We start from the raw sequence: 72089 nt of genomic DNA on the forward strand, positions 1-72089 counted from the left end.
CAGGTGAGACTACGCGCTGAGTCCCCTTTTTTTTCTGCCACAGGTTGGAGAAGGAAATATGCTTCAAGTAATGTCAAGAAAGCATTGAAGGTAATTACCAGCTCTGGTTGCAGGGCAGCTTGTGTGTAAAGAAGAGATGGATTGCAGCAGGTGAGCAAGAAGTGCTCAGTTCCCAGTTGGCACATTAATAGGGAATGCAAGAGAAGCACTTTCTTACTTGGTATGGTCTTGTGAGGGCAGAGATATGTGCATTTATTAGAGAAAGAAGAATCTGAGTGGTTTCTCCCCAGAAAGAGTCAGGAGAAATCCCTGGCTAAAGCAAGTGTCATGGTCTAATGGAAAGTACCTTGGACTGGATGTCAGGAGACAGGTTCTAATCCCAGTGGTCTCACTGTGGTCAAGCCATGTTCCCTCAGTGCCTCCGATTCCCCACCCAGATGAGGGTGCTGGACTCAACAGTCTGTAAGATAGCTTACAGTTCTGATGTTTCATGATGTCTTACCTGATACTTGTTTCCTTTAAATCTCACTCCTGACTCCTTCCAACTTAATGCCAATTGTCATCCTTTTTCCCATCCCCCAACCTTCATTTCAGCCACTGTGTGAAAAGAGTTGGCATCTGCCACAAAATCAGAAGGAGAGGTGATAGAGAAGGAGTTTTCTGATTTTGCAAAAGACACAGCAGGGTAGGAAGATAACCTTTGCCTACCACCTGGACTCTCTACAGGATTCTTCACGATTTCCCAGTGTTCTCAGGAAACCCTGCTGGAACAAAGGCAGGAGCTAATAAAGCTTAGTTGAAATTCCTATTTCAATTTTTTATTCTACTTTACCCCAAACCTATAAACATCAGGGTTATTTGGGAGTGGTATATTCTAAATGTTATTCCCTGTGATTTAATTCAAAACTGGATCCCTGAATAAGTTTAATGGGATCTTTCTACCTTGACCCCAGTGACTACTTCCTGGAGCAGTCAAAAGTTCTAGCAGTCTCCTTTATTAAAGACACAAGACTGTTACATGAGGCTTTTCTCCACTCTCAACAGGGTCCCAATTTGATCTTGTGCTTCAAGGGTATGATATTGGTAGTCACAGACATGCTATTAGGACAAATCATGAAAGCAAGTTACTGTGACCATTCCAATGAATCCCCTATCAGAGGAGAATGAAGATTGGCACAGAGCACATGACACTTGATTTAAACGATTTCTAATCTAATTATTCCCATATATTCATGAATTCTAAATTCACTTAGAGGTACCAAGAGAAATAATAATAAGAGCATAGGAAGAGGCAGCCTGAGTAGGTAGCAAGAGGATGTGGGTTTTAAATCTCAGCCCCCCCAACTCCCCTCTGCCAAATGACCTGAAATAAATGGCCTTGATAAACAAGTCTCTGGGCCTCAGTTTTCTCATTGGAAAAATGAGGAGGGGGGTGGGGGTGGGACCAAATGACAGCTAAGGTTCCTTCAAGCTCTAAATTTACAACCCTATAATACATGAATTTTCATTTTAGCCATAATTTTGGGCATGGTTGGTAGCTGGGAAGGACAAGACAGTTTCCCTAGTAGAGAGTTTTCAGATGCAATCTATGACCATCTGTCCATCAATCAATCAACAAATATTTATTAAGTGATAACCATGTGCCAAGAGCTATTCTTGTCACTGTGGATATAAAAGCAAAAAATGAAATAATGCCTTCCCTCAAGGAGCGTATATTCTATCATAAACAGAAAGATCAGAATTAGTCTAAACGAACTGAATGGGCTGTATGACCTTGGGTTAGTGACTTTGCTAAATAATGTATAGGAAGTCTAAATAATAGATTCTATGGTTTTAGAAGGCTAGAAAGAATACAATTTGTCTTTTACTGCCTCCATGACTTTGTCATTGCTAGTTATGGGAAGGAAACCTGGGATGTTGCATATCTGATTCCTTTCCCCTGAAACCAGAGGTGGGGAAGGCTGTCAGCATCCTTATCTACACAGCTCCTTAAACGGCTCTGTGTTCCCAGTGGTAGAGGTATTCCCCACTACTACCCTCCTTGTTTTCCCATCTCGTGTGTTCATGTCTTTCTGTAAATCATAGAGTTGGAGCACTGAGAACTCAAAGGAACCTTAGAGATCATTTAGTCCAGCCCCCCTCTCCCACCTTTATTTTTTACAGATGAGGAAACTGAGGCCCAGAGAGGCTAAATGATTTGCTCAGTGTGTCAATGTGGTGAGTGGTAAAGCCAGTATCCAAATTCAAGTCCTTTGACTTGGGATCCAGCATTTTAGTCACATCCTTTATAGTGAATCCCAAAGTACTGGGAATTTTATTTACTCAAGTCAAATAGTAAAAAAACAAAAACAAAAACCCTAACTAGTCTTTGGATGAAAATCCCTCCCATGGTACAGTGGGAAACAACACTGGGATTGGAGTTAGAGGAACTGGGTTCAAATCCCTTGTTCTGCTATTTGTCAGTTATGTGATTGTGAGCAAGGCAGTGGAGTTCAGTGGGAAGAGCAATAAATGTGATGTTTTAGAACCTGAGTTTAAACCCCAGCTCTGCCATTTATTACCTATGTGAGCTTTGTTAAGTCACATAACCTAGAGTGCTAGGTGGCACAGATTGCCTGGCCTGGAATCAGGAAGGCCTGAGTTCAAATCCAGAATCATACAGTTACTAGCTGTGTGGCCCTGAGCAAGTCACTTAATCCTGTTTGCCTCAGTTTCCTCATGTGTAAAAATGAAGATAATATAGCACCTACCTTCCAGGAGCTGTTATGAGAATAAAATGAGATAATATTTGTCAAACTATCAGCACAGTGCCTGATACACAGTAGGCATTTTTTTTCTTTTTTTTTTTTTGCGGGGCAATTGGGGTTAAGTGACTTGCCCAGGGTCACATAGCTAGTAAGTGTTAAGTGTCTGAGGCCGGATTTGAACTCAGGTACTCCTGACTCCAGGGCCGGTGCTTTATCCACTGCTCCATCTAGCTGCCCCCACATTTTTAAAAAAGGTAGTTATTATCATAACCTGTCTAGGTTTCAGTTTCCTCATCTGTAAAATGAGGGGTAGAGTTAGGGTTCTAATGTCCCTTCTAGCTCTAAAGGTGTTTATCTTTTATCTCATCTGGTCTCATTGTAATAACTAGCATTTATGTAATGCTTTAAGGTTTGCAAAGTGCTTTATAAATATGGTGTCATTTGATCCTTAAAACAACCCTGGGTGCTTTTTAAAATCAGATGAAGAGATTGAGGCAGAGGTTATAGGTCACTTACACAGCTAATGTGTATTAGATCAAATTTTACCTCAGGGCTTCCTGACTCCAGATTCACAGAGTTGCCTACATTAATCCCAGGCCTGAGGGGATCAAAGATAACAATCCCTTATATTTAAATTTGGGCAGTGCTTTTTTTTTTTCTTCCTGTGGGTGGGGATGGGTCAATTTTATTTTATTAGATTTATTAGCTCATCCAGGGCTCACAACAACCTATGAGTTTGACTAGAGCAACAAGGAATTTCAATCTCTATATTACATATGTGGTGCCAAAAGTTCAGAGAAGGGAAACCACCTATACCATGTTACCTGGTCAGGGTATAGGGCCAAGCCCTATATTCTCCTGCCTTACCCCTAGCACCTTCCTTAGTGCAAAGACAGAGAAAGATGGTCCTTTGGGGACATCACTCAACTTTTACAGACAGGAACATAGGACAGTAGGAAGGAAGAGGAAACAGAAGAGAGGGAGAAAGAAATCAAGAGCATTAATTAGTTAATTATTGGTGTTAAATTCCATACAGGTCTGTATTGTATCAGCACTGTCCAATCATTTGGCAGGTACACCAAAGGTGAGGAGTATACTAAGACTGGCATGGGCAGAGTTACACCTTCCAGGTGAACCATTCTTCTCTGGTCTTTCCAGGTGGTCTGATCAACCTCAGGAAGGTAATTTGATGAGGCAGAAAATCTGGAGAGTTGCCAGGTGTGTATGTGTGTGTGTGGGGGGGGGGGGTAGGGGGGATGGGAAATGAAAATGTAATTGGGGAAATTTTAATGCTAATTATCATCACTCAGCAACTGGTCACCAGGTGTTCTGCAGAAAAGAAAATGGTGGGTTATGCTGAGAGCAAGGAGTTGAATTTGGGCTCATGGGGGGAGGAGGGAGGAGGGAGGAGGGAGGTCTAATTCACTGATGTCTGAGAAAGGCAGATTATGTGTGGTTCAATTTAGGTGGAGTCTCCAAGAGCTTCTAAGTTTGTGACTTCTTGTTGAACCCAAGGAAAAAGGAGACTGGACTTGGCTTGAGGAAGAGGAAAGTGGGAAGCTGGAGTCTTGAGTCTTGGTCCTGGGCTCTAATGTTCGTTCATTTGCTGGATGGCCTTCATATCACTCCTATTCTCTGAACTTCAATTTGCTCATCTATAAAAGGAGAGAGTTGGAGCAGATGATATCTATGGTCTCTTCTAGCTCTAAATTGTAGTAATTTTTTTAATCATAAAAGTATTTTATTATTTTCCAGTTACATATAAAGATAGTTTTCAATATTTGTTTTCGTGGGATTTTTGGTTCCAGGTTTTTCTCCCACTCCCCCCCTTTCCCTCCCCCCGCCCCCAAGATGGAAAGCAATCTGATATAGGTTATATATCTACAATCACAATAAACATATTTCTGTATTAGTCATATTGTAAAAGAAGCAGAACACAAGGGAAAAACCTCATAAAAGAGAAAAAAAAACAGCCAAGAAGTAGAAACAGTATAGTTTAATTTGCATTCAGAATCGACAGTTCTTTTTTCTGGATGTGGAGAACATTTTCTATCATGAGTTCTTTGAAATTGTTTTGAATCATTGCACTGCTGAGAAGAGCCAAATCTATCACAGTTGATCATCACACAATGTTGTTTCTGTGTACAATGTCCTCCTGGTTCTGCTCTTCTCACTCAGCATCAGTTCATGTAAGTCCTTCCAGGTTTTTCTAAAATCCTTCTGCTCATCCTTTCTTACAACACAATAATATTCCATTACATTCATATACCACAACTTGTTTAGCCATTCCCCAATTAATGGGCATTCCCTTGATTTCCAATTCTTTGCCACCACAAAGAGAGCTGCTACAAATATTTTTGTACCTGTGGGTCCTTTCCCCTCTTCTATGATCTCTTTGGGATACAGACCTAACAGTGGTATTACTGGGTCAAAGGATATGTACAGTCCTATAGGCCTTTGGGCATAGTTCCAAATTGCTCTCCAGAATGGTTGCATCAGTTCACATCTCCACTAACAATGCATTAGTGTTCCATTTTTTCCACAGCTTCTCCAACATTTATTATTTTCTTTTTTTGTCATATTAGCCAATCTGATAGGTGTGGGGTGGTACTTCAGAGTTGTTTTAATTTGCATTTCTCTAATCAATAGTGATTTAGAGCTTTTTTTCATATGTCAATTTATAGCTTTGATTTCTTCATCTGAAAACTGCCTGTTCATATCCTTTGACCATTTCTCAATTGGGGAATGACTTGTATTCTTATAAATTTAGTTTATTTCTCTATATATTTTAGAAATGAATCCTTTATCAGAAATACTGGCTGTAAAATGTGTTTCCCAGCTTTCTGCTTTCTTTCTAATTTTGGCTGAATTGCTTCTGTTTGTACAAAAACTTTTTAATATGATCAAAATCATCCATTTTGTATTTCATAATATTCTCTATCTCTTGTTTGGACATAAATTGTTTTCCTCTCCATAGATCTGAGAGGTAAACTACTCCTTCTCTACTAATTTACCTATGGCATCATCCTTTATGTCTAAATCATGTAAATTGTAGTAAATCTAAAGCAAACTAACATATACAAACACCTTTTGTAAGCTTAGGAGAAAAAAGCTTTGTCTGGAGTCAGAGGGATGGGTCTAGGCCTCTGGTATCATTACTGTAAGAAACCCCCTATGAGAAACTCCTCTCAAAAGTCAACACCTGGGGGCGGCTAGGTGGCGCAGTGGATAACACACCAGCCCTTCAGGAGTTTCTGAGTTCAGATCCGGCCTCATACACTTGACACTTACTAGCTGTGTGACCTTGGGCAAGTCACTTAACCCCCATTGCCCCACCAAAAAAAAAAAGTCAACGCCTTTTCCACACCTTAGAGCTTTTGACAGCTAGAGAGCTTTAAGTGAATAGCCCAGCTTCTCACAGCCAGGGTGTGCCAGAAATGAGACTGGAACCCAGATCTGTTCTGATCTAAGGCCATCCACTATGTTGTGGTGCCTCTCATTCAGAGAACCTGGATTAAAATTCTACCTCTTTGGTTCGCTATCTATGATTTTTTTGGGGGGTTAAATATCAATCTCTCTGGACCTCAGTTTCCTCAGCTATAGAATGAATGGGGTTTCACTAGAAGACCTCCGAGGTGCCTTCTAGCCTGAGGTCTGTGGAACTGTGGCTTATGAAATGGTTCCAATCCCATCCCAGATATTAACTTCCTTTGTGACCTTGGCCAAGTCACTTCAATTCCATGGTCCTTCATTTCCTCATTTTCAAAATGAGAGGGTTGGACTAGATGGCTTCTGAAGTCCCTTCCAGTTTGAGAGCTATGATACTGTGTCCCAGTGTAGTAAAGAACACCAGCTGAGGAGTCAGAAACCTTGGTCACAGATCCCACCTGTGTGACCTTAGGCAAATCTCAATCTCCCTGCTCCTCAGCTACTTACCTTGGATGTAAAATAAAGAATTAGACTAAAAAGCTTTTGCTATTCCTTCCTGCTTTCAATCCATGACCTAATCTCCCAAATGTTGTTGTTGTTCAGTCAAGTCCAATTCTCTGTGACTCCACTCAGGGTATTTTGTTTTTTTGGTGGGGCGATGAGGGTTAAGTGACTTGCCCAGGGTCACACAGCTAGTAAGTGTCAAGTGTCTGAGGCCAGATTTGAACTCAGATCCTCTTAAACTCAGGGCCAGTGCTTTATCCACTGCGCCACCTAGCTGTCCCTACTCAGGGTATTCTTGATAGAGATACTGGAGTGGTTTGCCATTTCCTTCTCCAATTCATTTTACAGTTGAGGAAACTGAGACAAACAGAGTTAAGTGACTTGCCCAGGGTCACACAGCTAGTAAGTGTCTGAGGTCAGAGTTTAACTCGGGTCCTCCCAACTCCAGGCAAGGTGCTCTATCTACTGTGCCATCTAGCTGCCCCATTCTCTCAAATACAAGGTACTGATTTATATCCAGTAGTAGATGAGCATTAATCACTCAGGCAATTAGCATAAACTCACTAGGCACTAATAAACTTTGCCAATACAGATGATAAATAAAGGGACCAGCCCTTCTCACTGCAAGTGTCCATCTTTAAATACAAGAGAGAATAAGAGACTACATTAAGTTGGTCTCCACCCCCCCACACACACACACCACTAAAAAGGACAGCAAATTGAGGTGCTTCCTTAATTATTTGCAGAGACCAGGGGCTGCAATTATTTTAACCCTTGGTAAATAGAGTTGGAAAGCTATATTTTATTTAGATCAATAGACAGCCTGAAAATCAGACCTGTAGTGAAATGTTTCAATCAATCCTGAACCTCTCTTCTCTCTCCAATGTTTGGAGAGGAGTTTAAAAATAGTGACTGGGAAAATGCAAATTTCAGTCCCCTGTCCCTTTTGAGTAGTTGAATTCCTCCCGATGGGATCTGAGGTGAGGTCTGGAGCCAACCTGCAGCAAAGCCTTGAGTAAACATTCATTGATCCACAATCTTTGATTTTATCTGCTCTCCTAAATCCAAACAGCTGTAGAGGGATGGAGAGTCACAAAAAAGAAACTGAGTTCACTTCAGGACTTCACCTTGGATTACCCTGGCCCAGAGCTATGCCAGGAACATCATGACCATTCTGGTAGATTTTGTAAGGCAGAAAGTCTGTGGGTGGGGGATTCATGGGGTGGCAGAATCTCCTAAAATATCCAAGAGACCATTGATATCTTAACAGACTTACAGGACAATTGGGCTGTGGAACATGAGGCCCAAGGCTTCTGTAGAGGAGAGACACCTGTGATCTCACAGGTATAGGCAACTACTAGGTAAGAAAACCACCCTTTACCAGGGCAGGTTGGCACCTTCTCTGTAACTTAAAGTCTTATAGGGTTAGTTGTTCAATGCACAGAGGAGTTAAGTAATTTGCCTATGGTCACATAGCCAGTGTATGTTTTAACCCAGGTTGTCCTGGCTCCAAGACAGAACTCTCTCTATCCACTATGGCCTTCTGCTTTAATTTATCTAATTCTGTTGGCAATTCACAGGAAAAAAAATAAGGACAACTCAATGTGGTAGATTTGCACAATTATCCAATGACAAAGAGGGGTTAGATGTTCAGAAGAAAGTAACCAGCTACTCAGTTATTGGAATATAACCCTCAGGTGGGATAAATTGATGAAATCTGACTCTTAGAGATGTGAAGGACCTTGCTTCAATTTGCTTCCAATCTGTTACCATTTTATTCATTGGATGACAAATACAGAACTGCAAGGGACCAACCCCTTCATTCTACAGAGGAGAAAACTAAGGCCCAGCTAGGTGAAGCGACTTGTCTAAATCAGGAAGCATCAGAGGTGAGTTTAGAACCCAGGTCCTAGGTCCCAGGTCCCAGAGCTATAGTCCTTCTCCTCTTATATACTGCCTCACTGTTCTTAAGTAGAAATTCTGGGGAAGTAAAGGAAGGCATTCTATTGGGGTTTGGGGCTTCTGGTTTTCCTCCTGTGCTGCTCAGCGGGAGTGTTCCCAGTGTGGCTGTGCTTCCCTGCTCCTCTCCCCAAGGCTTCTCGGTAGATTTTCTAATTTAAATGTAAACATCATGAAAATGTTTCTACTCATCATCTTGGGTCATGTCATTTATTTATTGCCTAAGCCTCAATTTTACCCTTAACTACTACAAAGTAACCCGGTTAAGAAAAAACATGCTGATTAAAACCAATACTGGCTGAGTCTGAATTTTATCATGTACCTTACAGAACTGGGGATATGAGGAGGAAGGGAACCGACCTGAGCTCGCTCCTTTCTCCTGGGAGCTCAGGTGCTTTCAGACACTTGACTAGCAAAACCTCCTACAAATTCTAGTAGGAACCTAATCCTCAAGCACAGATTAATTTGGTTTCAGCAGGAAATCTCCTGCTCCCTTCGCACAGTAATCCTATTGAAGACTTTACCTATTCAAAGTCTCCTATAGACTTTCAATTTCCTCCGTGGGGATTAGTGGCCTTGAGAAAGGAAAGTGACCCTCCAGCTTGCTCGTGATTTCCTTCCCTTTTATTTAACTAGATTTTATGTCCCTCGATGATATGCTCAGGTACTTGGAGGCGTGTAGGAGGGGAGACCAGAACAGTGGTGTCTTTCTTTGAGCAGTCAGTGGCCCAAGGGCCTGAGAAGTTTAGGTCATAATCATCTGATCTCACAGCACTTTATGCTCCTTTTATATACTTATGAATTGATGAATGAACAGATGGATGGATGGATGGATGGGCGAATGGAAGGATGGGCGAAATTAACTTATAGGGAAATCTGAGGTGGAAACCCCAAATTTAATTTCTTGTCAGGCAAAAGGATTTGTAGGTTTTTTGCTTCTTGACCTGTGGCCTTTGGACTTGCTGTGCTAGCAAACAGGAGCCAGCTCCCATCACTATAGCTGGCCCATGATTACCAAGTAGAACCCTCTTCCAACCTGTCTGACATTTATTAAGCACTTATCATGTGTGCAAATCCCTATTTGGGGCTCGAGTAATGCAAAGCCCCAGATGAACAATATTGCCTGTTCTCTTGTAGTTTACATTCTTCCAGGAGGATACAGCATCTGTAGAGATGATGAAATAGGAGATGATTGCCCTTCCTACAATTACCATTCAGTCCAACTGGACTTCTTTTTTTTTTCACACTCTGTCTCTCATCTCTATACCTTTGCACTGACTATGCATATGCTCCATATGCCTGAAATGCATCCCCACCTCATTTCCTTCCAAACTTTGCCCCATGCCATCTCCTCCATGAAGCTTTTTCTGATTTACCCAGATATGTGTTCCCTGCCCCACCTCCAAATTTACCTCTTGTATGTCTGTATATGTACATATTTGTATATGTGTATATATATGCACACATAACATATATGGGTATGCATAGATACATACATAGATATGTTTGTATGTATATGTGGTATATCCCCTAATAGAATGAAAGGTCCTTGGAGACAAGAACTGTTTGATTTTTGTATTTGCATTCCCAGTACCTATGAAGGTACTAAATAAATGTTTATTAATTGATAGTTTGAAATAACTTGAACTAAAAGAGAGAACTAAAAAATGGGAATATTAGGAAAGGCTTTGACTAGGAGGTGGTACCAGGAAGTAAGGAGGAAGGGCATTCCCAGCATAGGGGTCAGCCTGTGTGTGCTCCTTGAGTTGACTACTCAGAATGATTAGAAGGCCATCTTAATAGAAACAAACATCAAATGCATAAAAGGTAGTAAATGTGAAATAAATCTGGAAAAGTAGGTGGGAGGATTTTAGATCTTATCCTTGACAGGAGAAATAGGGAGCTACTGAAGATTTTAGAGCAGGGAAACAGCTATAACTTGGATTTATTTTTTCCTCTTCGAGCAAGTAGGATGTTGAGATGACTTCCTTGGGGAAGGAAGTGCACTGTGGAATACTATGAATTGGCTTCTAAGTTGCTAGAGGACTGCCCATTGCTAAGCAAGTAGTGTTAGAAGTAAGGCAGAGACGGGAAGGAAAGGAGGAGGCCTGAAGGAGGAAGCACGCTCCAGAATGCCAAATGTTGAAGCCAGGGAGGTAGGAACACCTAGAGCAAAACTTTTAAACTGTGGGTCTCAACCCCATATGGGGTCATGTAACTGAATGTGGGGAGTCATGAAAAATTTGGCAACAATAAAAGGTTATGTATACCTATTTTATATATCTCTATACCTGGGGTCACATAAAAATTTCTCAGGTGAAAAGGGGTCGCCAGTAGAAAAAATTTAAGAAGCCCTGACCTGGAGTACAATCTTGTCGGGAGAGGGTGTGAGGGAAGGAAGCCCCAGGACAGGGATGCCAGGGACCCCTAAACTGTGTCCACATGGGCCAAAGTCCTAGACACCATCTCCGTGCTTCAAGTTATTACTGCTGGAGAGTGACCAAGTCAGTCAGTCAGTCAGTCAGTCAGTCTCTCTCTCTCTCTCTCTCTCTCTCTCTCTCTCTCTCTCTCTCTCTCTCTCTCTCTCATATTAATTGTCAGGCCCTGAGTATGCCAAGGGTGATTCCCTCCACGTAAAAGAGATTCCTTCTATGATAGTTCTAAAATGGGCAGCACTTTTCACTTGAGAAAAGGGAAGAGGGTTTGTGGTTTTAAATTCATCTTCAAAGTGCCTTTAGAGAGTTTCTTCAGGTCACCTTGCAAAGGAATAGGGAAGGGGGAGAGAGAGGGGGACAGGGATTTTACAAGATTTGGTTAGCTACAAAATATTGTCAGGCTGCATCTAGCATGGCCACTTATTGATTCTTTAATGAATGTGTGGGAAAAGCTGAGGAGGAGAGCCTAACTCTGGCTTCAGGCCAGGCAAAGGTATTTATTGATTCTCCTTTTTTGAATTGAATTAAATTCCTACCCAGCCATCCCTTCTGCTAGGATGGCTTGCCTGTTGAAATCCTACCCAGAGTGGAACACTTGCATATATTGTTGGACTTAGCTGACATGTTGATTAGTTTTGCTGAATTGCTTTTTTTGGTTTTTTCTGTTTTATTCTTTGTCACAAGGGATGGCTTTTGGAGGTGGAAGGGAGGGAAAGGATGGAAAACAAAGGTGATGGAAAACAAAAGATATCAACAAAAATGTAAAAGAAAAAAAGAAACCCTACAGAGACATCAAGCACTAGCTCACATAACTTTTTTTTTTGAAGCTGGTTTCACCTATCTCTCCCAGCCTGGAAGCACCACTACAGCTCACTGACCCAATTTTAATACTACTTGGTTCCAGGGCTTCAACCTGTTCCATTTCAGACCTGGTCTGATTCTTCCTTACTTAGCCAGCATGGTGGCCCCCATACCCAGGGGTTAGTATTGATGCTGAACTTAGTAGAGACATCCAATTAGCGTTTAGCCCTACTGCAGCTCAGAACTGCCAAACTCAAACTGTGTAGCAGCTCAGAGTCCCCCAGCACCAGGAACTGACTACAATCATGTACCATCACACCCAGCTTAGCCCCAGTAAGAAATGATCTCCCCTTCCTCAGAATTCCCAAAGCACTAAACTGGGTCTCCTTGCCATACTCACTACATTCTATTTTGTATCAGAATTACTTGTGTTCACTGTCTATCTCCTCTATAAGACCGTGAGCAGCTTGAGGGCAGAGATTATTAGTCATCTTTGTATTTTTCTCCATGCCTAGTACAGGGACATGCACCCTAAGCACATAATAAAAGTTTCTTAATGATGATGTCAACCAGAAATGAAAACTCAGGGGGCCCCTTAACAATGGTGATGATTTAACAAAAGTGAATTTTTCAAGTACCATTCTGCCCAGCTCTATCCTGGACACTATGGGAGATATGAAGATGTTTAAGACACTGTTACTCTTCTTAAACAGCACACAGTCCAGTAAAGGAGACAGAACAGATGAAAGCCAAGTAATAATACAAATGAGGTTCTTTTTTCACTTGGGCTGAATCTCTGCTTTCATCGATTTAAGACACTCCCTCTCCCCAAAAGATCAGTTCCTGTCTTACAACCTAGGGTTTTAGAGAGCTGCTATTCCAAATTATATACACACACACATACATATATATATATACATAAAAATTTTATATGCACACATGTGTGCATGTATATAGGTATGTATAATATACAAATATACATATATGTACTCATATGTATATTAGATGTGTGCATGTGTTATAGATTATACTATAGGTGTATATATAATACATTTATATGTGTGTGTCCATATACATATATACATGCATATAAGAGATACTGCAGGGTAATATATGATGGGAGCACTAGTTTTAGAATCTGAAAATATCTAGATTTGAATCCTACCTCTTAGACATATAGCTTTGTGATCCTAAGCACATTTATCATCCCTGAGCCTCAGTATCTAATCTATAAAGTGGGGATAATTACATAAAATCTATCAATCTGCCTTACAGGGTTGTCATAAGGAAAGGACTTTCTAAGACTTCGAGCACCATAGAAGGCTTAGCAGTGATAATGATGATCATAGATAGAGGATTGTAAGGGATCTCAGATGCCATCTGATTCAATCTTATTTTTTGATTCAATCTTATTTTACAGATGAGGAAACTGAAACCCAGGGAAGTTAAATGCCTTGAACTTGAAGACTGAAACTTCAAACATTTCCTTGTTCTCTCAAATATTCAGTCCCACTTTCCCCGGTTTCTTCCTACTGCCTTCAAACATGCCCAAGTCTTCCCATTCTTAAAAAATCTTTAGTTGGTCCTACCATGCCCTCAAGCTGTCATCCTCCCTTTCTTACCCCAAAAGCTGTGTACACTCTCCATCTTCACTTCTCCTTTCACTCCTCAACCCTTTGCAATCTGACTTCCAACCTAACTGAAACTGCTGTCTTCAAACATACCAGTAATCTCTTAATTGTACAATCTAATAGTCTTTTCTCTGTCTTCACCCTTCTTAACCAATCTGCTGCATCTGTTTGCCACCATCTCCTCCTGGATTGTCTTTCCTCTCTGAGTTTTCATAACAACTATTGTTAAATGAGATAAAATTTGTAAAAGTGCATAGCAAGGTACCTGGCACATAGTAGGTGCTATACAAATGCTTATTCCCTTTTTTTCCTCTTTCCTTCCCCATGAACTCTCTTGGTTCTCTTCTTACCTGTCTGGCCACTCCTTCTCCATCTCCTCTGCTGGCTCATCATCCATATCATACCCCATAACTATGGATGAAAAAAGGTCTGTCTCCTTGATCCTCTTTTCTTCCTTCTTGGCAATTTCATTAAATCCCATGGGTTGAATTATCATCTCTGTGGAGATGACTCACAGATCTCTATATCCAGCACCACTGTCTCCTTTGAGACATCTCAAACTCAACATGTCCCAAACTGACATCATTGTATTTCCCCAAAAAATACCCTCCTTTCTTCTAAACTTCACAATTTCTGTCAATGACACCTTCTAGTCTCCTGGTTTAAAACCTTAGCACCATTCTTAATTCTTCAATCTCCCTTACCCCAAACATGTAACCTTGCCATTTCTTCCTTCACAACATCTCTCACATCTACCTTCCTCCCTTTCTTTCTTTCTTTTCTTTTCTTTTCTTTTTTTTTTTTTTTTTTGGTGAGGTAAGTGGGGTTAAGTGACTTGCCCAGGGCCACACAGCTAGTAAGTGTTAAGTGTCTGAGGCTGGATTTGAACTCAGGTCCTCCTGACTCCAGGGCTGGTGCTCTATCCACTGCGCCACCTAGCTGCCCCCCACCTTCCTTTCTTTACCCACACAATTACCACCTTCAGATTCTTCTCATCTCTCATCTAGACTACTACAACAGTCTCCTAACTGAGCTCTCTGCTTCAACTCTCGCCCCACTCTAATCCATCCTACACACTGCTACCAAAGTGATTTTCTTTATGCATAGTCCCGGACTGCATCACTTCTCTACTCAATCCACTCAGAGGCTTCCCATTGGCTCTAGGATAAAACATGAACTCCTGTGTTGAGCCATTCAAGTTCTTCACAACTTGATCCCAACCTATCTTTCCAGCCTCATTGGACATCACTCTCCCTCCCATATTTGGAGACCTAGTCATGGCAGCCTTCTTTCTCTTCCTCACATACAGCATGCCATCTCCTGACTCTGTATCTTTACACTCACCATCTTTCATGTCTAGAATATACTTCCTCCCCATCTCCACCTCTGTTCCTTCAAGATGTAACTCAAGCAAACATTCAATACAGGGGAATCTCTTGATTCTCCAGTAGCTACTGCCGACCTTCCTAAACTATTGTGTATTTAATTACTTTGTACTTATTCTTTATACACTTGTGCACTTACTTTTTGTCTCCTTTATTGAAATGGAAGTTCTTTGGGGCAACTAGGTAGTAAAGTGGATAGAGCACTGCTTTTGGGGTCAGGAAGACCTCAGTTCAAATTTAGACTCAGGCACTAACCAGCCATATGATCCTGGGCAAGTCATCTAACCCCACCTGCCTCAAAAAAAAATACACACACATATATATATATATATATATATATATATATATATATATACACACATATACATACACACATATATGTATGTATATATACATACATACACAAACATATATATGTGTGTGTGTGTGTCTGTGTGTATAGAGAGAGAGAGAGAGAAGGGGAATTGTTTCATTCCAAATGACTATCACATTTTTATGGTCAGTCTTTTTTCAGTTGTGCCCAACTCTTTGTGACACCATTTGGGGTTTTCTTGGCAAAGAAACTGGAGTGGTTTGCCATTTCTTTCTCCAGCTCATTTTACAGATGAGGAAACTAAGGCAACCAATGTTCAGTGACTTGCCCAGGGTCACACAGCTAGTAAATTTCTGAGGGCAAATTTGAACTCAGGAAGGTGGATCTTCCTGACTGAAAACCCAGCACTCTATCCTCTGAGCTACCTAGCTGCCTCTGCCTAGCACATAGTAAGTGCTTAATAAATGCTTATTGATTGATTGTCACACGCTCGTGTGACAAATTTAGAGGTAGGATTTGAACCTAGGTTCTGCATTCAATATGCCAGCAAATTTGGAAAACTCAACAGTGGCCACTGGTTTAGGAAAGATCAGTTTATGTTCCTTTTTTTTTTTAGGGCAATGAGGGTTAAGTGACTTGCCCAGGGTCACACAGCTAGTAAGTATCAAGTGTCTGAGGCCAAATTTGAACTCAGATCCTCCTGAATTGAGGGTTGGTGCTTTATCCACTGCACCATCTAGCTGCCCCCAGTTTATGTTCTAATTCTAAAGAAGGGCAATTCCAAAGAATGCTCAAATTACCAATCAATCACACTCATTTCACGTGCCAGCAAGATTATGCTTAAGATTCTATAAGGTAGGCTTCAGCAATATTTGAATGAGAATTTCCAGAAGACTGGTAATTTGGTTTTTGAAGAGACAGAGGAACTAGAGACAAAATAGCCAACATTCACTGGATTATATAGAAAACAAGGGAGTTTCAAAAAAATCTAGTTCTGCTTCATTGACTCCACTAAAGCCTTTGATCACAACAAGATGTGGCAAATCCTCAACGAGATGGGAGTACCAGATCATCTCATTTATCTCCTGAAGAGCCTTTATGTGGGACAAAAAGCCACAGTTAGAATTGAACATGAGTCAACTGATTGGGCTGTATATTGTCACCTTATTTTTTTAACTTATATGCACAATACCTCACATAAAATGCTAGGCTGGATGAATCAAAAACCAGAAAAAAGGTCAGTGGGAGAAGGATCAGCCATCTCAGATATGCAGACAATACCACTCTGATGGCAGAAAGTGAAAAAGAATTAAGAAGCTTCTTGATGAGGGTGAAAGAAGAGAGTGTAAAAGCTGGCTTGAATCTTAACATAAAAACCCCTAAAACCTTAGCAACTTGTCTCATCACTTCCTTGCAAATAGAAGGAAAAGAAATGGTAAGTGTCAGAGTTTATATTATTGGCCTCAAAGATCACTGCAGATAGCAACTCAGCCATGAGATTAAAAGACACATTATTTGGAAGGAAACCCATGGCAAGTCTGGACAGCATATTAAAAAGCAGAGACATCACTTTGCCAACAAAAGTTCATGTAGTTGGGGCAGCTAGGTGGTGAAGTGGATAGAATGGATAGAGGACCTGAATTCAAATCTGACCTCAGACACTTGACACTTAACTAGCTGTGTGACCCTGGGCAAGTCACTTAACCCTCATTGCCCTGAAAAAAAAGTTCATGCAGTCAAAGCTCTGGTTTTTCCAGTAGCAATGAAGGATTGTGAAAGTTGGACTATAAGGAAAGCTAAGTGCTGCAGAATACACTTGTGAATTGTGGTGCTGGAAAAGACTTTTGAGAGTCCCTTAGAGAGAAAGAAAATCAAATCACTCAATACTTAAAGAAATTAATTCAATGGTGGAAAATGTTCTCGACATCCAGAAAAAGAACTATGGAGTCTGAATGCACATCAAAGCATGCTATTTTCACTTTTGTTGGGTTTTTTTGTTTGTTTCCTCTTTCTTTTGTTTTTCCCTTTTGTTCTAATTCTTCTTCTACAATGTGACTTACATGGAAATATGTTTAACATGATTGTGCTGTATAATCTATATCAGATTGCTTGCTATCTTGGGTGGCGGGAGAGAAGAGAGGAAGAGGGAAAAATTTGGAACTCAAAATCTTACAAAAATGAATGTTGAAAACTATCTTCAAATGTAATTGGAAAAAATAAAATATAATTCAAACTATTCACTGGAAGGTCAGATACTGAAACTGAAACTTAAATAGTTTGGCAACATGATGAGAAGATTAGACTCATTGGAAAAGACCCTGATGTTGGAAAAGATTAAAGGAAAAAAAGAGAAGGGGACAGCAGAGGATAAGATGAATAGAGAACATCATAGAAGCAGCAAACATGAGTTTGGGCAGACTTTGAGAGATAGTGCAGGATAAAAGGACCTGGTGTACTATGGTCCATGGGGTCATGAAGAGTCAAAAATGACTGAATAACTGAGCAACAACAACCTCTGACTTGAGAGCAAGACTCTTTCTACTGTATAATGCTGTGTGATGATGAAATGTTCCACAAAGTTTTGAGTGTCACACTGTAGTGTGCAGGTGTCCCCTGGGTTCTCAAAATCTAGACATGAGTTCTATTATTCCCAAATAGCTTTGATTACAGTATCAGTGACATATACTGAATCTGTTGTCCAAGGACCAATCTAGCTAAGAATTTCCAACAGGCTAGCGACTAGGTAATATATATATATATATATATATATATATATATATATATATATATATATTTTTATCATGGCAACCTATGAAACAAATGAAATTGGAAAATGGCTCTTTGCACCATCTTTTCCTCTTTTCTTTCTATAGTGACAGTGGAGTAATGGAAGAGGGGGAAAGGCAGAAGGTGCTAAGGATCACACATTTTTTAGACTGACTAAAACATTAACTTAACTGTAAATACTCTAAATGTGAGATCTTTGTCTAATAGCCAATGAATTGAGTTACAACTAGAAGTGCTGTACCACATCAATAATGAAATTCTCACATAAACTAACCCAAAAGATAAAAAGAGTTGCAGCTAAATTAGAGAATTTTTCACAGGTTCTCTCAGGAGACAAAGATAAAGGAGTTGGTGCAGTTAGTATCATTATATTCCCAAAGGCAACAAGAATCATCATTTCATGAGATAGTCTCACCTTGTAGTGCTCATGCTGAGCCTAAGCAAAAAGATCACCATGTACCTAATTGGAGCTTCTGCACCACATCTGTTGCAGAAGATGAAGAGACAGAGAAATCAATAATAATAGCTAACATTTATATAGAGCTTTATAAATACTATCTCATTTGATTCTTACAACAACCCTGGAAGGCAGGTGCTATTATTATCCCCATTTTACAGATGAGGAAAGATGAAAGGACTAGCCTATGGAGAATTTGACAATATTCTCCAGATCAAGTCTTTGCATCCTTTGATTGCAGTGGCTTTGATACAGAGATGGGCATAAGGAGCATAGTGAGAATTATATTGGAAAATATAGCTCAGTTTTGAGAAACAGAAGATGCCCAGTTTCTCATGCTTATGAAAAACTGTAAATGAGAAGCCACTGAGACATTAGACATATGGCCCAATACATACATCAATGTGGGCAGCTAGGTGGCACAACAGTACACTGGGTCTGGAAATCAGAAAAATTCATCTTTGTGAGTTCAAATCTGACCTCGGTCACTTACTAGCTAGGAAAGTTACTTAGCCCTGTTTGACTCATTTTCTCCAACTGTAAAATGAGCTGCTGAAGAAAATGGCAAACCACTCTAGTATCTTTGCCTAGAAAACCTTAAATGTGGTCATGAAGAGTTGGAAATTACTGAAATGATTAAACAACAACAATTAAATTTATGAAAAATTTTTCATTTACAGTGAGAATTTCAGTGACTTGAAAACTCTCCCTAAAATAAAATTATACATACATATATACATACACACAGATTTTATAAGTGTGTATGTATATGCATACATATCTTTGTATGCACATGTGTCTATACATATACATATACACATATACAGACACGCATACATATATGTATGTATATATTGAACATCAATGTTCTAGTGGTTCTGCATGGCTACAAGTCATGGAATACAGTTTCACAAGAATTAAAGCTGAAGTTTACAAAAAATACAACATAGATGTACGTGGGTGGTTTGAGCAGACAGCTGTAGAATACAAAGAATTGCATCAGAGGAGTAGATTAGGCTATATCATCATAAAGTTGTATGATCAGAAATGGATGCAAACCTGTCATGTAACTAATAGTCTATGTGTATCATTGCTATCCCTGGGCTATCAAAACATATAGAAGAAGGATGAGAAATTATGGGAAGAAATGGACAAGCATTATGGGAATTCTTGGTTACACAAGATGAAAGGCTGTGGCTACAATGCAGTCTTCCCCAATTGAAGAAGAACCCAATCCAATAAAAGTGAAGTATCTAAGTCAATATAATTTTAAAACTGATGCTTATAAGTGCACTTACTAACTTAATCTTCTTGTCTACATTAAGTATCCAAGAGATTTTTCCATCAATGTAAAAAAAAAGAAATCCATACTCAAAGCAAACAAATCTTAACAACATTCAGAGATTGCTTCATGAGATTATCTCAAGGAGGGAAGATACCAAAAGAATACAAAATTCATAGAGAGTATTGTACCCCCAAAGAGTGTATAAAGCATTCTAGCAACTCCTGACCCACACATCTATGTTTTTACCTTTATAAAAATTTTTGTAAGGCTGTGCTACATGTAAATGAGGTATTCTTGGTAAAAATATGAACAGGAACAGGTAGGCTTTTAAAAATAGACCTTGATAGCAAACCACACCTTTACAGTCACCCAACTGATGGAAAGGTGCAGAAAATACAAGGTCCCACAGTGTTTATTATTTGCTGATTACAGAAAGGCATTTGATGCAATAAATGAAAACCATATCCTCAAATGCTCCACTCTAATAGCCTTTCATTCCTATATTAAGAGCCCTTAAAAATGCAACCACAGAGATAATGACCTTTTGATTATTAACATAAAATAGATAGATAGATGCTCACTAAAGGTACTGCTCACATTGTTGAGCATGCCTTGTGGAATATCCAAATGGAAGGAAGAATTCTCTGTAGATTGTTGTAATCATTATTTAGATTATTTTCCTGGTTCTGCTTATCTCCCTTTGTATCAGTTATTATAAAATTTTCCATTCTCTTTACTCATCATATTCATAATTTCTTACATCACAGTAATATTCTCTTATTTACCACATCTATTGCTATTCCCCAACTGATGGGCATCTATTTTATTTCCAGTTTTTTACTACTTCAAGAAAAGCTGCTATATATATTTTGGTATTTATAGGACATTTCTTTTGGTCATTTACATTTTGGGGGCATATTCTTAGAAGTGGAATTTCTGGGTCAAAAGTTATGAATATGGGGCAGCTAAGTGGCCCAGTGGATAAAACACTGGCCCTGAATTCAGGAGAACCTGAGTTCAAATCTGGCCTCCAACACTTGACACTTACTAGCTGTGTGACCCTGGGCAAGTCACTTAACCCTCATTGCCCCCCCTACACACAAAAAAAAACCCAACATTAAGAACATTTCAGTTACCTTCTGTGCATAATTCTAAAATGCTTTCCAGAATGGTTGGACTAATGCACAACTCTACCTACAATGCATGTATATACCCATCTTTCCACAACCATTCTAAGATTAATTACTCTAATCTTTTGAAATCTTGGACAGTTTGCTGAATATGATGCAACACCTCAGAGTTGTTTTGATTTGTGTAGAGGATCTTTTATATGGAAGTATCGTTGCTTCAGTGGAAAAAGCACTGGCTCTAGATTCAGAGTTCAGGCCTAGGTTCATATGCCACCTCCCATGTTTCCCATGTCTATGACCTAGGGCAAGTCACTTAATGTCTCTGGCTTCCAACTTCTTCCTCTGCAAAATGAGGGAATGTCATTAGGTGGGCCTAAGCTGTGTCTTGTCCTCTCACTTTAATATGTGTGAGGTAAACAGCCCCAGGCTTTATTGGGGCATAAGCATCATTCTTAGTATGCTCAATTTCTGATCTCCAGTCACTCTTTACCAAGTTTCTAAGAGACTTTTTTCACAGTACTGAAGAGAAAATATGAGCTATGCAAATCTATTCTCTCATAAATTCAGGCAAATCTTGCTTTGTCAACAGATCCATCTAGTTCCTTTTCCCTCTAGAAACCCCATATGGTTTTCTACTTTCCTTCGTCTTCCTACCACTTGGGAAGAAAGATATACTTCATTATTTCCTCAGCAAGCTTTGTAGTACTCCAGGCTTCCCTGCATTATTGCTTGTGGATACATAGATTAGATTCAGGGAAACCAAGCTGCTGCAAGCCCCCATTTATCAGAAGAACATCTGGGGTTCTGGGTGGTGATTTTCTGCCCATCTCTGCTGTTACATTTACAAAATGGGAGCAGTCACACAAATAGACGTGCAAGTTGCTGCCCTAAATTAAGCCCAGAAGGGGATTGATTTGGGAGACCAGGAGCTCTATGTATTGTTGCTAATGCATTCCCATCCTGGAGGGGATGTTGCTGCAGCCAAATACAGATCTCAATAGCAGTGGAGATAGATTTGGACATTTCGATAGAGACAGATGTGAGTGTGTAGATCTGTGCATGCAGACACTGCTCTGAGGGAGACAAATATCCTACAAACAAGAGAAAGGCAGGCAGTTTATCTGGGGACCCAGACAGAGGAAGTAATGTGGGTTGGGGGGCGGTACTGAGCATCACATGGGAATGAATCTACCTTGTTAACCATAGCTATGTTACTTTTTTGCACCAAGAATCAATCACTCTCTCTTAGGTCTAGTGGTGATCAATAGGTGGGAGGGACTAAAAGAGGAAGGGTCTCAGTGAGTAACCTATTAGATCTCTGTTAGTTTGATGCAATGGGATAGCTTGGTGTGTGACATTTCATTTCCCTGTTCTAGAACTTAGTTTCCTCATCTGTAAAATGGGGATATCTTTCACACATAGGAAATTTCATGAGAAGAACTAAGGAGGGGAGGGAGAAATAATTCTGGAAGTATTCTTATTTCTTCGGGAAACCTTTGGATCTCTAAGTGCTTTTTTTGTGGGGCAATGAAGGTTAAGTGACTTGCCCAAGGTCACACAGCTAGTAAATGTCGAGTGTCTAAGGCTGGATTTGAACTCAAGTCCTCCTGAATCCAGGGTTGGTGCTTTATCCACTGTGCCACCTAGCTGTCCCCTCTAAGTGCTTCTTGATGTGAGACTTGGGATAGCAGATGGAAATCTACCATATCATAATTTAAAATGAATCTATATGCCCTAATCTGCTCTTTGAATCTCTGCTGCTTGTAAGTGCTCAGCTGGACTTAGGGCAGGGATGCAAATCACTCCATTCTGTCCAAACTCAGCACTTAATGCACCATGAAAGCAGATTTCCCACTGACCACCATTCCTATGGTGAAAGAATTGAAAACCATGATGGAAAGAAATGGGAATGTTTATCAGGGAAAAGAGAAGACTTAAGTGGGAGATGAGCTGTCATCAAATATTTGACAAGTTAACATATGGAAAAGTGAGACCTACTTTGGTATTCCCCAGAAGGCAAAACTAGAACCAATGGATAAAGGAAAACATCCAAATAATGAGGGTTGTCCAGTAAAAGAGACCTGCCTCAAGGGGTAAAGGTCTTCAAGCAAAGGCTACATGATTACTTGTCAGGGATCTCAGGGTGAACTTCTGGGTTTCAGGTAGTACTTGGAATAGATGACCTCTGAAATCCTTTCCAGGACCTCAATCCTAGTTATTGTTATTTTTGTGACCTTGGGCACTTAACTGTTCTTGGCCTCAGTTTACCCATTTTATAAAATTCAGCATTGGATTCAATGACCTCTGAAGTCCCTTCCAGTACTAAGATCCTATGGTCTTTTATAAAGAGTGGCACTATTTTTGTGACCATGGGCAAGTTATTTTGCTGCTCTGGGCCTCAGTTTCTCCATCTAAAAATGTGACATGGGACTCTTTAGATGACCTCTAAGATCCCTTCCATTCTTAGTGTGAGGTCCTATAATCCTGTGACTAGAATATAAACACATAGCAATACATATTGTTTCCAGTGGCCAAGAACTATTCTAATATATCTTACCCAATTTCAGTCAAAACTAGAAATCATTCATCCTAGTGATGGGTTGAAGATGGTAGACCCAGTATCTGTGGGGATACCGACTCAGATTGGTTCTTTTAATGGACTTGTCTGGCTGGTACATGCATCTTGTCTTGGTTCAGATTTATACATCACCATCATGGGTGTGTTATCTTGCTAAAAGTGAGATGAATTGCTCAAATTGTTACATCTTTTTCCCCCAATGGGGCCTAATTGGATTTGCAAAGCAAGTAGTCTCTGTAGCCTGGCCTGTACTATGAATTACACTTTACACAGCATGAGTTAGAGCCACCGGCAAAAAGAATTTCTAAACAACTGCACAAGGTGAAGAAAGAACAAAATTGTGCAGGACTGGCTTTAATTTGGGTGATGTCAAATGGTCAGTGCACGATGAAGGAAGCAGCCTGGCAGGGATATTGGACAGAGTATTAGGACGTGGAGGCGTTCAGAAGGCCCTAAGTTAGATCTAACCTCATATACTTAATACTGTAACTTAGGAGACCCTGGGCAAGGTGCTCAAACTCTTTCAGCCTCAGTTTTCTCATCTGCAAGACAGGAATAAATGTAGCACCTATATCACAGTTTTGATGAGAATAAAATAAGATAAGGTATAAATAAAGCACTTTGCCATATTATTTTATTAGCACTATTTTTATTAGCTTTATCAGTATTAGTTTTAGACAGAAATAATAATTCCTCACACTTGTAGAACATCACCCATTTACAAAGTCCTTTATATATCTTATTTCATTCGATCCTCACAACACCTGTGAGGTCAGCCTAGAAAATATTAATATCCTTACTAGACTTATGGAGAAACAGGCTTAGTGAAATGAGGGCACTAGCCTAAGGTGAAGGACCTTTACTAAGTGGCAGAGCTGGTACCTAAAAGCAAATCTAATCACTCTTTTCCATCATAGTCCTTCAAATTAAAAATTGAACACAACTACCATCACCTCCCTAAACCTTCTCTTCTTTAGACCAAAGATCCCTGGTACCTTTAGCATACGTATATGGCATGATCTCCAGTCCCTTTACTTGGTCATTCTGCTCTAAATGTACTCTAGCCTGTCAATGTCTTTCCTAAAACATACCAAGAAATGAACATAAACACAATATATCAGATGTGGTCTTATCAGAACAAAATAATAATAATAATAACAATACAAATAATAATACAAATATTTTCTCATTTTATCCTCACAATAACTCTGGGAGAAAAGTGCTATCATTCTTACTTTACAGATGAGGAAACTGAGGTAGATAGCGATTAAGTGACTTGCCTAAGGTCACAAACCTAGTGAAACATTGATGGGCTGGAGCAGAGTAACCAGGTAGAGGAATTAGAGACCATGCTGTATAGGGATCAGTTGAAGACACTAAGGATATTCGACCTAAGAAAAGAATGGCTTAGGGAAGCTGAGTTAGCTACATTCAATTTTTTATTTAAAAGACTGTAATGGAGAAGAGCGATTAGTATATGAGGCTGGATTTGAACTCAGATCTTTCTGACTCCAGGTCAAGCACCTTATCCACTGGGCCACCTAGCTGCTTTGTTGAATCATTTAAACCTCTGTGTACCTCAGAAAACTCCCTAAGTCTTATCTGCTATAGAATAAGCAAGTTGCACTCTGCAACTATATTCTACTTAAGAGGCAAAGTGCCATATGCAAAGAATAATGAACCTGGGGTCAGGGACCTAGGTACAAATCCTGGCTCTGCTACTTATGATCTGTGCAACATTGGGCAAAACACTTAGCTTTTCTGGGCCTCAGTGATTGAAGTCTGTGGTCTCTTCCAGCTATAAATCTATGATGCTAGGGAGTTCCCACATGGGATTTTCAAATACAGATGAAATCATACCTACTTTATGTATCACATTTTTTCTGCACACTTTTCCTTCTTAATATTAATTGAGATCTGGGACGGCTAGGTGGCACAGTGGATAGAGCACTGGCCCTGGAGTCAGGAGGACCTGAGTTCAAATCCGGCCTCAGACACTTAACACTTACTAGCTGTGTGACCCTGGGCAAGTCATTTAACCCCAATTGCCTCACCAAAAAAAAATATTAATTGAGATCCTACTGTCTTCCTTGGCTGCCATGACACATTGCTGACTCAACTTAAGCTTTCAGTTCACTGAAATCACTAGATTGTTTTTCTTGTTTAGCCATCCCCTCCCATTCCTGTATTAATGGAGTTTGTTGTTTTGGTTTTTTTAACCCAGGCATAGAATTTTAGTGTCATCTCTATTCACTTTCATCTTCTTGGATTCAGCCCATCATTCTAACCTGTTAAGTTGCCTTTGGATCTTGTCCCTAGTATCTAACATGCTAGGTAACACCCTACCGCCTTTGGCCTACATGTCATCTGCATATTTGAAAAGCATTTTCATTTACGTCACTGCTAAAAATGTTAAGGTACAAGGCCAAGAGTAGATCCCTGGGACACTAATTAAGTGACCTCCATCCAAGTTAAGATCAAGTCATTAGTTTTTATTCTTCAGGTCCTATCATTCAATCCATTCTGAATCAACCCCCATTATACTATCAGTCAGTAGTCCAGCATTTATTAAGCACCTCCAAAGTTCCAGGCCCTATGCTAAGTGCTAAGAATATACAGAAAGACAAAGCCCCTTCTCTCTAGGAGGTCATAGTCTAATGGGGAGACCACATGCAAACAGCTGTATATAACATGATATATACAGGATAAATCAGAGATAATCAATAGTGGGAAGGCACTGGCATTAAGGGAGATCAGAAAAGGTTTCTTGCAAAAGGTGGGATTTTAGCTGTCAGTTGAAGGAAGCCAGGGAGGGCAGGAGATGGAGATGAGGAGAAGGAGATTCCTTGGCATTGGGCATGGCCAGTGAAAATGCCCTCCTCTATCCCACACCTTTCTGTGCTAGATGGATATCATCAAATATTTTACCAAATATTTTTCTGTTTTCTGGACATACTAAATAACAAGCTGATATGCTTAGTATTCTAGATATTAAGTCTATATTATCTCCCAGTCTATCAATAGTCAAAAAAGTAAATGGCACTATTGATCTGACATGACCTGTTCTTGATAAAGCCCTGCTGACTCTTAGTGATTATTTCTCTTTCTAAATACTTATAAACCTTTCCTTTCAAGACTACTCTTCTAGAGGTAGCATGGCACACTGTATTTTTTTTGTTTTGTTTTGTTTTTTTAGTGAGGCAATTGGGGTTAAGTGACTTGTCCAGAGTCACACAGCTAGTAAGTGTTAAGTGTCTGAGGCTGGATTTGAACTCAGGTCCTCCTAAATCCAGGGCCGGTGCTTTATCCACTATGCCACCTAGCTGCCCTTTGGCACACTGTATAATTTACTAGAATCAAAATTAGGAATGTTGTTGTTGCTGTTGATGATAATGATGATGTTGTTGAGTAGTTTCAGTCATGTCCAACTCTTCACGACCCCATTTAGGGTTTCTTTGACAAAGATACTGGAGTAGTTTCCCATTTCCTTCTCCAGTTCATTTTACAGTTGAGGAAACTGAGACAAACAGGGTTAAATGACTTGCCCAGGGTCAAACAGCTAATAAGTAACTGAGGTCAGATTTGAACTCAGGTCTTCCTAACTTCAGGCCCAGTACTCTATCCACTGTGCCACCTAACTGCCAAACTAGGATGTAAGGATACTCGAGTTCAAGTTCACCTCTGAGGTGTACTAGATATGTCACTGTGGGAAAATTATTTAACCTCTCTGAGTCTCAATTTCCTCATCTGTATAATTGGAATAATAATATCAGTAATACCTATCACATAATGTGATTGTAAGGCTCAAATGAGATGCACCATGGAAAGGTATGAAGGCTTTAAAGCAATATATTATGATTATTAATTTTATCAGGAATCAAAGTGAAATATACTAGCCCCAAATGTGTAGACTACTTACTACTCCCTTCCTTTGAAAATTGAAACATTAGTCTTCCTCCAGTCTTTCAATACCACTGCTATTGTCTACCATTTTTCAGGGATCACTTATAGTCATTCAGCAATCAAATCTATTCATTTTTTACATTACCCTGGGCTGTAATTGGTGATGACTCGAACTCATTAAGGAAAAATAGGTGGTTTTTTTTTTAACGAGTTTCTCACTTATCTTAGATTTCAGCACCCTATTTAATTCTGTTCTTCCCAGTCCAAAGATCATTCTCCTTGACAGAGAAAACAGATGCATTGAATAGTACTGCCTCCTATCCTTATCTTTATTATCTGTTATCATTGTCCCATCCACTCTCAGAAGCAGTCTTATCTTGTCCTTTGCTCTTCCTCCTACTCTCAACATGTCTTTTTTCAAAAAATGATATATATTTTTGTCTTCCTTAGAATTCATGGTCAAATTCAGTTCCTTCTGAGCTTTAGTGATGCTGACATTATTCTTATAGGATAATGCCACCTTTTGTACTCATCCCCTATTACTTTCACTTGCTTTCATTTTTTATACATGCCTTCTTAAAATCTAAGTGGCTGATGAGCCCCTTGCACATAAACATCATTCTCTTTAGACAGCTCTCCCTTTCATTTGCTTTTTCTTCAGTATTTCACTTTTGAGAGCTTCCTCTCCTTGAGTCAACTTCCCTTATAGAATTTTGAGTCCTGGTAGCTTATCTATCCCTTTTTTGAATTCTTTGAAATCTACTGTCCAGAAATTTAGGGTGTACATTGAAGAGTTTCCAGCTGTCTTTACTTTCTTTATCACAAATTGTGAGGTGCAATGATCGCTCTCATCATTTTTGCGTTAGCACCTTTCACACCTTGTTATTCAGCATCAGGTCCAGAATGTCAGTTTCCCTTATTATCCCATTTACCTTTTTTTATGAATTAAATTATCATTAAAAATAATAAATGTAACAGATTCACTTCCTTTTCCAGAAAGCTCCAGCAATTGCTGAGTGTTTGAAATGCCTGCCCCTATATCATACATGCGTGCCACATTTAAAATACACTTCCTGAAATCATTATCCATCTCTTCCTTCCATCCAGGTGGTCTGTAGTACATTCGCATGATAATATTTGTTCTTATTTATTCATGATCCTAATCTAAAATATTCATCAACATTTCCCTCCCCCCCAACTCAATTCCTATATTTCCTCACAGCAGTATCTCTTCTATAAGTATGACTCAATAACTATGGCTTTTAGCTATTCTTTTCCCTTAGAATAAGGTAGACCCCTTCATAGCCATATTCTAGTCACAAGTTGAATCCTACCAAGTTTCAGTCATGCTTCATGAGTTTGAGTTTGTTTCCAAGTTTTATGATGTCAAGTTCACTCGGTTTATCACACCCTTTCATGTATTAATACATCTATATCTGAGGCAATAAGTTTTCCTGAGAAGTCTCTTCTTGGATATTGTCTTCAATAAATTGTACTTTCTATAGCTGTTCTTCCTAGCTTTTACTCGTTACTCAAATTGGTACCTGGATTGACAGATATATGCAGGCAATTCCCTTTCCCTTTTTCCATTTTCAGTTCTTTCTTCCCCCATACCAGGCAGGTTTTACTCTTCCTCTCCTTTTTAAAGAGAATGTATGCTCATTATTTTCATTTAATTTTTTTAATTAACCTTGACAGAAAGGGTAAAATTAAGAAAAGAAGAGGATTTAGAGTGAGAGGGTTTTTATTAATGAATTTGTAATTTAATCAGCATAGAGAGCTCCTAGTGAGGAATTTTTTCTACCAATGAAATTTGACATGTTCTTGGAAACTTGTAGTCTTAGAAAGTTTCTTGGGACAATAAGAGCTTAAGTGACTTACCCGCAGTCACACAGACAGTAGATATCAAAGCAAGACTTCAATCCATATCTTTGTGACTCAGCAGTGAGATGTCTATTCCAGGCAAAGATGTCAAGGTTAAGATAATAGAAAAGAACTTGATATGTACATTTGAGAACCTACTATATAAATGTGACAGTTAAAGCCATGGAGAGAGAAAGTGTATAGAGAAAAGAGAATTGGACCCAGTACATAGCCCTGGGATACATAGCTATTGTAAAGAACACAACAAAACATTGTCTTTAGGTCATGGCAAAATTTTCCATGTCCTCCATATTTACTAGTAACAATAACCTCAGTTCTCTATTTTTCTTGTTGGTAGCTCTCATGCCTAATTCTTGTAGTGAACTGAGGGGCGGGGGGAGGAGGAGGATGGCTTTGTGTTCTGTCTCTAAGAGTTCCTGTGCCCATCTTAAATTATACATTATGATCTTTTCCTCCGAGATGTAAGGTAACTGCTTAGCTACCTTTAATTTGCAATGATTGGATTCTTGCCAAGCCCTAATGCAAACAGAAGCTTCCTCTAGCAGTCTTTTGTGGAGGGTATAAAGCAGAAATGCAATTACCAATAAGGCTTTATCTAATTAAATCTAATTAACTACTTTTTTCTCTCCTCTTCTTACTGATAGACTTTAGATGCCACTTTGACCTTTCCTGATCTTAATACTCTCTGTCCCACTGAAGGAGGATGAGGCTAAATTTATTGATCAAGTTACCATTTTCCTAGGACATGGCACTGGCTCCCTCTGCTGCCCTTGACTGGTAAGTCACAAATTCAACGTCATGCTTTAATGAAAATAGAATCCACACTCAGCTAGCTGTCCTCTGCACTATAGCAACAGTCCTAGGCAGAAATACAATTACCAGAAAGGTTTAATCTAATTAAACCAAATTGACCACCTTTGCTATTTTCTTCCTGCTACTAGACTTCATATTCCACTTTGTACTTTCCAGGTTACAACCATCTCCTCCTTGGGCTGTGAATTTCTTGTGTGTCTAGTAACATAGAATCTAAGAACACAAAGGGACTTTTAAAGGTATCTCATGCAATTTATGCATGAATCACTTCTACAAACTCCTTGACAGGTGGTTATCCATCTAGGTTAGCAAAGACCGAGACTGAGCCTTTACTTTTGTGAATTTGGCATCCTTCTTATATGAAGATGACTTACCACCAGTACAGCATGCATTCTGAGCTGTGTTTAGAGTTGTGAGTATCGATTGGACAGTCATCCATACTCTTCCTCATGGCTCCCCACAAAACCTGGAGCATTCCTGCCTCATATTAAATGGAATAGTGCAGTCACAATAACCAACAAAACTAAATGTCCTATCAGGGAATTCAGATCTATGACCTTGATCTCATCAGCCTCATGCTCTCTCCAACTAAGGCTACAAGTAAAGTTTGGTCAAGTGCTACAAAGCCATGAAGGTTACTAAGAATTCTCTCTTAGCTTTATCCATAGTTTTGTTGCAGGATTTCTTCTTGGATATTGTCTTCTATGAAATGCTTGGCCTTTACATCACTATTCTTCCTAGGCTATACCTGCTATTCAATGATATCTGGTTTAACAGATATATGTGGGCATTTTTCCTATCTCCTCCTTCCTTTTCAGGTTCAAGAAATTCTCATGGATCAGTTTCTCAAAGCTCCAATAAATATGTGTGCATACATATATGCACACATATACACAAACATACACACATATCGACATGCAGATATATACATCTGCTTATCTGCATATTGTATAATTTAAAATTCTAAATGTGGGTTCTAATCTGTCCCCCCCCAGTTTTGGGGGGAAACTGACTAAAATCACTGATAAACAAGTTTAGGTTTTTTAAGAGTTTATTGAAAGATAGTAAAAGAAAGAGAAAGATTGAGAACAGATTTCCTATAACCTGGCAATCTTAATCTTCCCATGCTCCCACTTCTGAAGTCCTCTGCCACCACACTGATCTCTTGTAGCCAAAGAAGCAGGAGCCAGGCCCCAGCATCTGCTTCCTGCTTCATCTTCCCCTCCCAGAAATGGGAGGTTCTTCAAGCTGATTGGCTAGTGTCATTCAAATTCATTAAGTACCCTTAAGTACCAGCCAGATGTGCTTAACTAGTAAGCCAGTAAGCCAGTCAGCAGTCAGTTACCTTATCCAATTCAATCAGTTTAAACCAGTCTCCAGGTGGGCCCCTGAGTATCTGCTAAATCTCATCTATCACATTCTATTATCTTGACACAATATGTGTATGTATATGAACATGTATGTATATATATACATATTTAGAAATCTACCCGAGTGTTATTAATTCGTTCAATCAATCAATCAATCAATTAATCAATACTTATTTACTACCTTCTATGTGCTAGGCACTGTGCTAAGTGCTGGGGATAAAACAAAAAGATAGTCCTTGTCCACAGAGAATTCACAATCATCACTATATCTTAAACTATTGTCCAGAAACCCAAATCATATTGTCAGAGACCATCTTCTTAACCAGCTGCTTACATCCCTAATCCTTTTTGTTTTCTTCAGAAAATCTTACCTTTGATTGTCAGCAATGATTAATTCAACTCAATTCAATTTAGCAAGTGTTTTTAGGTACCTCCTAGGTACCATACTGTGTTCCTACTATGTGTACTGAGTCTAAGAGAAGCAAAAGTAAAAGTATAATAATCCTTGACCTGAAAGAGTTTGTACTCTACTGAAGGGATATCCACAACATGTAGAGAAGTAAATAAGTATATTAGATATAAAAATAAATTCAGACTAATTCTGGTGGTCCCTAACAACTGGGGAAACAGGAATTGCCTTTTCTAGAAGGTGGTGCTTGAGCTGAGCTTTGAAGGGAGCTAAGGATCCCAAGAGGCAAAGATAAGGAAGGAAAACATTTCAGACAAGGTGGACAGCCTGGTCAAAGTCATGAAGATGGGAGAGATAATGTTATGTACAAGCAAGAGTGTGTTGGTAAATATTTAACAATCAGGTCTCCTCTCCACTTATCAGAATGTAGTAATAACCCTTTTAAAATGTAATTTTCATCATTAACATTTTCCCCATGACTTTATTAAGTCTAGACAATCACCAAAACAATGTCAAACCTTAATTTTTAGTGTTCTTGATTTCTGAAATGTAAATGCTCATACTGAAAATTTAACAATCCTCTCTCCTAGACTGGTTCAAGCTGACTCTAGAACACCCCTGTAAAGAACAGTAATCGGGCCTGTTTGTCCACAGTTTAGAATGCAAAGGGTAAGTACCATATAATTATTCTGGAAAGAGAGGGAGAAGTTTTCAATGCCAAATAGATGAATTTGTATTTTTTCCTAGAAGCAATAAAATTTCCTGAGATTGGAGAAGGAAGAGGCTGGAGGCAGTGAGACCAATTAGGAGGATATTGTCATTGTCTAGGTAAGAGGTAATAAGGACCTGAGCTGTGAAAGTGGTATCCAAGGAGAGAAGGGTATGGATTGGAGATATGTGGAGGTAAAATCAATAGGACTTGGCAACAAGCAGATGTGAGGGTTGGGGGGACTTAGTTACAAGCCAAAGTGCCTAGAAATAGGGTGATGCCCTCCACAGAAGTAGGGAAACCTCCCCCCTTCTCAATGATGTTTTGTTCATGGCTCATGATTTTTGTTGTTGTTTGTTTCTATTTTCATTTCCCTGGACACATCTAAGAAAGTTAGAAAGAGGGGGAGAATATAGGAGAATTTTTTGTTTCGTTTTTCTTTTACTGGATCTGTGATTTTCAGTAGGAACACAAGGCACAGAGGAAAAACTTTCTCTATTTTCTGAGGAGACTGGATATTTGTGAAAACATAAATAAAGATCTCCTTTTCATCTGGCTGTTCTGAATCATTTATATTTTAATTATTTTTACCTTTGTTTTTAGTTGCTATTGCTATCTAATAAGAGGATTGATGTGGCATGACAAAATAAAGCCTCTCAAATATGCTAATTAGGCAGTTATGTGGCTCAGTGGATATGCCTGGAGTCACAGATACCTGAGTTCAAACCTAACCTCACACAGTTAACTAGATATGTGACCCTGGGTAAGTCACTTTACCTCTATTAGCCTCAATCCACTGGAAAAGTAAATGGCAAATTGCTCCAGTATCTGTGCCAAGAAAACCCCACACACAGTATGGTCCATGGGGTCACAGAGTCAGATGTGACTGACCAACAACAACAATGTACTAAATAGTGTTTTGTGTGGCCTTTGGAAGTCTGTTCCCATATCCATTCCTGTGTGACGAAGATGAAGGGAACAAGGATTTATTAAGTACTTACCATACTAATCAATGTGATAAGAGCTTTATAAATGTCATCTCATTTGATCCTCACAATAATCCTAGATAGGCTGTTGGTTATAGGTTGTTGCTTCTGAGGTAGGTGCTATGATATCCATTTAACAATTGAGGAAGCAGAGACAGATCAAGGTTAAGTGACTTGCCCAGGGTCACACAGTTAGACCATGTTTGAGGCTGGATTCAAACTCAGGTCTTCCTGACCTTCAAGTCCAGTGCTCTATCCACTGCACCACCTAAATGCCTCTGGTTTAAGAAAGTAAAATTTGTCAATGATGACGATATTTTGAATTTGCATAGTGCTTTACTTTCTGCAAAGGGCTTTTGCATAAAAGAAAGTTGAATAAGATACACTCTAAGGTCACTTCCAGGTGAGAAATTCTTTATCTGTTGATTCAGTTCATCTCTTGGAGTCTCGGTTTACCTATATATATATAGATATATGTATGTATGTATGTATATGTATGTATGTATGTATGTATATGTATATGTATATATGTATATGTGTATGTATATGTGTATATCTATGTGTATATATATATATAAAATGAAGGAATTTGATTAGATCAAACAGCAAGCATTTATTAAGCACCTACTATGTACCAAGTACTAAGCAATGTCTTAGTGATACTAAAAAAAGGATAAAATATATCCTGCCCTCAAGAAGTTTATTTTCTGTCATATATAAGTAGAAAGAAAATAAATAATATAGAAAAGATAATCTCTGAAATCCCTCCCTGTTCCAGTATTGTATATTTTGACACTGTTATCTCATAAGAGACCTATGCAGTAAGCAGGACAGGTACTGTAGAGATGAAGAAACAGAGACTGAAAGAAAATCTATCCATGAGATCTCTACCAAGGCCTATAAGCCCTGAGCCTCAGCGGAGTCTGGATCAGAACTCTTCTACCATATCCCTCGCCTTAATATCCTTCTGTCGTCTACTTTAAAAAATGGACACTTTGTACCTGTAAAAGTCAGCCAATGCAAATCTTTCTTGTGGTCAGGGTTATCCCCATTTGACAGAGGAGGAAGCTAAAGCTCAGAGATACCATTAACCTTGTCTGGGGTCACACAGCTAGTGAGTGTCAGTGCCAAATACTAGCCCTAAGATTTCCTGACTGCCAAACCTGCATTCCCAGGGCAGACAGTGGGCTTCTTAGCAAAGAAATGAATAAAGGGGTCACCTTTACTAACAGGATGGGCCATGGGCTTCTGCATAGCAAGACACCAGTCAGAGTAGGGATGTCAGTTAAACTGAAGGCCACACAAGGCTTTGTGGGACTGTCACTTTTAATTCTAATCCTAGCATACCAATTGGAGACATATTTTTTTTCATACTCAGGCCTGCTGAAATGCCTGAATCGGCATTGGGGAGTACAGAGTGATATTAAAGAGAGGTGCTTTAGTAATGTCAGGACATGGAAATGAATCTGTATGAGAAAGTGCTATTTAAAAAAAAAAGATAGTGAAATTGCAGTTTTAAATGGAATTTGAGTCTTAAGCAAAGGTAGCATCAGGATGAAATGAAAGATGTATGTCATTGAGAAGCTTGATCAAAGTACAAGAGTACTTAAATCCCAGGAAAAGTTCTCCAAGAAAACACAGGGGCAAAGACTGGAGGTTTGGTCAGTTGGGGAGGGAAACTGCCTGAAAAGAACTGAAGTGTTTTGATTTTCCCCAATACTTTGGAACTTGCTAATAATGCAATAAAAAATATTAACTTTGCATATTATGCCCCACTAAGGTGCAAGTGGGAGAAATGATGCATTTATGGTTAGCAAATAATTCTAGCCATAAATGGGGCTGTTGGTAAACTCGGGGATGTTGGTTCAACATGAAAAGAGAAAAAAGAGAAAAGAAATCGATGAGCTAATATTCTGGTCACCTTGGACACCAAAGAAAGAATCTGGCTGAGGTGGGGGGGGGGGATAAAATGGAGACTTTATGTGGGTTTGAAAGAAATGGTTTTGTTTGGTGTGGGGGAGAAAAATCATCTGGAGTCTTTTAGCTTCCAGAAAAACAAATTGCTTGATAATAGAAGTAACTGGGCGGCTAATTTCCCACTTAGTAAAAGTAATTAGTCTTTTCAGCTATGTGCTCAAAAACACATAAGGAAGATGGAATAAATGGGACAGGTGAGGACCAAGATGGGATTTGGGAATTGGATTACGTGACTCCACAGAAAGAAGCTTTAGGAAATGTAAGCAGGGGCCAAGTTTGCAGGAAACTCCTTCTGATCCCCAAAGCTCAGGGAATAAGTAAGAGACAAGTAGAGAGCTAGGCTTGAAGCATCGCTGATTTGATGTTCTTAGGTCCTTTAATGGGTAGAGGGTCAAACTGTGTAATGGGCTGGGGGAGGGGAGAACATACTTGGCTGGGAAAGTAGACAGATTCCCTCCCTTTTGATGGTAGTAAAAATAATGAGATTGGACCTCTTCAGAAAAATGTGGCAGCCTCCCTCATGTAAGCAGAAATGCACAAAGATGATCTCCTCAGGAGAATGGCATCGATATTCAGCAAGTATGAGAGGCAATGTAATAGAGTAGAAAGAATAATGGACTCTGTACCATATGTGGGTGAACTGGCCTAGAGAAGACATTCCTTGGAGCAGACACTGATATACCCCTTCCTGCTTCCAGTTGAACAAGTGGAAAATTGAAGGACCCTACTTCTAGCCATGTGCGTGATCAGAAATATCACCAGCATCTCTCTCACTCTGTGGCTACCTGTGAGTGTTTGTGGCTGTTCCATTATTCCACAATGTAGAGAATAGATTGTGTCTGAAATAGGAGAGAGACAGAGACAGAGACAAAGTGGGGGGAGGAAGAGAGGAAGAGAGAGCTCTTCAAAAGAAAACATTGAGGTAATGGGGCTATGGGGTTCCTTGGACACTTTCCCTGTGTGCCTATGTTTTTGTTCCCAAGTGTTAGAAGAAATATAGGATAGAAGATAACTGCTGGACTTGATGTCAGAAAAACTTGGACTTGAACCCTGCCTTAGACACTTAGGATTATAAAATCTTATGCAAGAGGGCCTCTGAAGCTGTATAATCCAACTGCCTCCTTTTATGGTTGAGGAAATTGAGCTCCAGGGAAGTTGTGACTAGCCCAGGGTTACACAGTTATCTGCCATGAGATCAGGATGGGGATTAGACTTTTGATTTCATCAGTATAAGGAGCTACCAGGTGAAAAAGTCCATTTGTCACTGCAGGCCTGAACTTTCTCTGCAATTAATATTCTTAGAGGGTTGCCTATTTCTAGAGGATTGAGAGGTTAAGTAACTTGCCCAGTGTCACAGTCTGTATGTATCAGAGATAGGACTTGAACTCAGGTCTTCTGGCTTCAAGACGAACTCTCTATTCACTATGCCATGATGTTTAACCCTGAGCAAATCATTTAACCTCTCTCTGTCTCTGTTTCTTTATCTATGGAATGGAATGGATTTGAGTAGGGTTACATAGGGTTGTTTTGGGGATCAAGTAAGATAGTATACATAAAGCACTTTGGGAACCTCATAATGCTTTTTGAAGGTCAGCTGTGATGATGGTGGTGGTGCCCATCTGTCCTGGGATACTTTGTCTGTCAGGTTAAGTTGTCATCTGTCCAAGGTCTTGAGCACAGAGTATTTAATTCAGGTGATGATGACACTATGTTACACAAGACCAGAAGTAATTATATCCATGACAACACCTTCAAAGCTCTTCTAGAGCCATTCTCTTGTGCATGCTTGTGTTGAAGATCATGGAGCCCCAGCAATGAAAAGTCATGATACCCTTACAAGTGAATTGTAACTATAAAGCTACAACTGTAAAGCTAACTGAAAAAGTAAGGGGCAGGGGGCAGCTAGGTGGCAAAGTGGATAAAGCACTGGACCTGGATTCAGGAGGACCGGAGTTCAAATTAGGCCTCAGATACTTGACACTTACTAGCTGTGTGACCCTGGACAAGTCACTTAACCCTCATTGACCCTCAAAAAAAAAAGTAAGGGGCAACTAGGCGATGCGGTGGATAGAGCACTGGACCTGGAGTCAGAACAATTCATTTTGGGGGGGAGTTCAAATCTGACCTCAGACACTTATTAGCTGCATGACCCTGGGCAAGTCACTTAACCCTGTTTGTTTCAGTTTCCTTGTCTGTAAAATGAGCTGGAAAAGAAATGGCAAACCACCCCAGTGTCTTAACCAAGAAAACCCCAAACGAGGTCACAGAGTCAGACAGGACTGAAACAGCTGAACAACATCACAATATCCATGTAAGCTGCAGTTATTATTATTATTTGTTACCTCCATGAAAATCTTTCTCCAAAGCCTCATTGTGGTATAAAGATGACCTGGTATTCTTTCTTGAAAATTCTATCAACAGAAAACAACTGGTAGCAGATTTTACCAAGCTATAAAGCCTTCAAGTACAGGCCTTGGTTACATCTATTTTCTAAGGCCCTGGCCATCTAAACTCATAGTAGCTCATCACTAGATTGGTTATAGTATGATGATGTTTTTTGGCGGCAGCAACTTTCAAAGATCACCTAAAGTGAAATGTCGTCACATCCTGCATCAGCGGAATGAGTATCCACTCTGACAAAATCAAGGATCATTAAAATAATTGAACTCTTGAAGAATGCCCATGGGCATTTCTTTTTAAGGATCCATTTTTCAGACTACTGTTTCAAGAAATTGCAGAGAATTTCAAAAGCGGTGTGGTAAGGGGAAGGGAAATACCACTTAGTTCAACTTGTATCTGTGAATTTTTTCAAAAAAATATCTCAAACATATGTCAAATATATCTCAAATAAAATAAATATATTACATATGGATTGCCTTTTAACTTAGACTAACAATTCATAGAATCATCGGATCATAGTTCTAGAGCTGGAAGGCTCCTCAGAGGCCATGTAAATCCAACCCCTCATTTTACAGAGAAAAAAACTGAGACCCAGAAAAGTTAAGTGACTTATACAAGGTCACACAAATAGTAAGTGTCAAAGGTAGAACTTGAACCTAGGTCCTCTGACCCTGAAGTCATAATTCTTTCCACTGAGCTATGCTGAACCGGGAAGGCAACATTCCTGAGGGATTCTAAACATACACACACACACACACACACACACACACACACACACACACACACACACACACACGTACCCTTTCCTACTTCTTGAGCTGCTCATCACTTTAACAACCTTAAACAGCTTTCTCTTTATTTGGACAGGCATTTGTTCCAGGCACAGATGGTGCTTATAAAAAGCCACATGCTGTCGTGAATAACTCCAGGTGGGAGGTCCATGTCTTTTGGACTCACAGTCTTCTTTTCCAGGAGCAAGACTATTCAACAAGCCTAGAACCCTCTCCTCTTTGACACCTACAGACATCAAGGTGAGGCACAGCTGGACAATGAAAGGGTTTCTGAACTGTCATAGATACCAATGATGTTAGGAGGCAGTTTTGGTTGTGCATGGCCCTTGCCAAAAGGAAGAGATAAACAATTGTGTTTCATCTAGGGTGTTCCCCTCTTGCTTTGTAGTGAATCTTGGGCTTCTGGTATACCAAGTTCCCTTCAATGACTATTGTCTCTTTGGGGCTGTAGAAGGAGGCTTGGGTATGGGTACAAGTGCAGGGGATTCCTCTGAGGCAACTAATGAGTTTAACTGGGATATGGAGTAAGAAAGAAGGTCTCTTGACCTAGCTTAGATAATTGGTTAATTTTTTAGAATGCCCTGTATATTAGCCACTGGGAAATTCTCAAGCACAAAATAACATATTTCAAAGTGAATGCATCTGTGATTTTCTCAGTGGTGATCACACACAGTGGAGATCTCTCTCTCTCTCTCTCTCTCTCTCTCTCTCTCACACACACACACACACACACACACACACACCTCCCTTCTTATCCTGTGAAACGCTCATGCATCACTCTACATAAATATTATGGGAAGGGTCCACTCTTTGGACTAAAAATAATGCTCTAGGTTTGTTGCTGTTGTTGCTTTTTATTTGTTTGTTTTTGGTGGGCAGACAGCTCTGAGGCTACAAGAAAGATATTGTGAATATTATTATCCCATTTCCCCAATGAGAAAACTGAGATGCAGAGAAAGGAAGTAACTTGCCTACAATCACATAGCTAGCATGGGTCAGAATTAGAATTCAAACCCATGTCTTTCTGACTCCTCCATGCCTTGTTGCCCCTCTATATAGGAAAAAAATTATTCTCACAAAAATCTAGATTGTGTCAAACAAATGTTTTTACACAAGTATGGACATTCAGGCTGAGAGTCAATTTAGCCTGGTGGTTAGAGATCCAGCCTTGAAGCCAGAAAGAACTGAGTGTGGGTCATTCCTCTGATATATACCGACTGTGACCCTAGACCAGTGACTTAGCCTCTTCATGCTCAATGCTCCAGCCAATGCTCTACTCTCAGAGCACAAAAGTTGCAGAGAAGGTATCAACCTGTATTGGTAGAGAGAATTTCTTATAATGATGGGACCAGTTTCTTGTGTCAATGAAACCACAGATAGAGCCCCAACCCCTTACTGTGTACCATTTTGTATATGCTTACTTGTTTACATGCCATTTCCCCCTCACTATAATAGACACACCTCCAGGACCATCTTTTGACTTTGTCTGGCACAGGGCCTAGAACACAATAGACACTTGATAAATGCTTGTTGCAGTAAATTGAATGAATTTCTTAGAAGTCACATGACAATCTGTGCCCTGAAGGTCAAGACCTCAGATATTAAGGAGGCATATTCATGTGAGGAGATACAAGAATGGTGGGGTAGGATTATGACAAGTGATACAACCAGAGGTTATTTGGTTGACAATCAAAGGAGTGTGAAACAAAAGTGATTTTTGTCACTGAAGTTTACTATAGACCTCCTGAACAGAAAGAGGAAATAAATAAGGAGTTTTGGAAACAGATCACAAGCCTAGTACTGAGGCATAATATGATGATGGGAAGCTTCAGTTATCCAGACATCTGCCAGGGTTTTCCCTGTGCCAAAAGCAAATAACTTTTTGTTTTGTTCTATTTTTTGGCAAATAACTTTTTAAAAAATGACTTGTATATGCAGCTAATAACTTCTTGAGATGCCTTAGTGATAATTTTATCCTTTAAAAAAATGGGAAATTCTATTCTACATCTTATTTCTTTAGATTTTGGGAAAGCAATTTTCAAAACGTTCAGAGAAAAGATAGCTAGGATCCCATGGAGTAAAAAAGCTTGAAGAGAAGTCAGCTCAGGAGGTGTGGGAGATGTTCAAGAATGAAATTACGAAGACCCAAAGGGAGTTATTTCCAACAAAGAAGAAGAATAGGATTTTTCTGAAAACTAATGTGGATGCACAGAGAGCTGAGCAACCAATTTAAATCTTCAAAAAGAAATGTGTAGAAGAAAATGGTAAGGCCAAGTAACAGGTGAATATAAGAGGATAGCATAGGCCCTAAAAATTAGTGACAGGAATGTTAAAACTCGGAACGAGCTCAAGCAGGCAAGAGAAACTAAGGGCAACAAAAGAGGTATTTTTGGCTTTATTGGGAGAAAAAGAAAAATCAAGGATCAAAGAATCACCCTTTGCTTAGGGGGGATAGAACAATGATAACTGCCAATAGCAGTCTGAGCTGCTTAATTCCCATTTTGTTTCTGTCTTCTCTGCCAAGGAGAATGACCTTCACAATGGAAATGGAAGAACAAAAATGACTAACAGAGGTTAATGCCCAGGCTGTGTATGATGACACTAAGAAATCACCTAAGCTTCCCTTGATGAGTTTAAATCACCTGACCCAGATAAACCACATCCTCTATTTCCTAAAAAACATCAGATATGATTGCTGAGTCACTGTCATTGATACCTGAAAGATCACAGAAAATATAAGAGCAACCACTAGATTGGAGAAGGGAAAATGAGGTCCTTGTTTTCAAAGAATGGAAGGTAATGGGCCTTAAAACTATGGACCAGTGAATTGGGTTTTTATTCCTCAGAAAGTTCTGAAACAGATCATTAAAGAGGTGGTTGGTAAACATCTAAAAAGGAATGTGGTGATTACAAAGAACCAGCATAGCTTCTTCAAGGACAGGCCCTGCCTGCCTAATCTCATTTGCTTTTTGGGCAGGATTGCCAAACTAGTAAACATTAGGCATTCTGTGGCTGTAGCTTACCTACATTTTAACATGCATTTGAGAGAAGATGGAGAGATAGATATTAGATGATAATAGAGCCGGACAAATTCAGAACCAGTTGGATGGCTAGACTCCAATTGTAGTCATGGATTGTTTGGTGTCACTGTGGACTACACTCAGGATCTGGGCTTGGCCCTATGCTGTTTAATGTCATTATCAATCACTTCGATGAAGGCATAGATTGTGTGCTCATCACATTTGCATATGACACAAAGCTGAAGGGGGGCGCATTAGCTGACACGGTAGATTATAGGAATCAGGAACCAAAAGGATCTTGACAGTCTAGAGCTGAATTGGGCTAAATTTAATAAGATGAAATTCAATACTGATAAATGTAAGGTCTTACACTTGGGTACAAAAAAAATCTTAACAAATACAAGATGGAAAAGACATGGTTATGAAAAAGATCTGATAGTTTTAGTGGATTGCAAGCTCAGTATGAATTGGCAATGTGCTGCAGTATCCAAAACAAGGTAATATGATATTGGGCAGTGATAATAAGGGCATAGCTTCTAGTTTGGGGGAAGTGATAGTTCCACTGTATTCTGACCTCCTCAGGCCTCGTCTATGTATTGTGATCAGTTTAGGATCTTAATAAGCTAGATCAATTTGAGGCTCAAGCAAGATCTTAATAAGCTAGATCAGCTTGGGGCTCAAGCAGGATCTTAATAAGATGGACAATGCCCAGAGGAGGTCAACCAAGATGATAAAGCACCTTGAATTCATCACAGAAGAGGATCAGTTGAAAGAAGTGGGGGCTGGGCAGCTAGGTGGCACAGTAGATAAAGCACTGGCCCTGGATTCAGGAGGACCTGAGTTCAAATCCGGGCCCAGACACTTGACACTTACTGGCTGTGTGACCCTGAGAAAGTCACTTAACCCTCATTGCTCCACAAAAAAAGGGATAAAAAAGAAAGAAGTGGGAATGTCTAACCCAGAGAAGAAGAGATTCAGGTATTTGAAGGGCTATTATATGGAGGAGACAGTAGATTCATTCTACTTGACCCCAAAGAATAGAAGTTAAAAAGGGGTAAATTTAGACTGGATGTCAAAAACAAATGAACAATTAGAACAACCAAAAGGAGAATAGGCTATCTCAAGAGGTGGTGAGTTTCTTTTCCCTGAAGTCATCCAAACAGAGGCTGGATGATGACTTGTCAGGTATGTTATACTGAGGGTTCCTTTCATTAATGGGTTTAACCATATGGACAATGAATTCCCTTCCAACTCTTAAGCTCTGAGATTCTGGGTCTATGTCTTCTTCTGTCTTTAGGTTATGGCTGGGCAGACACTTTGTTTAGTCCTTTTTCAGTCACGTCCCACTCTTCATGACCGCATTTGGGGTTTTCTTGGCAAATATACTGGAGTGGTTTGGCATTTACTTCTCCAGCTCATTTTACAGATTAGAAAACTGAGGCACACAGGGTTAGGTCAGATTTGAACTCTTCTTCCTGACTCTCCATCCCTTACACCACTTAGCCATCCCAGGCATAGAGTAAGATTCAGTAAAAACAAGGACTGGAGTGTTATCTATCCCCATATCATCCGGTGTATCATTACCTTCAAACCTAAATTATTCTCATCTTTCTCTTTACAAAGTCATTTAATTTCTCTGAATGTCAGTTTCCTCATCTGCAAAATGATGGAGAGATCAAAAGTCCTTTCATACAAGTGTGATCCAAGGGCATGAGGTCAAAAAGCTACAGTTTAAATACAGAAACTTCATTTCCAAAACTTTTATGCATAAGAATTTCTTCAGTTGATGGAAATTTACCAGATTCCTGAAGCTACTAATGACTTTTAATATTTGAGAAGTTTTTCCCTTTTTACTGATTTAATTTTTTTGGCTATTAAAGGTAGCCTGAAGAAACACCATCTGTTGAGTGGATGATAGATTGTGAAGAGAAATTTTAGTAGGAAGACTGTAAATTTTGGATTGATCAGGGATGCTGGTATCTCAAGACAGTTGCCATAAGTATTGAAATGTTCTGTAGAGAGAATTCTGCAATCAGAGGCCATTCTTACATAGCTCTTAAATTTTAATCAATCCTTTTTGACATTCTCTACTCAAAGAAAGACTGTGAATTTCAACAGAAAATCTAGCAGGAAATAGAGGATTTAAGATACTCCCCCCTCCCCTAAAATCACAAACTCTAGTGATCATGAGAAGCTGAATATGTCCTTCCAGCAGTAATTAGGTCTGGTTTTAATAAATTTGCTTTTGTACCCCATAGTATCTTTAATTTTCCATAGATTCGAGCAGACCCAGCACTGTCCTAACCTTACCCATAGTGAGTTTTGAGGGGCACTGGAAGGGTCCCTTCTCTAAAAATATTCTGCCTACCATTCTGTCACTGGACTTGATATTATTGTCACTCAGTCAACAGTCATCAAGCATTTTTCTCTCTCCTCTATCCTAGCTAGGCTTTCCTAACTTTCTGAGTCATGTGCTATCTCTCTTTACTAATATCTAATATACTTTAAAAATGCTTAATGCCCCAAAACTGGTGCTAAAGTTTCTAATTTATAAGTAGCAATATATTAGAAACCTCAGCTAATTTTTCCCAAACTTGGGACAGAAATAAGGTGACCACATATAGTTTGTCTTTCTTTCTTCCTTCCTTCCTTCCTTCCTTTCTTTTTTTCTTTCTTTCTTTCTTTCTTGTGAGGCAATTTGGGTTAAGTGACTTGTCCAGGGTCACACAGTAAGTGTCAAGTGTCTGAGGTCAGATTTGAACTCAGGTCCTCCTGAATCCATGGCCGGTGCTCTATCCACTGCTCCACCTAGCTGCCCCAACCACATACAGTTTTACTCATCACAGTGCTTACTATATTCCAAGTACTGTGCTGAACACTGGAAATACAAATATAAACAGAGAGAAAGACAGACCCTGCTCCCAAAGAGGTTACATTCTAATGAGGGAATACAGTACATGAAGGGGAGCTGAAAAGTGGGTAGGCAGGAAAGAGGGGGTGAAGGTATCCAGTTTGAGGACATGTGGACTTCTCAGTCAGCAGTGCAGCCTGATGAGGAATAAGGGTATGGTTGGCCTCCTCCTTAGGTTCTGGGAGAAACCTAGCAATTAGAGGTCACTCAGTCATTTCTTGTAGGGAAAGACAAGAGAGAAACTTTGAAAAGGAAATAAGACAATTCCAAGGTATACCTTGTCTACTTCTTAGTTATGCAAAGTATTACATCAGTTGGGTGGATGTGAGGTAGCAAGGACTGTTTGGTTCTTATCTGTTTACCCCCAACATTTTCCACAGTGCCTCCCTCACATGTGGTAGGCACTTTATATATGTGTTGGATACTTAGTATTTAGTGAAGAGAAAGTGCAATACAATAGAAAGAGCTTTGAATTTGGAATTAGGTGTTCTGTTGTTGTTGTTTGGTCATTTCAGTCACATCTGACTCTTCATGACCCCATTTACAAATCATAATAATAATAAGTGTAGATTACATTTCTATTTTTGTTGTTATTTATCTGTTTCAGTCCTTCTCTCTCTTTGTGACCTCGTTTGGAGTTTTCTAAGCAAAGATACTGAAGTATTTTGCCATTTCTTTCTCCCGCTCATTTTACAAATGAAGAAACTGAGTCAAACTAGGTTAAGTGACTTGCCCAAGGTCACACAGCTTGTAAGTCTCTGAGAATGGATTTGAACTCAGTTCCTTCTGACTCTATGCCCAGCCCTCTATCCATTCTGCCACCTAGGACCTAGGTCAAAATTATACCTCTGTCACTTACTAACTATATGACCTAGACCCAGAAATTCACCTCTGCTACTTCTTCTGTAAAAGAAGGGAGTTAGACTAGATAGCCTGTAGGGTCACTTCTAGCTCTCAATCTTTCAGCTTATGAATAAATGCATGCAGTGGAATAGATTCTAGTAGCTTTGTGACTTTATTAACATTATGTCTGGAAATAGTTTCTGTTAAAAAAAATAAAGCAAATTATTTTGTAGAGTTAGAAAAAATAGTAACAAAATTCATCTGGAAAAACAAAAGGTCAAGAATATCAAGGGAACTAATGTAAAAAACTGCACAGGAAGGTAGGCTAGCTATACCAAATCTGAAGCTTTACTGTAAAGTGGCAGTCATCAAAACTATTTGCTACTGGCTAAGAAATAGAGTGGAGGATCAGTGGAATAGGTTAGGCACAGGAGACACAGTAGTAAATGACTTTAGTAATCTAGTGTTTGATAAACTCAAAGACTCCAGCTTCTGGGATAGGTACTCAATATTTGACAGAAACTGCTGGGAAAACTGGAAGATGGTATGGCAGAAACTAGGCATAGACTAACATCTTATACCTTATATTAAAATAAGGTCAAAATGGGTACATGATTTAGACATAAAAGGTGATACCATAGGTAAATTAGGAGAGGAAGAAATAGCTTACCTATCAGATCTATGGAGAGGAAAACAATTTATGTCCAAACAAAAGATAGAGAATATTATGAAATGCAAAATGGATGATTTTGATTACATTAAATGAAAAAGGCTTTGTACAAACAGAAGTAATGCATCCAAAATTACAAGGGAAGCAGAAAGCTGGGAAACAATTTTTATAGCCAGTATTTCTGACAAAGGCCTCATTTCTAAAATATATTGGGAACTAAATCAAATTTATAAGAATCTAAGCCATTCCCCAATTGAGAAATTGTCATAGGATATGAACAGGCAGTTTTCTGATGAAGAAATCAAAGCTATCTATGGCCATATGAAAAAATGCTCTAAATTGACTAGAGAGATGCAAATTAAAACAACTCTAAGGTACCACCTGATACCTATCAGATTGGCTAATATGACAAAAAAGGAAAAGGATAAATGTTGGAGAAGCTGTGGAAAAATTGGAATGCTAATACATTGTTGGTGGAGCTGTGAACTGATCCAACCATTCTGGATAGCAATTTGGAACTATGCTCAAAAGGCTATAAAGCTGTGCATACCCTTTGACCCAACCATACCACTCTTAGGTATTTTTCCCAAAGAGATCATAAAAAAGGAAAAGGACTCACATGTACAAAAATATTTATAGCTCCTCTTTTTTGGTGGCAAGGAATTGGAAATCAAGGGGATGCCCATCAATTGGGGAATGGATGAACAAGTTGTGGTATATGAATATAATGGAATACTATTGTGCAGTAAGAAACAATGAGCAGGCAGATTTTGGAAAAACCTGGAAAGACTTAAGTGAACTGATGCTGAGTAAAGTGAGCAGAACCAAGAGAACATTGTACACAGTATCAACAACATTGTGTGTTGATCAACTGTGATAGACTTGACTCTTCTCAGCAATACAATGGTCCAAGACAGTTCCAAAGACTCATGATGGGAAATGCTCTCCAAATCCAGAAAAAAAAAAAAGAATGATGGAATATAGATGCAGATTGAACCATGCTATCTCTATTTTTTTTGTTTTTCTTTTTTGATGTTTTTCCTTTTTGCTCTGATTCTTCTATCACAGCATGACAAATGCAGAAATATGTTTAACGTGAATGTACATATATAACCTAAATCAGATTGCTTGCTGTCTTGGGAAGGGGGGAAGGAGGGTAGGGAAGGAAAAAAATTGAAACCAGAAATCTTATAAAAATAAATGTCGGGGCAGCTAGTTGGTGCAGTAGATAGAGCACCAGCCCTGGATTCAGGAGGACCTGAGTTCAAATCCAGCCTTAGACCCATGACACTTACTAGCTGTGTGACCCTGGGCAAGTCACTTAACCCCAATTGCCTCACCAAAAAAGAAAAAAATGTTGCAAACCAACTCTATATGTAACTGGAAAATAATAAAATACTTTTATGGAAAAAAATAACTCCTTGACTCATGCCTCATTTTTGCCTCATTTAGTCTCTTATTAATAGGTAACACTGTCTCCTGTCAAGGCCTCTACTTGATTTTTGTTTTGTTTTGTTTTGATTATTTTGTTTGTTCTGGTGAGGCAATTGGGGTTAAGTGACTTGCCCAGGGTCACACAGCTAGTAAGTGTCAAGTCTCTGAGGCCGAATTTGAACTCAGGTCCTCCTGAATCCAGGGCTGGTGCTCTATCTACTGCGCCACTTAGTTACCCCTACTTGTATCCTCAATCACATCTTTTATCATCTTCTTTAGCAGCTGATCTTCTTTCCAGTCTCTATCCACTCATTCTTTCCCTACCAACTCTAAACATTCAGGTCTTCCCATCCTTAAGAACCTTCACTTGATCCTTAAGCTATAATCTTCTATCTCTCTTCCTTTTCACAAACAACCTCCTAGAAAAAAATGACTGTGCTCAGTGTCTCCTCTTCCTCTCCTCTCACTTATTTCTCAACCTATTTCAATTTGTCTTTCAGCCTTATCACTCAACTGAAACTGCTTTCTCCAAAATTATCACTGATCTCTTCATTGCCAAACCCAGTGTCTTTTTCTTGGACTTCATCCCTCTTGACCTCTTTGAAGCATTTGATACCCTTGAACATTCCTTCCTCATGAATATGTTCTCCTTCCTGAGGCTTTGTAATGTTGCTCTCCTTTGGTTCCTCTTCCTTTACTGGAGCATCATTATCTGACTTTTTAACCGTGGATTTCCCCAAGGCTCTGTCATGTGCCTCTTTTTTTCCCCAATCTATACTCTACTCTCAGGGATCACATCAGTTCTCATGGGGATCAATGATAATTTCTTTGCAGATTGTTTCTAGATTTCTATATCCAACCGTACTTTCTCTTCTTAACTCCAGTCTTCATAACCAGCTATCTGTCAAACATTTTCCAAATAGATATCCTCTAGACACCTCAAATCATATATCCATAATGGAATTCATAATCTTTCCCCCAAAATTTATACCTCTTCTTAACTTTCCTATTTTGGACAGGGAACATATTTCTTTTAGTCACCCAGGATTGAAACCACACAGTCATTCTCAACTCTGTTCTCATTCTCTCTCTCTCTCTCTCCTCTCTCTCTCTCTCTCAACTGTCATATTGAACTAGTTGCCAAGTGTTAATTCGTCAGTCAGTAAACATGTATTAAGCATCTACTATATGCCAGGTACTATCTAAATCACTGGGAACACAAAGAAAAATAAAAGACTTCCTTTGATTTCAAGGCGCTCACAATCTAATGGGGAGAAAACATGCAAATAACTAGGTAGAAACAAGCTCTCTTTCTCTCTTTGTGTGTATATATGTATATGTATATACCTGTATGTATATATACACACACTATGTCTATGTATGCAATATATAGATATGGAATATATATATATATATATATATATATATATAGGATGTAGATAGATGATAGATGGATGGATGGATGGATGGATGGATGGATGGATGGATGGATGGATGATGGATGGATGGATGGATGGATAGATACCACAGACAGACAGCTCATGCCGAGAATATTATGAATAGGCCTCCTGTTTGGTCTTCCTTGCTCAAGTCTTTCCCCATCTCCAATTTGCCCTCCATCAAGTGGCCATATTGGTATTCTTAAAGTACAGGTCTGGTCATGTCACTTCCCTGCTTAAGAAGTTTCAGTGGGTTCCCATTGCCTCTAAAATAAAATGCAAACTATTGTATTTTACATTAAAACTCTTCATGTTCTCACTCAAGTCTATTTTTCTGAGTTTATCACACATTGCTGCCTATGGGCTGGATTCCAGCCAAAGTGGCTAGCTTTGGTGTTTACTGTACATAACATTCATCCCCTGCCTCTGTCAAGGGTTGTCACTATCTGAAACACCTCCCTTCCTCACCTATGCTCCTTATGGTCCCTAGTGTTCTTTAAGATTGACCTCAACTGCTAATTACTATGGAAAGGCTTTCTTGATCTCCTCCCCGTGTCATTAGCGCCCTCTCCACCTCAAACCTTAAAGTGTTCTGTAATTGCTAGCTATTATTACATATTGTTTAGTTCCAGTAGAATGTATACTCCTTGAGGGCAGGGATATTCTATTATTTCAAATTTTGTATCCCCAGAATCTAGCACAATGCCTTGACCATAGTCAATGTATAATAAATGTTTATTGTCAAATGACTGGGACTGTGTGGGTTAGAAAGACAGGAAAAGGAAGGAAGGAAGGAGAGAGGGAGGGGGGAAAAGGATAGAGATAGATAGATGATAGATAGCAGCTATATATATAGTGAGTTCATAAGATCACAGATTTATGGGTAGAAGGGTACTTTTAGCAATCATCTCATCCAACCCCCAATTACTTTATAATTGATTTGCCAAGGTCACATATATAAGAGACAGAATTTGAATGCAGGCCCTTTGACAGATCCGTTCTTTCTCCTACACTAACTGGAGCCCTTCATCATCTCTACCTCAGACTCGTAGAAATGTTGAATCAGTGAATCATAGACCCATATAAAGACAGGTAGTTTTGAACTATGATATATGGTAGGCAATAGGGATCATCGTAGGTTCTTTCGTAGGGAAAAATAGGATAAAGGTGATGTTTCAAGAAGAGTAGTCTGAAGTAGCATCAGTGTGGAGGTAGGAAAAGCAGCAGGGTGAGGAAAGATGTTGATATCATGGTCCAGCTGAGCAGGAAGACCTTCTTGAAGAGGAATGATTAAGAGTTTCTTGCAGGATTGCTGCCTTACTGGTCCCGCAGCCTTAGCTGAAGGTTGGTTGGCAGCAGAAACAGAGATGTGAGGTGCTCAAAAAACCCGAGACCTTTTTCATTACAGAAATGTTTCAGACTCTAGCAAGCTGTCAGACATCCAATCACCAAATAATGTTTGTCCTTCAGGGTAAAAACGATTAAAAATGCCTGTTTTGTGGGGGGAGGGGAGAGAGCTTGGAGCTATCTCTTTTCAAATTATGTTCCTTCTGAAACGCCTTTTCTTTTCCCCCTTCTGTTAGCTACAAGTCCAAAATCAAGAATTCTGTTTATAAACTCCGCCAAGCTTTCAGGTCCTGTGGGACAGGGGCTACAGCATACAGCCTGCTAAGTCCTGCCTCATTTAATAGGGAAGGGAGATGAAAGTTTAGCCACTTTCTTCAATGTAGGGCAAAATACTGAGACATTATGTGGTTCATGTTAATCATGGATGATTAATCTATGGGATGAGTAGGGCAATGTGGGGTATGATAGAGAACTCTGGGGCTGGTTTAGGAGACCTGGCTTCTAGTCTGAACACCCCCCACTATTTATCTTTTTGATCTAGGGAAGATTATTTCACCTCTTTGGGGCCTTTCCTCTTTATTTAATTTTAAAAAATATTTCTAATTACATGTATATATTTTTTGAGTTCCAAATTTTTCTCCCACCCTCCCTTCCCTCCCCCATCCAAAGCCAGCAAGCAATCTGATACAGTCTTATACATTATAATCATGTTAAACATAAGTTCCACATTAGTCATGTTGTAAGAGAAGAATCAGAACAAAAGGAAAAAAAACAACAAAAAAGCAACAACAAAATTGAAAATAGTATGCTTCAATCTGCATTCAGACTCTATAGTTCTTTTTCTGACGTGGAGAGTATTTTCCACCATGAGTCTTTTGCCATTGTCTTGGCTCATTGTATTGCTGAGAAGACTATAGTCTATCACAGTTGATCATCATACAATGTTGTTGATACTGTGTACAATGTTCTCTTGGTTCTGCTCATTTCACTCAGCATCATTCAGGTAAGACCTGTTTTTTTTCTGAAATCCATCTGCTTATTATTTCTCACAGTACAATAATATTCCATTACATTCATATACCACAGCTTGTTTGGCCATTCCCCAATTAATGGACATACCCTCAATTTCTGATTCTTTGCCACCACAAAAAGAGCAGCTATAAATATTTTTGTACATGTGGGTCCTTTTCCCTTTTTATGATCTCTTTGGGATATTGACCTAGTCGTGGTATTGCTAGGTCAAAGGGTATGCACAGTTTTATAATTTTGGGGGGCATGGTTCCAAATTGCTCTCCAGAATGGCTAGATCAGTTCATAGCTCCATGAATAGTACATTAGTGTTCCAATTTTCTCACAACTTCTCCAACATTTATCATTTTCCTTTTTGTCATATTAGCCAATTGGATAGGTGTGAGGTGGTACCTCAGAGTAGTTTGAATTTGCATTTCTTTAATCAGAAGTAACTGAGAATATTTTCATATGATTGCAGATAGCTTTAATTTCATCATCTGAAAACTGCCTCTGTTATAGCCTTTGACCATTTCTCAATTGGTAATGACTTGTCTTTTAATTTGATTCAGTTCTCTATATATTTTATATATGGAGACCCTTTATCAGAAACACTGGCTGTAAAATTTGTTTCCCAGCTTTTGGGTTTCCTTCTAATCTTGTTGGCATTGGTTTTGTTTCTGCAAAAATGTTATAATTTAATGTAGTCAAAATGATCCACTCTGCATTTCATAATGTTCTCTATTCCATCTTTGATCATAAATTCCTCTCTCTCCGTAGATATGACAAGTAAACTATTCTTTCCTTTTCTAATTTGCCTATAGTATCATTCTTTATGTCCAGATCATGTACCCATTTTGACTTGACTTTAGCGTACGGTGTAAGAAGTTGGTCTTTGTCTAGTTTCTTCCAAACTATTTTCTAGTTTTCCCAGCAGTTTTTGTCAAATAGTGAGTTCTTATCATAGAGGCTAGAATCTTTGTGTTTATCAAACAGGAGATTGCTATATTCATTTACTGCTGTGTTTTGTGTGCCTAACCTATTGCACCGATCCTCCTCTCTGCTTCTTAGCCAGTACCAAATAGTTTTGATGGTTGCTGCTCTAAAATATAGTTTTACATATGGCACACCTAGGCTACTTTCCTTTGCATTTTTTCCATTAGTCCCCTTGATATTCTTGACATTTTGTTCTTCCATATAAATTTTGTTATTATTTTTTCTAGCTCTGTGAAATCATTTTTGGTAGTTTGATTGATATGGCACTGAGTAAGTAAATTAATTTAGGTGTCATTTTTTTTTTAGTGAGGCAATTGTGGTTAAGTGATTTGCCCAGGGTCACACAGCTAGTAAGTGTTAAGTGTCTGAGGCCGGATTTGAACTCAGGTCCTCCTGACTCCTGGGCCGGTGCTCTATCCACTGCACCACCTAGCTGCCCCTAGAATTGTCATTTTTACTATATTAGCACAGCCTACCCATGAGCAATTGATATTTTTCCATTTGTTTAGATCTGATTTGGGGCCTCAGTTTCTTAACCTGCAAAATGAAAAAAAAATCAGATAATCTCTGAGTTTCTTTCCAGATCTAACGTGCTATATTCTAAAGGTCCTTTAATTTCCAAAATCCTGTTCCAAGGGTCCTTTCCAGATCTGGCATTTTATGTTTTATTATCTTTCTCAGCTCTGATATACTATGTCCTATGATCCCTCTAGCTTTAAAGTCTAGTTCTAAGGTCTCTCCCAGTTCTGATATTCTATGTTCTAATGTCCCTCCCAGCTCTGATATTCTGTGTTCTAAGGTCCCTCCCAGCTCTGACAATCTATGTTCTAAGGTCTCTCCCAGCTCTGACATTCTGCATCCTGAGGTTCCTTCTAGTTCTGATTCTCTGTTTTCATATCCTGCCTTAAGGTCTTTTCTAGCTCCAAAATGAAATTCCCAATTGAGACTTTTGATTATTGCCACCCACAGATTCACTCCTCACTGTGTATGTGAGATAAGATATAAGGCATATGCCTTATAATTTCACGTGTATTACCTATATCAGATTGCTTGCTGGTTCAGGGAGAGGGGAGGGAGGAAAAGAGGGGTAGAATTTGGAATTCAAAACTTTAAATAAAAATGTTTATTATTTAAAAAATAAACATAGAAAGGCAGCAAAGAAGCCCCATCAAGTTCCTTAGCATTAAAGCTGTCGGGGCCTATCAGATAAGAGCTAGCTTTCCAAACAGCTGAAAAGATTCATTCTGTTTTAATGGGCATCATTTTCCTCTTCCACCCTATTGTCCCATTCAGCTCATTTTCAGTTCTTGGTGAGTTTTCCTCTCCTTCTTGAATAAAATGATTCTGTTAATAAGCACAAGGGCTGATTCTTATCTCCTACTCAAAGAATGGGTCCCCTTGATTTGTGGATGCTAACTAAAGCATAAAATCGTGGAAAGAGATAAGCATAGTAGGAGCTAGTGTGACAGAGAATGACTTCAGGAAATACATTTTGCTCCAAAATATTAAAAGCAGCCATGAAGAAATAGTTGTGGAAATATCTCTATTCTTCAACAGGGTATATAACTACTAGCAGCATGTTCAAATTAAGGATACAAGAAACTGATAGTTTCTTCTTATCTCTAAAGAGGTAATTCTTGCTGAAAAAAAGAGAGCCAGAGATGGAGGGGACTGAAGTTGTTTAGTCCAAACTTCTCATGTGATTTAAGTTTGATCAGGTCTTCTTAAATTTTTTCCACTCACGACCCCTTTTCACCAGAGAAATTTTTTTGTGACTCTGTGTATATAGGTATATAAAATAGGTATATAACCTTTTACTATTGTCAATTTTTTTGCATCACCCACATTGTTACATGACCCTATATGGAATTGTAGCCCACACTTTAAGAAGTTTTGGGTTAAGTAAAAGTCAGGAAAGTTAATGTGACCTTGAAATGAATCAGGAGGGCCAGAGCATCCCGGAAAAGGAGTTGATAGCCAATCAATCAATCAGCAAGCATTTATTAACCACATACTATGTGCTAGGCATGATGATAAGAACTAGGGATACCCCCAAAAAATCTAGTGCCTTCTCTCAAAAAGCTTACAGTTTAAAGAAGAAGATTGCATATGCAATATTTTTATAATTTTGGTTTTTGAAACTGTATCTCCTGGGGTCTCCAATGCTGGAAGTACAGTAGCTATTCATGGGCCCAATCCTACTATTGACCAGAACAGAAATTTTGACCCACTCCACTTCTGACTTGGACAGCCTGTAGACTCCCTGATCCCAGGGGCTCACCATAAAAGTGCTAGACTTAGTAAGAACACCCCATGGTTCAACTCTACTATAATTGATAATTTCCAAGCTCAAGCAAGCCACCAGCTCCAGCCTCCCCAGTAGCAGAGATCACAGGCATATGCAACCCCAGTCAGCAACATTCAAGGTGTTCCAAAAGTCTTCTTAAAAATTTTAAATATATTTATTATTTATGTAATTTTAGCACTTAAAAAAATTTAGTTCCACCTTCTCTTTCTTTCTCTAGCCCCTCCCCTACCCATTGAGAAAGTGAGCAACTTGATATTAATTATACTTGTAAAATGATGCAAAACATTTCCATATTAGCCATATCACTAAAAAGCAAGAAAAATAAAGTGGAAAAGTATACTTCAGTTTTCACTGAGTTCATACATCCTCTCTCTGGAAGTGAGAGGATGCACTTTTCATTATGAGTCCTTCAGAATTGTCTTGTATCATTGTGTTAATCAGAGTTGTACTCATTTCACTCTGCATCTATTTTTATAGGTCTTTTCAGGTTTTTTTTCTGAAACCACCTCCTTCATCATTTCTTATAGCACAATGGTATTCCATCACAAACATATACCTCAATTTAGTTAGCCATTCTCAAAATGATAAGTATCCCCTCAGTTTCCAATTCTTTACCATCACAAAAAGAGCAATATTTTGTACATATAAATCCTTTTTTTCTTTTTCTTTGATTTCTTTAGGATAAAAACTAGTGGTTGTTTTTCTGGAACAAAGAGTATGCATAGTCAAATAGCCTTTTGGGCATAGTTCCAAATTGGTCTGCAGAAGAGTTGAACCAGTTCTCAACTCCACCAACAGTGCATTAGTGTCCCTGTTTTTCCACATCCCCTCCTAGCATTTGCCAATTTCCTTTTCTCTCATGTTAGCAAATTTGATAGGTATGAGGTTCTATCTCAGATTGTTTTAATTAGTATTTTTCTAATCAATAGTTAATTAGAATGATTCTTCTTATAACTATAGATAAGTTTGATTTTTTTCCTCTGAAAACTGCCTGCTCAAGAAATATTTCAGAAAAACCTGGAAAGACTGAAGTGGACTGATGCAGAGTGGAGTGAGCAGAACCAGGAGAACATTGTACACAGTAACAACAACATTGTTTGATGATCAACTGTGATAGACTTGGCTCCTCTCAGCAATGCAATGATCCAAGACAATTCCAAAGAACTCCTGATGGAAAATGATCTCCACATCCAGAAAAAATAACTGTGGATTCTGAATGCAGATTGAACTATACTGTTTATACTTTTTGGTTGTTCTTTTTTCTTTTTTGAGTTTTTTTTCCCTTATGTTCTGACTCATTTTTCACAACATGACTAATGCAGAAATATGTTTAACACGATTGTACAAATATAACCTATATCAGATTGCTTTCTGTCTTGGGGATGGGGGAGAGAAGGGAATGAGGGAGAATAATTTGGAACTAAAAATCTTATGAAAACAAATGTTGAAAACTATCTTTGCATGTAGCTGGAAAATAATAAAATACTTTTATGATAAAAAACTACCTGCTCATATCCTTTGACTATTTATTAATCAGGGAATGAAGCTTATTTTTATAAATTTGACTGAGTTCTCTATATATTTGATAAATTAGTACTTTATCAGAGAAAATTCTAAATTTTAAAAATATTATTTCATTGTCTATGATACCTTTTAGGAAAATGTAATTTCCATGATTACCTCTTTTACTTTGGCCTTTTTTTTGCTTTTTGCTTTGCCTGAGATCATGATTGCTACCACTATCTTTTTTTACTTCATCTGAAGCATGATAGATTCTGCTATAACCCCTTCCCTTTATTCTCTTTGCTTCAAGTGTGTTTCTTGTAAAAAACATATTGTTAGATTCTGGTTTCTAATGCATTGTGTTATCTTCTGGTTTATGAGTAAGTTTATCCCATTTACATTCACAGTTATGATTACTATGTATTTCCCCCTATTCTACTTTCTCCATTTTATTCTTTTCTTTTTTTTACCCTGTCCCTCCTCAAAAGTCACTTTTGTTTCTGACCACTGATTCCCTTAATCCACCCTCCCTTTTATCATTCTCCTCCCCTTTTCCTTTTATTATTCCCTTTCCTTCCCACTTCCATGTTGGATAAGATAGATTTCTATACCAAGTGTCTAGATATATTCTTCCCATTTTGAACTAATTTCAACTAAAGTGTGGTTGAAGCATTGCACCCTTCCCCCCATTTTCCCCTCCACTGTAAAAATCTCTTCCTTGTGTGTCTCTTTTATGTGACATATTTTTCCTCTTCCTTCCTCCTTTTCTCAGTGCATCCTTCTTTTTACTTCATTTATTTTTTGAGATTATCTCAATGTGATCAATTCACACTCCTTCTAACTGCCCTAATTATTGTAAAGTTCTTAGGAGTTATGTGTATTATCTTCTCATACAGGAATGCAAACATTTAACATTATTAAATCCCTTATTGTTTCTTCTTCATGTTTATGCTTCCCCTTGAGTCTTTTATTTGAACGTCAGATTTATATTCAAGTCTGGTCTTTTTTATCAGGAATGATTGAAAGTCTCATTTCAAAACTTGGAAAGACTTATATAAACTGATACAAAGTGAAATGAGAAGAACCAGGAAAACAGTGTACACAGTAGAAACATATTGTACAATGATCAAATATGAGTGACTTGGCTACTATCCGCAATACAATGATTAAGGCAGTCCCAAAGGACTCATGATTAAAAATGCTATCCACATCCAGATCAAAGCATACTATTTTTCACTTTATTTGTTTTCATTTATTTTTCTTTTGGTCTATTTATTCTTTCATAACATGACTAATATGGAAATAATGTTTTACATGATCACAAATATATAACATATCAAATTGCTTACAATCTTAGGAATGGGGAAGTGGAGGGAGGGAGAAAATTTGGAACTCAAAGTTTTTCTTTAAATAAATATTAAAATTATCTTCACATGTAATTGGGAAAAAGAAAATATTACACAAAAAATAAAGTCTTCTATTTCATTAAATACCAATTTTTCCCCTGAAGGATTATATTCAGTTTTGCTGCATAGGTTATTCATTGTTATAATCCTGGGTCCTTTGCCTTCCAGAATATTATATTCTAAGTCTTCCACTCATTTAATATGGAAACTGCTAAATCTTGTCTGATCCTGACCATAACTCCACAATATTATAATGGTTTCTTTCTGGCTGCTTGCAAATTTTTCCCCTTTACTTGGGGGCTCTAGAATTTGGCTATAATATTTCTGGGAGTTTTCATTTTGGGGCATGCAACTTAAAAAGCTAGAAAAAGAACAAATTAGAAATCCCCAATTAGATACTAGAGGTCCTGAAAATTAAAGGAGAAGTTAATAAGATTGAAAGCAATAAAACTATAGAATTAATCAATAAAACTAAGAGCTGGTTTTATGAAAAAACCAATAAAATAGATAAAATATTGGTTAATTTGATTTAAAAAAGAAAGAAGAAACCAAATTACCAGTATCAAAAATGAAAAGGGTGATGTTACCACCAATGAAGTGGAAATTAAATCAATAATTAGGAATATTTTGCCCAACTGTATGCCAATAAATTTGACAATCTAAATGAAATGGATGAATATTTACACCAAATACAAACCTGCCCAGGTTAACTGAAGAGGAAATAAAATCCGTAAATAAACCCATTTTAGAAAAATAATTGAAACGGCCATTAATGAACCCCTAAGAAAAAATCCCCAGGGCCAGAGGGTTTACAGGTGAATTTTACCAAACATTTAAAGAACAATTAATTCCAATATTATACAAATTATTTGGAAAAATAGGTGAAGAAGGAGTTCTACCAAATTAGTTTTATGACACAAATATGGTGGTGATACCAAAACCAGGCAAAGCAAAAACAGAAAGAAAATTATAGACCAATTTCCTTAATGAATATTGATGCTAAAATCTTAAATAAGATATTAGCAAGGAGATTACAGCAAGTGATCACCAGGATAATACACTATGACCAGGTGGGATTTATACCAGGAATGCAGGGCTGGTTCAACATTAGGAAAACTATTAACATAATCAACCACATCAATAAGAGAACTAACCAAAATCATATGATTATCTCAATAGATGCAGAGAAAGCTTTTGAAAAAATACAGCACCCATTCCTAATAAAAACACTAGAGAGCTTAGGGAAAGGTGGAGCTTTCCTTAAAATAATAAACAGTATCTACCTAAAGTCATCAGCAAGCATTATATGCAATGGAGATAAATTAGAGGCCTTCTCAATAAGATCAGGGGTGAAACAGGGATGTTCATCATCACACATTTTATTTAATATTGTACTAGAAATGTTAGCTTTAGCAATCAGAGAAGAAAAGGGAATTAAAGGAATTAGAATAGGCAAGGAGGAAACAAAACTATCACTCTTTGCAGATGATATGATGGTATACTTAAAGAATCCTAGAGAATCAACTCAAAAATTACTTGAAACAATTAACAACTTTAGCAAAGTAGCAGGATATAAAATAAATCCACATAAATCAACAGCATTTCTATACATGACCAACAAAGTCCAGCGGCAAGAGATAGAAAGAGAAATTCCATTTAAAGTAACGGTAGATAATACAAAATACTTGGGAGTCTATTTGCCAAGACAAACCCAGGAACTCTATGAACACAATTACCAAATATTCTTCACACAAATCAAATCAGATCTAAATAATTGGAAATATATCAATTGCTCATGGATAGGCAGAGCTAATATAGTAAAAATGACAATACTACCTAAATTAATTTACTTATTCAGTGCCATACCAATCAGACTACCTAAAATTATTTTATGGAGCTAGAAAAAATAATAACAAAATTCATCTGGAAAAACAAAAAATCAAGAATATTAAGGGTAATAATGAAAAAAAATGCACAGGAAGGTGGGTTAGTGGTACCAAACCTGGAGCTTTACTATAAAGTGGCAGTCATCAAAACTATCTGGTACTGGCTAAGAAATAGAGTGGAGGATCAATGGAATAGGCTAGGCACAGGAAACACAGTAGTAAATGACACTAGTAATGTAGTGTTTGATAAACCCAAAGACTCCAGCTTCTGGGATAGGAACTCAGTATTTGACAAAAACTGCTGGGAAAACTGGAAGATAGTATGGCAGAAATTAGGCATAGACCAACATCTTACACTTTATATTAAAATAAAGTCAAAATGGATACATGATTTAGATATAAGAGGTGATACCATAGGTAAATTAGGAGAGTAAGGAATAGTCTACCTTTCAGATTGTTGGAAAGGAAAACCGTTTATGACCAAACAAGAGATAGAGAATATTATACAATGCAAAATGGATGATTTTGATTACATTAAATTAAAAAGGTTTTGTACAAACAGAAGCAATGCATCCAAAATTACAAGGGAAGCAGAAAGCTGGGAAGCAGTTTTTATGGCCAGTACTTCTGATAAAGGCCTCATTTCTAAAATATATAGGGAACTAAATCAAATTTATAAGAATCCAAGTCATTCCTCAATTGAGAAATGGTCGAAGGATATGAACAGGCAGTTTTCTGATGAAGAAACCAAAGCTATTTATTCCCATATGAAAAAATGCTCTAAATCACTAATGATTAGAGAGATGCAAATTAAAACAACTCTGAGGTACCACCTGACACCTATTAGATTGGCTAAAATGACAAAAAAGGAAAATAATAAATGTTGGAGAAGCTGTGGAAAAATTGGAACACTAATGCATTGTTGATGGAGCTGTGAACTGATCCAACCATTCTGGAGAGCAATTTGGAATTATGCCCAAAGGGCTGTGAAGCTGTGCATACCCTTTGACCCAGCAATATCACTTTTGGGTCTTTTTCCCAAAGAGATCATGGAAAGGGGAGAAGGACCCACATGTACAAGATATTTATAGCTGCTCTTTATGTTGTAGCAAGGAATTAGAAGTTGAGGGGATGCCCATCAATTGGAGAATGGCTGGACAAGTTGTGGTATATGAATGTAATGGAATACTATTGTGCTGTAAGAAATGATGAACAAGAGGAGTTCAGAGAAACCTGGAGGGTCTTGCGTGGACCGATGATGAGTGAGATGAGCAGAACCAGAAGAACATTATACACAGTATCATCAACATTGTGTGTTGACCTACTGTGATGGACTATATTCTTCTCACCAATGCAATGATACAGAAGGGTTCCAGGGAACTCATGATGGAGGAGGATTTCCAAATCCAGGGAGGAAAAAAATGAACTGTGGAGTATAGATGCTCAATGAACCATACTATTTCTTTTGTTTTGGGTGCTGTTGTATTTCTATTTTGAGGTTTTTTCTCATTGCTCTGATTTTTCTCTTATAACATGACTAATGCAGAAATATGTTTAATGTTATTATATATAAATATACATATATATATGTATGTATATATATGTGTGTGTGTGTGGGTCCTTCTCCCCTTTGTCACAGAATCTTAGAATTACAGAGTTGGTGTTATATATATATATATATATATATATATATATATATATATATATATATATATATAAAACCTATATCAGATTACCTGCTGTATAGGGGAGGGAGAGAGAAAAATCTGAAATTGGAAACCTTGTATAAACAAAAGTTGAGAACAATCTTTACACGTAATGGGAAAAAAATAAATACTTTATTAAAAACAAACAAAAAATATGTGTGTGTATGTACATATATAAGTGTGCATGTTATACACATGCATGGATATACATATACATCGATGTGTATTGCACATAAATGCAAAATATAAATATACAAATATATATGGACTGCATTATATATACATATATAAGTATCTACACACATACATGGATGGATATATTATGCATAAAATGTGTATAGCTGTATATGTATGTATATGTGTGTATGCATATACACAAATGTAATTATTCTGCTGTAATCTTCCCCAATATGACTTGGAGTATTGTGGAGTTCTATGTCACATTTTAGAATTTTGTTGCTAAATTGGGGAATGGCTGAGTTTATGCCATATAAAGATCAACTGAAGAAATTGAGGATGCTTAGCCTAGAAAAGAGAAGACTGAGGCAGGATGTGGTAGCTGCCTTCAAATCTTTGAAAAGGGCATTCTACTTGTCCCAATTGGCTCCAGAGGACAGATCCAAGAATAATGAATAGAAATTATAAAACAAATTTAGCCTTGATGTAAGGAAAAACTTCCTCCTGCTTAGAGCTAACTAATTGCAGCATGGGTTGGCTTGAGAAGGAGTGGGTTCCCCCTCCCCAAGTGTCTTTTCGTAAGGACTATTGATCACTCCTCAGGTATAGATAGATAGATAGATAGATAGATAGATAGATAGATACATACATACATACATACATACATACATAGATAACATAGATACATAGATACATAGATACATAAGTCGGTTACCAAACTTCTTTAATTGTTGTAATTCTGTGACTCAAAATGGTCAGGCCAAAGTCCATGCTGTTTGTTTTAATAAATCCATGAAGTAGGGACCAAATTCTAGGCAATTAAAATTTTTAAAAATCTATTCCCTCTGGAAATAAAAAAAGCCCAGAATTCATCAGCATCACCACTTACAGTTACCTATAGCTTTAAAGTTAAAGTTTGCTGAATACTTTGCATGAATTATTTCTTTTGGCTTGCACAACATCCCTGTCAGGTGAGTGACACAGGTATCAATACCCCCTTTTTCAGGTAAGGAAACTGAGGCAGACCCATATTAAATAACTCACCCAGAGTCATATAGCTATCAAGTGTCTGAGACTGGATTCGAACCCAGGTATTCAACCCAGAGCACAATGTGGGTCCTTCTCCCCTTTGTCACAGAATCTTAGAATTACAGAGTTGGAAATGACGCAACATGCCATGTAGTTCCACCTACCCACCTAATGTAAGAATCTCCACTACATTCATCCCTGACAGATGGTCAGTCACCCTGTGAGTGAACACCTGAGTGAGATGTTCAATAACATTTCCTAAGGAGCCATTAAATGTGGACAGTGAGGATGAACTAACTCCCAAGACAGCCTTTCCCATTGTTGGGAAAGTCTCATTTTTAGGAAGTTCTTTATTTTGAGCTAAAAACTGCCTCCCTGTTCTCACAGGCTAGACCAGAGGCAGTCAGTCATGTCTGGCCTACCTAAGCACTGACCTAGAACTGAAAGCAACCCTGTAAAAATAAATTTTTGGCAGCTGGTCAGAGCCACATGGGGGATGTCTGCCTATCCAATCAGAAAGAGGAATGTTGATAATGGCATTTAACCTATACCTTGGCCTATTCTGTCTGCCGAGAATTGGTGCCCCTGGCTAGTGTCTAGCACTGTTTAATCTTTTATTTTTTTAAGAGAGACTTTACTGGGCATATACTCCTTGGAGCTCAAGGGCATAAAGAAAGATCCCACATAGGCCAAAATATTAATAGCAGCATTTTTTATGATAACTAAGAATTGGAAACAATGTGGGTGCCCATCAATCAATAAACAAGCATTTATGAAGCATGTATTATGTGAGAGGCACTGAGCAAAGGATAAAAACAAAAATGAAAGCAAGCCCTTAATACGTTTACAATCACAGCAGCTAGGTGGCACACTTGATAGAGTACTGGCCCTGGATTCAGTAGGACCTGAGTTCAAATCCGGCCTCAGACACTTGACACTTACTAGCTGTGTGACCCTGGGCAAGTCACTTAACCCTTATTGCCCTGCAGAAAAACAAATAAATAAGTTTACAATCTAGTTGATCAATTACAGAATATGAATATAATGGAATATCATTATTTCATAAGAAATTACGAATGCCAGTGTAAGAACAGACTTCTTGTTGTTCGGCCTTCATTCTCAAAGAAGACCAATGACATAGGGAGGGTGATGTCTCATCTTGCAAGTGAATTAGATTTAAATGAGTTAGGGCTGTGCAAGGTCAACATCCTCTCTCTCCCTTCCAGAGTCATTGGAGCCCAGTGGTAAGACATGGTAAGACACAGGTCGGGGTAAAGGGTGATGATCTTAGATGCCCTAAGCCTAAACCCAAATCACTCTGGCTCTCACTTATTGACCAATAAGAAGGGACTAGCACATGACTAAAGCATCTCTAATCCTACTATCTATGGGGAATAGTCTGTAGAGCCTGTTTTTAGTTGTGATTATGTATAATGAAAATGACTTGGAGAGACTGTGAGGTATGTGTAGACAGACATTCTAGCACTGATTCTGGTCTGCTAACCATCAAGCAAATGTCAGTCTCTTAATCGACTGTGTAACCATGACTGGTGTGCCTTCAAAAGGCACAGCCAACTAAGAGTCTTGGCCATTTACCTCAGTCTCTCTCAGTAGATCTCTTGGTTTTGACTCCTTTGATGACAGTGTTTAGGGCAGAAGATTCCCCATTAAAACATACCTGGCTCAACTGTACACAGATTCAGATTCTTGTGAGTAAATCATGTATCTCTGAAATACCATTACAAGTATTCCTATCTTATCTCCCCCAACTAGATTCTAATCTCCTTAAGAACAACTGACTTAAAGTGCATCCTCCTTTTCTTTTTCTGAGAGTTCAATAAATATTTGATGAATAGAATGATTGGAAAGTTTCCAGTAGAATGTAAACTCCTTGAGGGCAGGAACTGTTGCAATTCTGTCTTTGTATCCTGTCCACCTAGGACAGTGCCTTCACACAATGATCTCTCAATCGCTAAACTGAGTTAATTGATAGAATAATGAGCCTGAGAGAACATGTCTGTGATACTAATATTTCCTCATCCTTTGACAAGTCTTATAAAAGGGTGCTTAATGTATGAAACATTGTAATAAACTGAACTCCAAAGAACAACATAAATTCTCCCCTTCCAATGTGACCCCACTCAGGCTGGCAGGGACAGCGGGGGCCTTTGCCCTGTGTTTTTCAATTGGTTTCATTCCCCTTTCCTCTGTCAGCAGCTGCGGCTAGAACTGCTGAAGTGGCTGAAGCAATCTATCATCGTTACCTAGAAGCCAGGGTTTTAAATATCAGGGGTCACTCAGGGGCTGGAGAGGGGGATATGTGCACGGGTAGTGACGAGGCACCTTGGCCATAAGTGATAGAGTGCTGGTTTCTGCCGAGAGACAGAACCCATAAATCTTGCAAATCGAAAGGCCTCTCACTCCTCATTTCCGGAAAATATTACCTACCATACAATCTGCCCCAAAGGTTGACAATCATCAGGGTGTAAATAGGGGGTGAGGGAAACCTTCCTGAATAAGGGCACAGGAGTAGGGCATAGCGCATGGGTCACTATGCCTACCCTCCTACTCTGAACCCAGGTAATATTTCCAAAGAAACAGAAGAATGTTGGCAAGCAAAGGTTTATGGCTTAAACACTCGTAATGACTAGAATTAATGCACGGATGGGTGGATGAATTTATGAATTCACGGATGGATAAATGAATGCATACACGTATGCATGGATGGATGGAATGAGAAAACACATTTATTAAGTGCTTACTGTATATGAAGCGATATCTAGGGTAGGAATCAAGGATCTTTAGTCACTGCCTAAATATCAGATAGGTTTTTCCCCCAGTATGGAAATGTTGATTTTATGAAAAGTAACTTAAATGTTAGCAACATTTCCTAGAGCTGAAAAGGCTTTATATGGAAATATGGGTTGAATTTAGGAGTAGAACTCTCATCCACTACAAGTAAAATATATAGGCATATACCTGTATTGGCATATACAAGATAATTTGGGAAGGAAGGCACTAGTAGCTGGGAAGATTAGGAAATCTAATTTCATGTAGAAAGACATCCTTGATCTGAGTCTTGAAATAAGTCAAGGATTCTAAGAGGTAAAAGTGAGAAGGGAGAATATTGCAGTTATGGGGGAAAACCGGTGCAAAGGAGACAGGAGATAGAATGCCATGTGTAAAGAGCAGTAAGAAGCACATAGAATATTAGAGCAGCAAGGAGGACCTTAAAAGCTAAAATGTAAGAGCCGAAAGAGACCCACAAACATAAAAGGTGGAGCGTCAGAACTAACAAACAAGCTGACATTTACAGAGTTTAAAGATTTGCAATCAATTTACAAATACAAGCTGCACTAAGACTTTTAGAACACCCTATATTATTTCATATTACCTTCAGAAAGACCACACGGCACAGGGGATAGAGAACCAGTCTCAGACTTGATAACACATAGGTTCAAGTCATATCACATTAGATGTAGCACCCTGGAAGTTGTTGAAGAGGTGCCGACCTCCCTTGATAGAGGAACTTTCTTCAGCCATAGTTCCCTATACCAAGGAAATCATACATATAATATCTTTAGCCTTCCCAGAAAGAAAATATCCTCACAAGAGCCCTGTGGGGTAGATAATACAATTGTTATTATTACCATTTTGTTAATGAGGAAACTGAAGCCCAGAACTATTGGCACTTGACCACAGTCCCACAGTAGCTATAGGAAGGATTCTAACCCAGGTCTTTCATTACCCTTCCTCCCTTCCTTCCTTCCTTCCTTCCTTCCTTCCTTCCTTCCTTCCTTCCTTCCTTCCTTCCTTCCTTCTTCCTCCCTCTCTCCCTCCCCCTCCCTCCCTCATTCCTTCCCTCCCTCCCTCCCTCCCTCCCTTCCTTCCTTCCTTCCTTCCTTCCTTCCTTCCTTCCTTCCTTCCTTCCTTCCTTCCTTCCTTCCTTCCTTCCTTCCTTCCCTTCTTTCTTGGAGGCAATCAGGGTTAAGTGACTCACCCAGGGTCACACAGCCAGTAAGTGTCTAAGGCCAGATTTGAACTCAGGTCTTCCTGACTACAAGGCCAGTGCATTATCCACTGCACCACCCAGCTTCAGTCTAGCACTTTTTCTATAACACAGCCAATCAGTTGCCAAATCTTGTCAATTCTATTTTAACAACATCTCGGGGCAGCTAGGTGGCGCAGTGGATAGAGTACCGGCCCTGGAGTCAGGAGTACCTGAGTTCAAATCCGGCCTCAGACACTTAACACTTACTAGCTGTGTGACCCTGGGCAAGTCACTTAACCCCAATTGCCTCACTAAAAAACAAAACAAAAAAAAAAAACATCTCTGGGATTTCTTCCATTTTCTCCACTCACATGTCTACCAAGATAGTCTAGGACCTCATCAACTCTCACCAGTTGCCTCCTGACTATTCTCCCTGCCTCAGATTTCTTCCTGTTTCAATCCATGCTCTTCATAGCTTCTAATGGAATTTTCCTAAAGTACACCTCTGACCATGTCCCTCTCCTCAATAAACTCCAATGGCTCACTAGTACATCCATGATCAAGTAGTATCTCCTCTATTCTGACATTTAAAATCCTTTGCAACCTGACCTCATGCTACCTTCCTGGACTTTTTATCCATTATCTCCTTCAAAAAGACAGTGGTCCAGAGGACAGCTAGGTGGCCCAGTGGATAAAACACCGGCCCTGGATTCAGGAGGACCTGAGTTCAAATCCAACCTCAGAGACTTGACGCTTACTAGCTATGTGACCCTGGGAAAGTCACTTAACCCTTATTTCCCTGAAAAAAAAAAAAGACTGATCCAGCCAAATTGGTCTTCTTACTGTTCTTTACATATCGTCTTCTATTTCCCGCCTCCTTTGTGGAATACTCTCCCTTCTCACCTTCATCTTTTAGAATCCCTGGTTTGCTTCAGGACTCAGCTCAAGGACCTCTTTCCACATGAATCCTTGCCAAATCTTCCGAGATGCTAGTGCCTTCCTCCCCAAATTATGAATGTTGTCTCCCCGTCACTAAACTGTAATGCCCTCAAGTTTTTCAATTTTGTCTTTGTATTCCCACTGCTTTCTAGAATATTTAGCACTCAGTAGGCACTCAGGAAGCAGCTAGGTGATTCAGTGGTTAATGACGACCCTGGAATTGGGAAGATTCATCTGCATGAGTTCAAATCTGGCCTGAGACCCTTACTAGCTGTGTGATCCTAAGCAAGTCACTTAACCCCATTTGCCTCAGTTTCCTTATTTGTAAAATTATCTGGAGAAGAAAACAGGAAACTACTATAGTGTCTTTACCAAGATAGGATACAGCAGCTGGAGAGAAAACCCTCAAGAGAAAGTAAAAATTACAGGATTTTTAGATTTAAAGACCTTAGCAATCATGTGGTCCAATCCCTAATTTTATATATGAGGAAACTGAGACCCAGAAAAGGGAAATGATCTGTTCAGGGTCACACAGGAACAGAGCCGGGATTTGGACCCATACACACTGATATTCCATCTAGGCTTCTTCCACATTTGAAGAGCTTACAATCTAACTGGAAAACCAAGAGCAATCTATTAGGTTCTAAATTCCTCTGCACTATTCTCTATGGAAGCATGGCACAGATGTCCTCATCAATACGAAAAGAATTCAGAGGAAGGGAAGGATGACTGGGCCACTACATTTCAAGTTTGCTCTATTTCTCACATGGCATTCCAGGGACAAAAGCTGTTCCAACCCCAATCTTGAAGACTCTGGAGAATTGGTCAGCAACACATGTTTTCTTTGATACTCCTCCAAAGAGAGTATCACAGCCAGGATGCATGTCCTTCAGCTGCTTTGAATCCTGGCTGTAGACTGCAGGGGCAGCGAGAAACCCTGGAAAGAGCACAAGCCAGGACACCTGGTTTCTAATCCCAGCTTGGCTGCTAACTCACCGTATGATCTTGTACATGTCACATTTCCTCTCAGCCTCGGTTTCCTCATCTGTAAAATGACAGAGGTTGAAATAAGTGACCATTACAGTCTCAGCCAGCTTTACAATTTTATAGTGATCATGATACAGGTACAGTACTTGGTACAGATACAATGAAAAGAGCTTGAAACCTGGAAACAGGAGAGAGTTAGGCATAAATTCTGCATCAGACACTAACTGTATAATCATGGGTGGGGGTCTGGATACTTCTGAATCTGTTTCCTTATCTATGAATTGAGGATAAGATTGCATCACCTAATTCAATAAGTTTCTATGAAGAAAACACTCTACAAAACCAAAAAGAGTTCTAGACATATGAATTATTATTGTAAATGAAGCATGATATAACCAATCAATCAACAAGCATTTATCGATTTTGTTGTTCAATCGTTTTCAGTCTGACTCTTTGTGCACCCTCCCAATGGAAACTCCAGCCCCTGCTCTGTGGTCCTGATGATATCTGAGAGCTAACCCCAGCCCCGTGAATACATGCTATCTTCCTCAGGCCCCACATATCCTATCTACCACGACCTTACCACCTCTGCTTCCACTTCCTGCTCTGAAAACATAAATCAAAGCCATTCATTGGTTCTGGAAAGGCACCCTTTGGTTTACCCTATGTTTCCAATGGCCACGCCTTAAGACTTCATCCTTCCCCAGCCCCTACTCCCCTGTATATGAAGGCAGGAACTGTCTTTTTTGTCTGGATCTCCAAAGCATAGTACAATGCCTAGCATATAGTAAGCATTTATTTAATCCTTTTCATTCATTCATTCATTCATTCATTCATTCATTCATTCTTGTATCTTCCCTGGCTTGTGGGGGATACACAGGAGTAATTTAAATACTTGTTGAATGGAAAGATGATTAGAATCAGAGACTTACAGAATGTTGAGAGCTGGAAGCAATCTCAAAACATAGAATGTCAGAGCTGAGAGGTCTCTCAGAGAATATCTAGTCTTTCATTTTACAGATGGGGAAACTGAGGCTCAGGGAGGGGAAGCAAATTACTTGAGGTCCCACAGAGAGTTAGTGGAAAAGCAGGAACTGGAAAGCTAGAATCCTGACTCTCAGTCCAGACCTCTTTTCATCAGAATTTCAGAAAGTTCTAAAAGAATGACGTGTAATGGATGGCTTTTATACACCTCTTGAGAGGGATCAGGGCCAGAGGCCTGGATTTTTCTCTGTACCTATAGTCTGGAAATCAAGGGAGATGGCTTTAAAATCTTCCAAGAGGCTTAAATGAGATGCTTGCCTCACCCTTGGATGTTTGATGAACGAACTGGGATTTTCTGGTCCAGCTTGGGTTCCACCCCCTCCCCACAACCAAGTTAATAGGGTAGCTTGAATAATTGCTTGAATAATTGTCCCACAAATGATAGCGCATCTAAATGGCATTTGCTCTCAGTCCTCAGTGATATTTTTCTCTTCCTATACATGGAGGGGGAGGGGAGCTGAGCTCAGGATGTTCATGTTTTCCTTAATGAAATGCTCTCATTGCCCTGATGAGTCAGGTAAGAAAACAGGAGAGGAGGAAGTACAATCAATCCTTCAACATGAGAAGCTGGGCAACTCTCAATGCAACCTTCACCTTTACCCCACCTTCACCCCTGAAGTAGAATGGGACAAATAAACACTTGTTATTCAATGGATGCAGAGCACTATTCTATACACTAGGAAAAGATACTAAATGTAGATTATCCACCAATCAGTAAGTATTCATTAAGCACCTACTAGATGCTAAGCACTCTACTAGGTATGGGTAATATATATATTTTTTAAATGAAACAGTCCTCACCCTCCAAGAGCTTAAATTCTATCAGGGGAGAAAACACACACACACACACACACACACACACACACACACACACACACATATATGTAGATATATAGAGGCAGATAGGTGGTGTGATAGAGTGCAGGGCTTAGAGTCTAAAAGACTTGGTGAGTTCAAATCTGGCCTCAGACACAATAGCTGTGTGACCCTGGACAAATCATGTAACCCTGTTTGCCTCAGTTTCCTCATCTATAAACTGAGCTGGAAAAGGAAATGACAGTATCTTTGCAAAGAAGACCCCAAATGGGGTCACAAAGCATCAAACATGACTCAAATGACTGAGCAATAACAAATATAGGTCTATATAAGTTATATGCACAATTAATATAAGGTAATGGGCAAGTGGAGGCATTAGAAGCTAGAAGCATGAGGAAGTTGCATTTGAAATAAGCTTTGAAAGAGCAGAGGGATTTGAGAAGGTGGAGGGGGGAGGGAGTACATGATAGGTGTAGAGGACACCCAGGAGTATGCTAGAACCAACTGATACTGATTGACTCATTGTTAAATTTTCAGTGTGAACATTATGCTTTGGAAATGGGCAAACACCACAAAACAGGCCTTGATTTATTGTTTTGTTGATGTGTTCATTAAGGTGATGGAGGGGCAGCTGACCTTGGATTCAGGAGGACCTGAGTTCAAATCCAGCATCAGATACTTGACACTAGCTGTGTGATCCTGGGCAAATCACTTAACCCTCATTGCCCTGAAAAAAAGGTGATGGAGAAAATGTTAACAATGGGGATTAAACTTTAAAGTGTGTCATTTTTTCAGGGAGCTGGTTGTTAAATATTTATCATCACATCCCTGATGTGATGCAGATGCAAAGGCAGGAAGACAGGTGCTGTGTGAAGAATAGCCAAAAGGCTTGTTGTCATGGAGCTTATAAAGTGGTAGGGACATAAAACATCAAGTGGAGATCTTATAATAAATAATACATGACTAAATACGTTGGAAGGATGCTCCCTAGATTAGATTTGAAGGACATTCTCTCCATCTGGGAGCATCAGGCTATGCTCTGTCCAAGAGATGGTGAAATTTCAGCTCGGCTTTAAAGAAAGGGTAGAAACTCAAGTGGTAAAAATAAAGGTGGGGGATATTTTAGGCATGAACAAAGGTACAGAGCATCAAGGAGTCATAGATTTTGCCCTCTCATTTTATGGAAAAGGAAACCAAGTACAACAGAGGTTATGGTGACTAACCCATGGTCACACAGAGAGTTAGCCTTAGAGGCTACATTAGAACTCAAGTCCTCTAACTCTAAGAATCAATGCTCTTTCCAACAAAACATGCTTCGCACCTTCCCCCTCTTTTAGTCCAACGCCTGGTCTCTTGGTTTCCAAGGAACCAAAATGGACAAAACTGTAGTCCAGCAGAGAGTGTTGGGCGGGTGCGTGGGGACTGAAAAGCTGTTCCCATGTACTCTTAGTTTTAATATATTTATTCCTTAAACAGAAGTAACCATGTCCTTGGAAGGGCCCAGGGTTTTGGCCATCTGGCTTTTGTCAACTCAGGGTGATGGCGCAGGGAAGGTGTGGGATGATATGCAACTTGGCTCTAGCACACAATTATTCACTCTGCATTGTGCTTCAGGTTGAGAGGACTCAGGAGGGTGGTCTTCCTGGGATTACTTGGTGCTAATTGTTCTGATGTTTGGCTGGAGTTCAGGAACCTGTAGACAGGATCACTGCCTTTTGGCTTGATTTTTAAAGGCTATCTCTAAGAAGAGAAATGTTCAGGGTAACAGTGCTCATAAGTATTGCCATCGAAGAGGGATATCAGCCTGGAGTTGGGCCTGGATTTGCCTTGTACCAGGATGGGTTGCAGAGCTGAATCCACATTCAGTGTGACAGAAAGAGCACTAGCTTTTGGAATCAGGTGACAGAGGTCCAGGTCCCACTTCTCTTTTCTCTCTATGCCCTCTC

General features: G+C 39.0%; 1 long non-coding RNA gene across 1 annotated transcript; it reads left to right on the forward strand.

Moving 5' to 3' along the window:
• The first annotated feature begins 3843 nt into the window (after positions 1-3843).
• On the forward strand, positions 3844-38917 carry LOC122742262. Its single transcript, XR_006354909.1, has 4 exons — positions 3844-3965; positions 29873-30005; positions 32411-32489; positions 38760-38917. It is a non-coding gene; the product is annotated as an uncharacterized LOC122742262 (long non-coding RNA).
• Positions 38918-72089: the final 33172 nt, after the last annotated feature.

Source organism: Dromiciops gliroides, chromosome 2 (genome assembly GCF_019393635.1).
Source record: "Dromiciops gliroides isolate mDroGli1 chromosome 2, mDroGli1.pri, whole genome shotgun sequence".
In the NCBI taxonomy this organism is placed as follows: domain Eukaryota; kingdom Metazoa; phylum Chordata; class Mammalia; order Microbiotheria; family Microbiotheriidae; genus Dromiciops; species Dromiciops gliroides.